The 60,948-nt window shown below is 36.3% G+C and overlaps 1 protein-coding gene across 1 annotated transcript; it reads left to right on the plus strand.

Moving 5' to 3' along the window:
- Nucleotides 1-27,470: 27,470 nt before the first annotated feature.
- Nucleotides 27,471-45,940, plus strand: SULT1E1 (sulfotransferase family 1E member 1). Its single transcript, XM_033214522.1, has 8 exons — nt 27,471-27,581; nt 30,269-30,422; nt 32,185-32,310; nt 33,295-33,392; nt 36,990-37,116; nt 38,748-38,842; nt 42,480-42,660; nt 45,038-45,940. The coding sequence occupies exons 2-8, from the start codon at nt 30,278-30,280 to the stop codon at nt 45,148-45,150; spliced, it is 885 nt and encodes a 294-aa protein (XP_033070413.1). The 5' UTR covers nt 27,471-27,581; nt 30,269-30,277; the 3' UTR covers nt 45,151-45,940.
- Nucleotides 45,941-60,948: the final 15,008 nt, after the last annotated feature.

Consider the following 60,948-nt stretch of genomic DNA (forward strand, 5'->3'; position numbering starts at 1 on the left):
AGCAGATGTCTTTAGATAAATTTGTGAACTAAGGAATAAATGCAGCCAGTTAAAGTAAACCAATGTTGATTGGATTATATTCCTAATTTATAAAATGTACAACAGTAGAAATAAATATGCAATTCTACAACATGCCTCTTTTACTATTATCAAATTATATGCTGAGGCAGATGAAGTGTAAGAGACAATATGTTATAATGTACATGCATAAAAATGGTATAATATAACACAAGTAATTTTAATAACAGCAAAACTGAGAGAGCGCTTACTATGGCCAAGAATGGGTTATTTCATGTAATCCTAACAGCAAATATATATCAAGCCTCTTTAAGCTTGGAAGACCACATCCGTAAAAAGAGAACAATAAAACTATCTAGGATATATGTTAAAGCCTTATGAGTTGTGAGACATCTAAGACACAGTTTGTTAGTTGCACACTAAATTTTGGGGTAGTTTTGAAACTAAATTTATGGATGTGGGTTGTTTTTCTGGAATTGAACATTCTAAATGTTTTACTTGTTAATTTTTCTATTGTCTGACTTATCTCAATAGATTGTGATGATTGAGGCTTATTTTTTTCCTGTTTAGTAGGCTGTACTTGCGTGCCTACTAGGCCCTCAATAAATATGTGTGAAATAAATAAATATAATGTCATTTAATCTTCATTTTGAAATGATGGGATTTAAAAAAAACTGAGGAAACACCCAACACCAACCCTGCAACCTTACCACAAAAGTATGATTCTCCATGAAATTAAGTATTGGTGCAATGGTACATTTTTAATATTTGTATTTGTTTATATTATCTGAAGGTGAACATGAAGTTTGTGGAGCAGGGATTAGAGATACTATTACTTAGAATAATAACCTTATCACTCTTTCCTTTCTCCTGAAGAAATGTGTTAAGAAACAAATGGGCAGACCTAAAAGTCCGAAGTTAGTTACTACACTATAAAAGAGAAAACACCCAAAATATGAATTTGGGAGTTTATAGAAATGTTATTGAGAGAGAGAGAGAGAGATTGAGAGAGAGAGACTTACATCCCTAATATAAACAAATCATATTTGGGAAGAGAACGAGAGGGTCCTGGGTTCTTAACCTTTGGAATGTTAATAAATATCTTTAGGTAGAACATAAGCCAAGTGCCTGTAGCTCCGAAAACCCTGACATTTCCTTGATTCTTGATTTTATTCCTCTTTGAAATGTAAACACATGCCTCTGAGTGAATTTCAGTTCCCACTGTCTGTTCATACACAGTTTAATTGCCAAGGCTTGTTTGTTAACTTACATCATAGGTTTCTTTGCTCAGAAAGCCTTAGCAATACAAAAATTTTAAAATACTTTCTTCTATAGTCCTACCATCCAGCCATCTTTTGACTTATGCTCTTTTCAAATATAGTATAGTTTTAGTCTTTTTGCTTTACAAGTAGTTTTCTTTTTTTTTTTCTTTTTTTTTTGAGACGGAGTCTCGCTCTGTCGCCCAAGCTGGAGTGCAGTGGCCGGATCTCAGCTCACTGCAAGCTCCGCCTCCCGCGTTCACGCCATTCTCCTGCCTCAGCCTCCTGAGTAGCTGGGACTACAGGCGCCCGCCACCTCGTCCTGCTAGTTTTTTGTACTTTTTTAGTAGAGACGGGGTTTCACCGTGTTAGCCAGGATGATCTCAATCTCCTGACCTTGTGATCCGCCCGCCTTGGCCTCCCAAAGTGCTGGGATTACAGGCGTGAGCCACCGCGCCCGACCTACAAGTAGTTTTCAATTCACCAAGTAATACACAGACATGCACATACACACAATCCTATACATTATATAATTTCAAACAATTAGATTAAACAAAGTCACTCATTGGTGTCACTTCATTTCTCATTCTTGTTCTGTGATACTTCCAAATCCGTTTGTAAGCATTTTCCTGTATATATCCATATACTAAAATATATAGACATATATTAAGACATAAAAATACCAAGGTTTATATTAGACATGTATAATATGTCTAAGATGTTCTCGAATGACACAAACTGGAGGAAAAATAATGAATAGAGTGTGAGCTCCTTAATGTAAAACACAAAAAGCAAAATTATATTACTATTAAATGGTTTGATACTGATATAGTTAGGCTTTGTGCCTACACCCAAATCTCATTTTGAATTATAATCCCCATAATCCCCACATGTCAAGGGAGAGAACAGGTGGAGATAATTGGATCATGGGGGCAGTTCCTCCATGTTCCCATCATGGTGAGTGGGTTCTTATAAGGTCTGATGGTTTTATAGTTGTTTGATTCCTCCTGTGTTCATTCTCCTTCCTGCTGCCTGTGAAGAAGGTGACTTGCTTCCCCTTCACCTTCCTCCATGATTCTAAGTTTCCTGAGGCCTCCACAGCCATGTGAAACTGTGAGTCAATTAAACCTCTTTCCTTTATAAATTACCCAGTCTCAGGTGGTCCTTTAGAGCAGTGTGAAAATAGACACAGTTAATTAGTACCAGATGTGGAGTACTGCTATAAAAATATCCAAAAAGGTGAAAGGAAATTTGGACCTGGGTAACAGACAAAGGTTGGAATAATTTAGAGGGCTCAGAAGACAGGAAGATGTGGGAAAGTTTGGAACTTCCTATAGACTTGGTGAATGACTTTGACCAAAATGCTAATAGTGATATAAACAATGAAGTTCAGGCTAAGGTAGTCTCATGCAGTGAAGGAACTTTTTGGGAACTGAAATAAAGGTGATGCTTGCTATGCTTTAGCAAAGAGACTGGTGGCATTTCGTTTCTGTCCTAAAGATCTGTGGAACTTTCAACTTAAAAGACATAATTTAGGGTATCTGGGGGAAGAAATTTCTAAGCAGCAAAGCATTCAAGATGTGACCTGGGTGCTCTTAAAAGTATTCAGTTCATGCATTAACAATGAGATGGTTTGGAACTGGAACTTATGTTTTAAAGGGAAGCAGAGCATAAAAGTTTGGAAAATTTGCAGACTGATGATGCAATAGAAAAGAGAAATCCATTTTCTGGGGTGAAATTCAAGCTGGCAGCAGAAATTTGCATGAATAATGATAAACCAAATGTTAATCACCAAGAGAATGGAAAAATGTCCCCAGGGCATGTCAGAGGTCTTTACTGTGGCCCCTTCCATCACAGGTCTGGATGCCTAGGAGGAGAAAATGTCTTTTTGAGCTGGGCCCAGGGCCTTGCTGTTTTGTGCAGTTTCAGAACTTGGTATTCTGTGTCCCAACTATGGCTAAAAGTGGCCAATGTACAGCTCAGGGCATTGATTCTGAGGGGACAAGTCCCAAGCCTTGGTGGCTTACACATGGTGTTAGGCCTGTGGGTATATACAAGTCAACAATTAAGGTTTGGAAACCTCCACCTAGATTTCAGAAGATGTATAGAAATGCCTGGATGTCCTGAGAGAAGTTTGCCACAAGTGTGGAGCCCTCATGGAGAACCTCTGCTAGGGCAGTGCAGAAGGGAAATGTTGGGGTTGGAGCTGCCACAGAGTCCCCACTAGGACACTGACTAGTGAAGTTATGAGAAGAGGGCCATGATCCTCCAGAACCCAGAATGGTAGATCCACTGACAGCTTGTACTGTGCATATAGAAAAGCTATAGGCACTCAATGTGAGCCCATGAAAGCAGCCACAGGGGCTGTAGTCTGCATAGCCACAAACTGCCCAAGGCCATGGGAGTCCACCTCTTGCATCAGTGTGACATGGATGTGAGACATGGAGTCAAAGGAGATCATTTTGGAACTGACCAAATAACTGACTAGCCAGATTTGGAGTTGTATTGGACCTGTAGCCCCTTTGTTTTGGTCACTTTCTCCAATTGGAAATGGTAACATTTAACCAATACCTGTACCTCCATTGTATCTTGGAAGAAACTAACTCGCTTTTGACTTTACAGGCTCCTAGGTGGAAGGGACTTGCCTTGTCTCAGATGAGACTTGGACTTTTGGGTTAATGCTGAAATGTGTTAAGAATTTGAACTTTTGAGTTAATGCTGGAATGAGTTAATACATTTCAAAACAATCATGTCTTTCCAAAAGGGGAGTCTTAATTTTTGGGAAGTTAAGCCTTCCCAAAAGGTGAGTCTTTATTTCCCTTTTGGGAAGGCATGATTGGCTTTGACATGTGAAAGGGACATAAGATTTGTGGAGGGTCCCGGAGCGGAATAATATGGTAGGCTTTATGTACCCCCCAAATCTCATCTTGAATTATAATCCCCTCAATCCCTACGTGTCAAGGGAGAGACCAGGCAGAGGTAATTGGATCCTTGGAGCAGTTTTCCTCATGCTGTTCTCAGGATAGTGAGTGAGTTCTCACAAGATATGATGGTTTTATAAGTGTTTTATAGTTCCTCCTGCATTCATTCTTCTTCCTGCCACCTTGCGAAGACGTTGTCTTGTTTCCCCTTGACCTTCCACCTGGATTGTAAGTTTTCTGAGGCCTCCCTAGCCATGCGGAACTGTGAGTCAATTAAACTTCTTCCCTTTATAAATTACTGAGTCTTGGGCAGCTCTTTATAGCAGTGTGAAAATAGACTAATATAGAAAATCTTACCTGATTTTCTCCCTAAATAGAATGTTGTTTATTCCTTTCTTCTTTCTTCTTTTGAGAAATCTGAGCTGTCATTTAAAACTCAGCTCAAATATTGTCTTTTTTGTGGACGCTTTCCTCACTCTTCAGGCTTAGCCATTATTCTGCTCTAAGGACCAGGGAAGCTGGAAAGAAGAGGAGTGAGCACAGTATTAAGGGAACTAAGCCATCTTTAGAGCTTACCCTCCCTGTAGGAGTGCTCACAAATAAAAATACAAATTCTGGTGTGGAATGTGACAACCTGGAGTGTGATTGTAGATGGTAGTTGCGTCCATTGGAGAAAAAGGTTTTAAGTAGAAAGTCTCTTATAATGGCAATATTTGTAAATCAGTGGGTAGGCACTGTGTTAGGGTTCCAGATTTCTTTGGTTTTTGAAATAAGATTTTCTCCAGTAATTAGAATGACCAGGAAAAACATCTGATCCTAAAGGAGATGCAATTGGAGCACACATGAGGTTCTCCTCCAATTAGCACAAAGCAGCACAGAATCCCAGTCAAGGATAGGAGCAAGTAAGTTGTTTCACGTGGATTAGCACACTTTTGAAGTTCATAGAAAAGACTAGATCATAGTGATTTAAGTGATGCTTTGAGGAAATGGTCTTAAAATGAGAAAACAAATTAAAAACTCTATTCTTTTCTACCAAGCTCTGTCGAGTTTATATCAAGCACTAGAGGAAATAACATCATTGTAAATTAAGGCCTTCTATCTGAAATTGATCAGGAATAGGGAATGTGAAGACATTTATTTTTCCTCTTTGTACTTTCTTTGTACTGCGCTGTTATATTCAGTATGACGCGTTGTGGTAGTGTTATTATTATGTGACCTCCTTCAATGTAAAGGTCTACCTTTTACTGAATTGTGTTTTCAGTGGCTAGCATAATGCCTGGCACTTAGCTAATGCTAATAAAATGTTTCTTGAATTAATTTTTAAATAGTCTTATATAATTTAATTGAAACAACTATTTGAATGGAACAAAAAAGATACTCAGACTCATTCACTCTCACAGAACTTGATAAAACACCAGCAAATTAATAGCTTTGGCTATCTCTAAACATTTTGATCATTTTTTATTTTTCCTTTGCTCCAAGCCAGAAATCCAAAAAGGGAGTAACATTGCCTAGTCAATCTACCTGCAGATATTGAAATATGCCACTAGAGAGCAGCAGGATACTGTGCTGCCAGCATAGTCTGAACCCTCAGTCTATTCTGGGGTTGATCAGATGACACAAAGTCTTCAACAGAAAATTATTCTACTGCTTTATATAGATGAACAATTATTTAAACAATTAAAATATATGATTTTTGCCTCCAAGGAGTTCATTTTTACATAATAGGTAATTGGTAAGTAGTCTATTTTTATTTTTGTATTGACATAGCATCAGTTTTGTTTGACTGTTTGAAAAAAAAATACATAGACCATGAAAGGAAAAAAATAATAATTAAGTGATTAAGAAGTGGAAGGGATCTTTTTATTTCACATATTACAGTAATATTTTTGGCTTCTATGTTCTTTTTTATTTTCCTGCCCTGCAATGACAACATATATATTTTGAATTAAAATGTAAATATCAGGGAAATAATTAAGATATGTTGGTGTCACTTTGCTTGCACTGGTTGAGATTGGCCAAATCTGATAACAAAGAAATGAAGAGAAGAAGGGCAGGAAGAGAACTCACTATTGAACAGTGGCACCTGAGCTCCTGCAGGTGCAAAGCTCACATTGAAATGGAACTGCTAGTGCAAGAACTTTCAATCGATCATGGAACCACCTGACAGAATAAATGCTGGACAAAAATCAACCATTTGTAAAAGCAATACAACAACAACAACAACGCCAAAAGATAAAATACCCTTTCCCATATAGCTAGGATCATATAAGACTTCTCTGAAAAAAAAAAAATGAAACTTACAGAAGGATGAAAACTAAGCCTTGAACAATTGAGAGGTATGATGATTGTATATAGGAAGACATAAACTCATACAGAAAACAAGTCTTCCTAAATTAATTAATAAAGCAAAAGCAATAAAAATAAAAGGTTTGTTTTGTATTTTAATTAAACATGCTGATTTCAGGTTCATACAAAAAAATCAACAAGAACAGCTGCACTTAAGCTCTTTCAAGGAGGCCCCTACTTCAGGTCTCACATGGTTTCAGGCACACCTTGTCTTCTTACCCCTTCAGGCCAGGAGTGGTGATGGCTTCCCACTAAAGCTGGTCTCTAGGGTTCTCAGCACTTCTCACCACTTTCTTTATCTTGTCTGTATTTTCATGAATAGTTCCTTCAACCAGATCCCGTTGAGTGAAATTATATTTCTACTTGGCCACAATCCAGTTTTTTGTTTATTTATTTGTTTTGTTTTGGTGAACTTGGAGTAGGGAAGGCTTTTCTATTCAGAACTCAAAATCAGACACCACATAAGAACCATAGATAAGATTGACCACATAAGATGAAAACATTTCACAATGTTTGAACTAATGTACACCCCACCAACAGTGTATAAGCATTCCCTTTTCTCTACAACCTTACCAGCACCTGTTATTTTTCGACTTTTAATAATGGCCATTTTGACTATTGTGAGATGGTATTGCATTGTAGTTTTGATTTGCATTTCTCTAGTGATCAGTGATATTGAGATTTTTAGACAGTGTGGCAATTCCTCAAAGACCTAAAAACACAGATCCTATTTGACCCTACAATCCCATTACCGGGTATATACCAAAAAGAATATATATTGTTATATTATAAAGACACATGCACTTATGTGTTCATTGCAGCAACAGCAAAGACATGGAATCAACCCAAGTGTCCATCAATGATAGATTGGATAAAGAAAATGTGGTACATATACACCACGGAATATCATGCAGCCATCAAAAAAGAGTGAGATCATGTCCTTTGCAGGGACATAAATGGAGTTGGAGGCAATTATTCTTAGAAAACTAATGCAGGAACAGAAAATCAAATACTACAAGTTCCCATTTATAAGTGGGAGCTAATGATGAGAACACATGGACATATAGAGGGAAACAACATACACTAGGACCTATTGGAGGGCAGAGGGTAAGAGGAGGGAGAGGATCAGGATAATAACTAAAGGATACTAGGCTTAATACTAGGTGATGAAATAATCTGTACAACAAAACACTATGACACACGTTTACCTATGTAACAAAGCTGCACGTCCTGCACGTGTACCCCTGAATTTAAAATAAAAGTTAAAAAAATAAAAAATAATAAATATCTGACAGACAAAAATGAAATTAAATCAAAACATTTTGCATTCTAAAAAATCAACTCAAATGTACAAACATAGGTGATAAATGAGGCTAAATATCTGTAACTCTTAATATGGAGTAAGGGGTAATGCTTCTAGTACATAACATAGCTCCAAAAAAGTCAGTTAGGAACGGACAACAACTGAAGAGAAATCTGAAAAAGAATGTAAAAAAATGTAGAGAAAAAGAAAGACACATGGCTTTCAAACATATTAATACACGTTCAACCTCACTCACAGTAAAATGAATGTTAGTTAAAACTATGCTAGGTAACATTTTTCTAACAAATTGTCAAAAAAAAAAAAACAATAATAACACTTTATTACAACTCCTATAAAAGACGACTGATCAATATCTAGAAAAATTAAAACTAATAAATATTCTGAGCCAACAATTCTAGTTATGGGAAATTATCTTACAGATATACTTGCAAACATGCAGAATAATACATTTACAAGATTATTAGTATCAGCATTGCTTATGTTAATAAAAGATAGGAAATAATATAGTCAGTAACATCTAGTAAATACATCACAATAGAAATGCTTTCAGAAATAAGGAAACATGGCTGGGTACAGTGGCTCAAGCCTGTAACCTCAGCACTTTGGGTAGCTGAGACAGGAGGACTGCTTGTTCGCAGGAGTTAAGACCACCCTTTCTATTCGTGAGACCTCATCTCCATTGCAAATTAAAAAATTGGCCAGATGTGGTGGTGCATGCCTGTGGTCTCAGCTACATGAGAGGCTAAGGTGGGAGAACAGCTTGAGCTGGAAGGTCGAGGATGGAGTGAGCAGTGATTGCACCACTGCATTCCAGCCTGGGTAACAAAGTCACAGATCCTGTCTCAAAAATAGAAGAAAAAAAGAGAAAGTTTTATATGTGTTGCTATAGAAACACCTGTTATATGTAAAGAGCAAGGTACAAAACAGGCATTATTTGTAGATAGAAAACAAGGATGGGAGAGATTCTTTTTTTTTTTTTTTGTGACGCAGTCTGGCTCTGTCTCCCTGGCTGGAATGCAGTGGCCGGATCTCAGCTCACTGTAAGCTCCGCCTCCCGGGTTTATACCATTCTCCTGCCTCAGCCTCCCTAGTAGCTGGGACTAAAGGCGCCCGCCACCTCGCCGGGCTAGTTTTTTGTATTTTTTTTTTTTTTTTTTTTTTTTTTTAGTAGAGACGGGGTTTCACCGTGTTAGCCAGGATGGTCTCAATCTCCTGACCTAGTGATCCGCCCGTCTCGGCCTCCCAAAGTGCTGGGATTACAGGCTTGAGCCACCGCGCCCGGCCGGGAGAGATTCTTTATAGTATATCATTTTATACATTGATTTTTTGGGTGACAAGTTTTGCTCCGTTGCCCAGGCTGGAGTGTAGTGACTATTTGCATGCACAATCACTGCATATCTACAGCCTGGAATTTCTGGGTTCAAACATCTTCCTGCCTCAGACTTCCAAGCATCTGGGATTAGAGGTATGGGCCATGGTACCTGGCTTCTCTTTCACATTTAATTTTATTGTGATACAATTTGAAACTTTCTATTCTAAAAATGAAAAGGATGAATAATTAAAGTTTATGTAATAGAAACATATAGCTTCTAAAACTAGACATGTAGTTTCCCCTTGATGCTGTTCTTGAATCCAAAAGGTGCAGCTTTAGTAAAGAACTGCAAACCCACGTGAAAAGTTGTCAGAAACCTATTTTTCTTAAATCCAGTATTTTTTTTCTCTGTGTCTCCTTTTTCTCTTTAATTCACATTGCAAATAAAATTTGGCTCCTCTGGTGCCAAATGCAATAACTTGCATATTCTAGAGACCAACCCAAAAGGATCTTGAATGTCTGGATACAGATTTCTCATTCCCAATCGGATAGCCTTAATTGAGAGAATGTCTACTTCCTTCTTGGTCATCTGTGGTCAAAGAGAAAGGATCACTCTTACAAACTTGACGGTTGAGTTTCTGAGTCTGCTCAGAATATTATTTTTTTAGCTGGAAAGAAACCCCAAAATAAGTTTATTATCTCCAGGAGTTGTGATAACATTTTTGAATATATAATTTTACATAGCCTTTTAGAAAATCTATGAGGAAGGTATATGAACTGCATCTACAGATATTGCTCGAGTAGGTTAAATAAATTGCTTAAGGTCACAGCAATTAAGTGACAGAACTAGGATTCAGCTTCAAGTCTGCCCTAAGTCTAGAATCAGAGCTCTAAACTCTTTCACTGTACACTTCCCTGAAGGCTAGTCTCAAAAGGTTACTCTGTGAGGAGACAAAACAGTTCAGTCTAATTCTATAGCTCTTTGATGCCCTGGCTCTCTAACGAGAATAACATCTTAAATATCTGGAGCAACAGATGAAATTTACTCCCTTCAAACCACTCTCCATAAATATTGCTTATCACAACCAGGCTTTTAATCAGTACTGGACAGAAGATAATTCAAAGTTATTATCTCTGGCAAGTTATGCTTGACTTGTTCTTTCCTACTTGAGCAAGATACAGAGGCAAACATGGGGCATAGGAAGCAGTATGTCCTAACCAAGGAGCAAAGAGAGAACGTGGAGCTCTTCTTGTCCCCTCACACCTCTGTGCTCACTCATTTCTTTAGCAAGTGTTCATTTTGCGTATATTAAAATAACACATATGATGGTTTGCAGTTTATAAAGCACGCTTACTAATATTTTCACAGTTTGCCTGTTCCATTTAATGAAAGAAGGTAAGTGTTATCTTTTATATTAAAAATAGTAGTTAAAATAATTACCCTGCATTGCTTAATTCATGACAATCAGACAAGGCAGACTCGCCATCATGTCTGTCCTCGTTACTACCCTATATTATTCAGTAGTCTATGGAAGGCACCTTGAACTTCCAGGAGAACAGATGATTAACATTTGATTTCTCATCTCAGTGTATTCACAATTTTCAGCACTGCTGATAATGTAAACTTTATCCGAGCCCTGTGCTCCTGGAAAACAGTGAACGTTAAGTAAATCTCTTCACCCTTTCGTGTTCCAGAAGATGCATCACTGCAAAGATATACCCTTCCCTATATGCCATAGATATGACTTAAGCATGGCTCCCTTTACCTATGACAAGGGCAGAAACAGATGCTCCGCATCCCATCCTTTGCCTAGTAAATAGTTAGCTGAACTGTTTAACCACATTGACCAGTGGAAAAAAATGTTGTTAAATAAACTGTGGTTAATATTTTCTCCATTGCCCAAGACTTCGACCCACCGTAAACTTGAACCAGCAAACAACCCCTTTGTAATATCCCATTCTGAGAGTAGGCTGGCCTTAAGGCAAAACATTCTCTGATTTACTCTTCTATCAGGACACCCTTTCATTCTACTTCTCCACACATGTTTCTTTCTAGTCTAGTTGACTTGTCTGTATGAAAGAAAATTCTTTCTACCAAACTCTTAAGACATTTGCTGATCTTGCCATCAGAACATTCTGCCTATTGCAATAGCTCACCTTCCTATATTACAATAGTCACTCTATCCTCTGCCTCCTTGAAACAATCCTTTCAAATAAAGTCATTCTTAAATACGGATTTGTTTTGTATTTAATATTACAATATTACAATTTAGAAGAAACATTCTCCATATCACTGCCAGAGCAAATGCTCTTTTGAAACATTAATCTGACCTTGTTATTCCCATGTTCTAAAGTCTAAGCATGTGAGTAATTGCCCAATTCCACTTCATAACACCAGTCCTGAATGTTTACAGACTTATTTCTCACTTCCAATCACATATGATTTATGTTCTAGATAAAATGAGAGACTGTTATTGTCTTATAAAATCATATTTTTTTCTTCAATCCATGCAAAGGAATATACTACTGTATTACTTAATGTCTCCTGTACTATACTTCTAAAATGCAGTGTTATTTCCTTAGTCTATATATCACCACATAAGTTAATGTAACAGTTATTTAAAATCCATTATCAGCAACAGTCTAAAGGTTCATAAAGGCAAGAATCTGTGCATCTTCTCTACTATTGGTAACTTAACAACTTGGAGCATGTTTAGCATATGATAGACATTGAATAAGTATGTATTTCATTTATTGGGTGAATATATAAGTGTAATATACAGGGTGGATAGATTTAATAAGATGTCTATAAAATGTACACCAAGTTTTGAAAGGAGGAAATTATTTCCTAACAAGATTTGAAATAGGGTATATCTAACAGGTGAACTTGAATAATTCAGGGTTAGATTTGTAACCACAGATAAGAAAATGGTATTTGGCTATTGCAAATAAGGATAGCAGAGAAGTGAAGATGATAAGAAATGGTTTAGAAAAAGCATTTTTGGTAGAAGTGTGGGGGATATATATATTAGAATAAGGGATGATAAATGAGTAATTAATGGCAGAAAGCCTATAAAAAGCTAAGGCCACCATTTCTACATGCAGTATCCTTGTGCAAAGTGAAAAGAGGCAATCCTTACTCAGGAAAACTTATTTCCATCTCTTTGAAAGTTGCAGCAATGTACCCATTTTTTGAATAACAAGGCACTTTACTGATTTACAAAATTGGTGTAATCAATTATATAGTAAATATTCAAAACCCCTCTAGGTATGATAGTAATGATGCCCTGTTAAATTCCTGTACTCAAGCTGCACAATAGTACTGCTGGCCCTTGACAAATAGAATAGAGAAATGACACTGTGCTTCCTGAGGTTATGTCATTGTAAGTGTAGTAACTTCTTTCTAGGATTATTGATACATTCACCCTGGGGGAAGTCAATTTTCATATATGAAATCTTAGTTCATCTTACTACCTGAGTTCATCTTACTCTGAGGAAACTCAAGTGAATCACACAAAGAGGACACATGGAAAGAGAGTGATGCTGGCTATCTCTCAGTTGTTTCAGTCATCTTAAGTCAGGGTGGACCATGTCAACAATAAAAGTGAATCTTGATTTTTTTCAACTCTAGTAGACATAAGAAGTCCCAGATGTTTTGTTCCCATCAAGCATTTTTTAAGTCAATTTTCTAGCCATTTGAGCCACTCTAGCAGAGGCTTCAGACATTATAGAGACACCTCATCTGTATTCTACCCTGAATACATTACTAACTCTCAGAAATTATAAGCATAATAAAATATTTGTTGTTTAATTCTAATAAATGTTAGAGTTGTTTATTAGATTGACAAGCAAAATGGAGGATGTCTTCATTGTCAGATAATGCTATGGTCTTCTAATAACTACATTAGAATGAATCATTTTAGAAAGTATTAAGAGGTTATTAGCATGCTTATAAATCTTGTATTTTTATTCTGATTGTGTCCTCTGAAATTACAAGGAACAAAAGCAGGAGATGAGGCTAGCCAGTTGGGGTAAAATAGACTGGCTTGAAAACAATTCAATTAAATTACCATGCACTACGTGGCACAGGGACCAACAACCTAACCAAGCTTAGGCACAATTCAGGAAGCATCTCTATGGATCTATATGGATTATTGGAAGTCTGCAAGTGATTCTGAGCTAGTTTTAATTTGGAAATTGGGTATGTTAATTTGGAGAGATATAGTTTTATTTTCTAGGACACCTTCTGTTTTAGTCAGCATTTACTGAAAGAACAGACCACTGCAAAACATCTGAGATTTACAAGGAGAAACATCTCTTTCCTGCTCACACTGCTATGGCTCAGCTAGGCTCTGCTGAACTTCATGTGTCTTCTCATTCAAGAACCAATACCCATGTCACCTCAGCTGATGTTATGGAAAATGACATCACCTTCTCTTCAGCCTCCAGTGCTATTTTCAGTTGAACACAACTGATATTCTAGGTACATCTAATGTGAAAACCATGAAAGAAACAAAACAAATAGAAGTATAGCATTTTCATTCTTGCCACTTTATTTTCAACACACTATTTTTCCAGAGTTATCACAGGCAAGATCAGGGATTTTCCCAGGAATATCCCCAACTTTGGTGAACAGATTATTCTCTTTACTCTCAATAACCAATGCTAAGAAATGCTGAAAATCAAAGTGAAAAATAAAATCTCATGAGGCTATAAACTCCTTTTGCTGTGTTTCTCTAACTATGGTTATTTTTAAAAACTAAGGTGTCTTTTCCAATCCTCTATAGAAAAGGGTCTTCTTGTTAACTTAACATTGACTGTGTGGTGTTGGTTTTGAGGTGTGAACCCTGAATATCTGAGACAGGTGTCAGGTAATTTAGAAAGTTTATATTGCCAAGGTTAGGATGTGCACCAATGACTTAGTCTCAGGAGGTCCTGATGACACATGCTCAAGGTGGCTGCAGCACAGTTTAGTTTTATATATTTTGGTGAGAAGTGAGACATCAATCAATATATGTAAGATGTACATTGTTTCTGCCTGGAAAGGTGGGCCAACTCAAGCAGGGAGTGGGCTTCCAGGTCACAGGTTACTGAGAGACAAACAGTTGCATTCTTTTGAGTTTCTGATTAGCCTTTTCAAAGGAGGCAATTACATATGCATTTATTTCAATGAGCAGAGGGATGACTTTGAATAGAATGAGTGGCAGATTTGCCTAAGCAGTTCTCAGCTTGATGTTTCCCTTTAATTTAGTGATTTTGGGGGCCCTATTATTTATTTTCCTTTCACATTTCCCCGTTTTATTTTTTGAAAATCTTTTGGATAAAGCATTTTAGAAGAAAATGAGTCTCTGATCTCAGGTTTTGTCTGATATTTCATGTCTATCATGGTTTATTCCTAACAGGTAGGTCTTGAGTTATTAGGAAAGCTCATTTTTTAGCAGGTTACGAAGTCTCATGCCCTATGAAGAGAAAATAGGGAGAGAAAGGGAGAAAAACAACAACAAACAAATAAAATCCTGGAAAATCAATATAAGCCACATCACTCTGAAGTTCATACATCAGTAGGGAGGTATGAAAAGGATTTATGTATGTAAATAGGTTGTTTTTTTTTTCTGAAGTTTAAGTTGTCTAGAATCAGTTTGCAGGGCTTTAGAAAAGCACAAGTTAGTTTTCAGTGATGTCAAATTAGGAAAACGAAGGAAAAAAGAAAAGAAGAAAAAAAACTGAAAACTCTTTTGGATACTTGTAGCCAGGAAAAATTAGAGTTCAGTCCAAAATGTAAAAAAATAAGAAAAACAGAAAAATATTAGGCAAGACTAGAATCGAACAACAGGTATACTATAGTTTTTGAAACATAATTTTTCTCTCTTCAGTTTCCAACTTTTACTAAAGACTACTCTTAATAGAACTGATTTGCTTTATTATACTTGTCCAGATTATTTGTATACAGTGCAGCAAAAATAATTATTTTTCACATAGGCTTTTTAAATTGGCTTTGAAGGAACTTTGTTCCATAGAAGGAATTTCAGGTAAGACTTTTTTTCACGCTAAGACCAGCCATAGATTTTTACCATCAAATACCTATGAGTTGGGTGAATTCTTCTCTTGGGGTTTCAAGATAACTTGGGGATCCTGGACCTGTCAGAAAGTGTCATTCTTTACTTACCACAGGTCAGGAGCCCTGTACAGGGTCTGTGTAGTCAAGGTATGAGGTTAGTTTTTTCAAAAGGCTTTTATTGGTTCTGTAAGTCAAGTTTGATTCCTTAGAGAAAAGCACACCCTTCCAATCAAAACCTGGGTAAAATAACCAGTTTCTCCAATTGTGTCCTGTTACAAATGAAAACAGGTTCTTATTACATTTATGAAACTGCCATAAATTAGGAATATTCACAAATAGTTTCCAAATTCTGGATAAGTCAGGTAAAGAATAACAAATATGCTTCAAATTGTGTTCATAGGAGGATACTTAATTGTTAAAAGCCATCAATAGCTCAAAAGGTAAGTTTTCTTGACAATGAAAAACAAAGCAAAGAATCAGCAATATTTTAAGTAAAAAGTAAAAAAGATTATTTCAGTCTTCTATGACTTCAGTCCATGCATGTAATTCCCGTTCTGCTTGATATTCATGAACATTTCAGCCCTTTGTGAGTCCTGAAAGGTTTTCCTCTACTCTGATGTCACAATCTCCAATGTTATCAGAAACTTATATTCAAGAGCACCTATTAGAGTTTTATAGCTGATTATAAATCTACTTTCTAAAGAGGACCAAAACAAGACAAAAATTGTCCCTGGATTACAAAAAGTTTTAGGGCAGCCATAGTCAAAGACACAATTGAAAACAAAACCTGCTACCTCTGCGGCACAGAATGATTTAACATAATAAGTATAATTATTACTGACAACATACACTAAGTCATATCAGAATTACAGGAGTTTCTCATAATTTTGGAATACATACCAATAACATATATATACAAATACAGTGCAAAGAAAACCAAACACCATTTTCTATTTGGTAATTCTTCCTGTATATTTTTTATGCAAATTAACCAAATATGTAGTTTTTGGACTTTAAGGATTGAAAGGATTAATATCTTAAATGATTAATTAGGACAGAAAAAGGCATAATTAATAATTTGATTTTGGACAGTTTGTCAAATATCACAGGTTTAAAACCCTTGATATCACAAAATAGGATCACAGGTCATTTTATATTAGTCATTTATTTAATCAAAGTGATAACTCAAGGATTTCATAAAAAGGTAAAAACCTTCACTCTTTGAGAGAGGACTTAGTTTTCCAAACAACAAGTTGTAAAGAAAACAGCATGAAGCCAATTAAATTTGTTTTTCAAAATTTTATAAACAACCTATAAAATTTTCATCTTGACTGTAAGATAAAATTTTCATAAGCTTTTTATAACCTTTAGAACCTTTATTAAGGAGTCAGTTAATCCTTCAAGGAAACCTTGTGAATACTGCTCTTGCATCAATGTGCCTTTGACAGTAATGGTTAATTTATGGAGAAACTGAACTTATTTTATCTCTCAAAATTGGTCCTTACAGTCTCACTCGCCCAGCTATTCTGCAACAGTCCCTAGGTCTTGAGGAGTTGAACAGCTTTAATTTCTGGCCCTGTTTCTCAGGAATGCAGTTTATTTTGATTGGCATTGTATTAGTTAGGGTCCTCCAGAGGGACAGAACTATATATATATATATAGAGAGAGAGAGAGAGAGAGAGAGAGTTTTATATATATATATATATATATATAACTATATAACTATATATATATGTTTGGACTTTAAGGACTCCTATATATAAAAGGACTCCTATATATATAATATACATATAATATAAAACTCATATATATATGAGTATTATATATACTCATATGTATATATAGGAGTTTTAAATTCACATGAAAACAGGATCCCACAATAGGCCACCCACAAGCAAGGAGAAACGAAACCAGTCCAAGTCTCAAAGCTGAAGAACTTGAAGTCTGATATTGTAGGGCAGGAAGAGGCTTGGAGGCTAAGCCAGTCTAGTCTTTGCCTGCTTTTATTCTAGCTGTGCTGGCAGCTGATTAGATTTTGCCCACCTAAATTAAGAGTAGGTGTGCCTTTCCGAGGCCCTGACTCAAATGTTAGTCTCCTTTGGCAACACCCTCACAGACACACCCAGGATCAATACTTTGCATCCTTCAATTCAATCACATTGGCATTCAGTATTAACCGTAACAGGCATCTTCTACCAGGACTGAAAATGAGACTTTAATTGCTGTCAGTGTTTAAGATTTAGCAGAACTTCGTGTCCTTTTTAGGCCCAGAAGTCAAACGCTTAAGACTCTATGTCACAAGTACTTTAGAAGCACATATAGAAAGACACACAATGTAATAACCTTAGTTAAATATAATTTTAACCTATTTTTCTAAGCAAACCAAAACTTAATAATAACGATATAAGAATTGTTTGATAAACTATAAAACCTGTTAGGCCAGTTACCAAAATGCAAAAGAAAAGACCTTCTGCAATGCACAGAATATTACTTTGGAAGAAGTCATTTCATACAGACTTTAAGAAAACATTATTTAGCATCAGGCAACAACAAACAACTTGAGGAAAAAAAACGTATATGAGCTGAAAATGAGTTGAAGGAGAGTGTTACTCTATCACTTCCTTTAAAAAGAGAGAGAAAACTGAAAATGGCAAGATACAATAAAAGTTGAGCTTTAGGTTAAAAAATTAAAATCTCTTATAATTTATTAATATGTGTAGCTATTTTCATTAAGCCAATATAAATTTCTTATTTATTAAAAATTGCATAAGCAAAGATCATTCTGTTTTGGGCTGGGATTACAGTTTTTGTAATCTCTATGCCAAATTTTAACTGCTTATAGTATTTGGCAGGGATAAGCATAAAATTGCTTGGTTAATAAAAGGAACCATAAAGGTATGCTGGCAATTCTTAAGGTATTTCTATTATTACTTTACCAATAATTTTAAACCTAGCTGATTTATTAAAGATTTTACTTAAGTCTCGTAAACGTGAAAAAGCATTTGGCTAGTCTTTCCTCTTTTCTCATAAACTATTTGATTCAGGTACTTTTATTTTTCTTTAAGCCAATTAATTACAGCTCTTTTATATTTTTTAGTAGTGAAACACTGTGTACACAACACATAAATACATAGATGTTAGGCATAACAAAAGAAGTACATCTTATAGATTCCTAAGACCTCCTTTTTTTTTTTCCAATGAGACTGCAAACTCAGTAATCTGTTTCATTATCCTGACAGTTGTCAGCTAAATAACCCTAAATCTGCATATTCAAAATAAACAACTCTTAGATTAAAAAAAAATTAGATAGCAAAATTCACATATCAAGTTACAGAGAGAAAAAGTCTGGTAGTTCTAGAGGGAAATTAAAGATGGATGCCAAATCAAACATAAAATTACAAAAATTTTTTACAGGATTGTATGAGGAGACCAATTTTCTTTAAATAGGAACTACCTACATTTTAACTGGATCTCTGAGCTCTGGGCAGAGCCCTCACTGAATCCTGGGTCTCCAAAGAGGGAGAATTATTGTGAGGCTAGACCATATGATGCTTTTACAGTGTACTTAAAAATTTTTGTTTTAAACAAAGATATTTCTAAGTGCCTAAACTATACTCTTCCTTATAAACCCATGAGTAGCCTCTGTTGCAATAACTATTTTAGTAAATAAATCAGGTAATAAATCTACCTTCAGGTGATGCCTGCATATTATACAGTAGTGTCCATAAACTAGGCCAAAGTTTTCTCTTCCCTGTCAACTGATTGTGGAGAATTCCCCATGAGGCCATAAAAATACAGTTTGGGAGAGAGAAGACAGTGTAGCAGTAGTAGGAGCCATGGACATGTGAGCTATTTCTTTATGTAACTTACTTGTGCCCAGGCACATTTACACCACTTCCATTTGGTGATGAAGTATTGCTGCACATGCTTAAATTCATACCTTGGTGGGTCAGGTAACACCCAGTTAATAATAGTCATGATAACTTGGTGGTACCTGAACAGGCATTCAGATTCTACTGAGACTCAGTAGCAGTCCAAGATCTGTCTCTCAAAAGGAGAGTAGTTATCTGCAGATGATGGCACGGCCTCTGCTGCAATTAACTTTTGGGCTCCAAACAGCATCTCTATCTACCAATGAGACTGCAAGCACTATGAATCTGCTGGATCATAAGGTGTAAATGGCAGAGCAGCTTGCACAATGACCTAGATCTCTTTTGCAGAGCCTTCTCTTAATCTGGACACCACTCCAAACTAGCAGCTCTCTGGTTTTGTAACTTTTTTTTCACTTGACCTGAAAGTTTTCTTCTTATACAGGTCAAGTAAAACTTTGGTAGGCCTTCTGTCTATTTCACTTCTGTAATACCATAATTAACTAGCCAATGTTGTAGGCCTATGTGATGCTGATCACTAGTTTAGCTGTGCTCTCCATTATGGTAACTATACCCCAACTTCCTTTTGGTGGTTGAATACCACCATTTAGCCGTTGCCACTGTGGGACTTTATTACACCCATTGCATTTAAGTTCTTCATTTGAGTGACTGTGCTTCCCACTGAAAGGCCTAAATACAGAGAAGGGCAGTCATAGAGCTCTTCAAGGATGTTGGAGCTCCCCTCATAAATTAAAAAGTATATTTTTGGTAAGTTAGTAGTAAAGGTCTATCTTCTGGATCCTCCCAGGATGAGGTCTTAAATAAAAAATATATTATTAATATTACAATCTCCCTAGCCTTTGAATCCTTTTCTATACATTATACCAAGGCAGACTGGGCATTTCCAGTTCAAACATGGTGGGTCTTCTTTTAATCCACGTTTTAGCCTACCAAACAAACAATATGTTAGAACTCCTTCTATTTCCCAGAGCTGCAATGATAAATGTAGAATCTGTTTCAGCCAACCAAACAGATTTTTATAATTCTTTCTATCTACTTGAGCTGCAATATTAAATGTGGAATTTCGACTTAATGAGGCTGTATTAATAAATTTGGCTTGATCCAACTGTACACTCCTTCTGCCATTATTCCACATTGTTATCCATTTCCAAATATCTTCCCCATATTTCTGCTTGCATAAATTAGAAAACTCAATTAGCTCTTTAGAGCTCTACCTTGCCTTTAGAGGTCTTCTAAGACTTAAGTTTAGAAGCAAAGGAGGTTGTAGAGTGGGTCTCGAGGATAATTATCATTGTCTTCCCTGGCAGTTGTCTCAGGAGAGGCCATTACAGCTTCCTTAGGCAATTCTGGGATAATCTCATCAGACAGAAGTGGAAAGGCTGATACCACTGTAGATGGGAAGCTATTACCACTGGGGTTGGGAATGTCACTTCCAATGGGGGTAGAGAGACACTTTCTGCTGGCCTGGATGGAAGATTGTGATGAGGGTAGAGAGACTTCTTTCACTGGAAAAAATACATCAGAATTTAAGGGCTTAATGTCCCTAGCTTCATCAGCTTTCTACATATCAGCTTTCCCAAATTACAGTAGGTCACTTCTTTCCCAATCAATGCCCTCACTTTAACAGTAGATACCCTGCACAGCTGGGAGTTCAACTTGGGTTATAATTTACTCTACCCAACTAGGATTGCAGTTTGGTTGCAAGATGAAGTCCTGTATTTGATTTTCAGCAATTTCAGCCCTATTGTTACAGGAGATATGGCTTTCCCTCAGGGTACACCTAGAAGCTCTTACATCATTTATTCATCACCAGAACTGAAAATTGAATCTGTGAGTTCATCCTTTTATTTCACCATTTTGTCCAGTGACATTAGAAGGAATCACCTAATGTTAAATTCCTGAGTTTAAAAAAATTTTCAAAATTATTATATATAGAGTCACTTTGTTCCTTGCTTCTTAAAATTGGTTGGGTCGGAATATCCAGTACAGATATTTTGAGTATCTCTATGAATAGATCATACCACAGACTATTAGTGCTCTCTTTACTACTGGAAATAGAGTCGTTAGTGTCTTTAAATCTAATCAGATTAGTCAATTCCAGAAACCCCAGAACTGATTCAGAAAATTAATTCTTACAGTTGTGTTCATCTAGAACTACTTTCAGTACCGAATACCGTATTAGTCAAAGTTTGTCTAAGTCCATTTGTGTTACTATAAAGGACTACCTGAAGCTGGGTTATTTATAAAGAAAAGAGTATTATTTGGCCCATGGTTATGGTGAGCGAGAAATGTGAACAGGTATCACACAGCAAGAAAGGAGTAAAGAGAGAGGAGAGGGAGGTTTATTTTTCAGGTTTTTTTTTTGAAATTATTATTACTAGATCTTGTGGGAACTAATAGAGCAATAAGTCATTTATTTCTGTGAGGATAGAACCAATACTTTCATGAAGCATCTGCCTCTATGTCTCAAATACCTCCCACTAGGTCCCACCTCTATCACTGGGGATCAAATTTCACCATGAGATTTGGAAGGAACAAATCTTCCAAATGGATATACACATTATATCATGGTTCTTAAGAGAAACAGAACAAATAGGATATATATGTATATAAAAGAGGAGATTTAATATGGGTTGGTTTGGCTCATGTCATTATGGAGGCTGAGAAGTCCCATTATCTGTCTGGAAGTGAGATAACCAGGAAAATTGGTGAGGCTATTCAGTTTAAGTTTAAAGATCTGAGAACCAAGGGGATGTAGGAGGATGGTTGCCGGTATAAGCCCCGGAGTTTGAAGGCCTGAGAACCAGGAACTCCTATGTCCAAGGGCAAGAGAAGATGGATGTGAAAGGAGATAGAGAGAGAGAAATGCCCCTTCATCTACCTTTTTGTTCTATTCTAGCCCTCAGTGGATTGGATGATACCCACCTACATTGGTGGGTGCAGATTTTCTTTAATCAGTGTATTAATTTAAAAGCTAATCTCTTCCAGAAACACTCTCACAGACATGCCCAGAAATAATATTTTACAGGTCGAGTATCCCTTATCCAAAATGCTTAAGACCAGAAGTGTTTTAGATATCAGATTTTTCCAAATTTTGGAATATTTTCATTATACATATGAGTTGAGTATCCCAAATTCAAAATTCTAATATCTGAAATACTACAATGAACATTCCCTTTTAGTGTCATGTCGGTGCTCAAAAATTTTTGGATTTTAGAGCATTTTGGATTTTGGATTTGGGGATTTGGGACACTCAACCTGTATGAGCTTCCTGGGCATCCCTTAATCCAATTAAGTTACATAAAATAAACCATCACAAAAAGGAAGGTAATCAAAACAACAAGAGAAAAATAAGATTTCCCAATCTTCTGACCAGCTGACACTAGCTTAAATTCATGGGAAAAATCCACAAAGTATGTAAGTCCACACAAATAAAGATTCATACTATGAGGATTTTCAAAAGTATTTACAAAACTAGCAATGGTATTTTCATAAGTATAGAAGTATGCTTCTGCAGTAATTATGTGATTACCTATGTAGCAAAGTAATATGAATTCTATTTCACATTGATTGATTATTTTAAAACATACCAGTTTGTCAAAATGATTAGATGAGGCTAATTTGGTGTTAACAGTAAAATTTATGTCAGTGAGTATGGTTTTGAGTTTTAAAACACACTCTAACAATTGGATGGCAGAAATATATCTGATAGAAATGACGATAAACAGACTACTAAATTTGTAGTTGTAAAAATCTGAAGTTTCTTTTACTACAATTACACAAAGATAATAAGTTTTGAATTTTTTTTTTTGAACCGGAGTCTCGCTCTTGTCGCCCAGGCTGGAGTGCAGTAGCGCGACCTCAGTTTACCACAACCTCTGCCTCCCGGATTCAAGCAATTCTTTTGCCTCAGCCTCCTGAGTAGCTGGGACTACAAGCACCCACCATCACTCCTGGCTAATTTTGTATTTTTAGTAGAAATGGGGTTTCGCCATGTTGGCCAGGCTGGTCTCGAACTCCTAACCTCAGGTGATCTGCCCACCTTGGCCTCCCAAAGTTTGAATTTTTAAAAAACTTGACAGTTAAAATATCTGAAATTTCCTAATATCTATGTGCTTAAATAAATGCTACTAAAAAGTTAATTATGTCTTTCTTTTCTAATAAGACTTTCATGGAATTCCATGAGAGACAGAAGACTGTGTAGTCAATTTTTAGGCTCATGGAATATTGAAAACTGAAGCCATACAAATGCATCAACGTACAGTGAGACTTGCAGTTTCATGTCTGACATGTAAAGACAATGTGAGTTGTCACTCATATCCTCACAAGAAGAAGAAAACTGAACAAAATGAGAATCAATGAATCTTTTTAGATCCATCAGAGAATTGAGGTCACAGTGTGAACTATAGCCCCTAAAACTGCAGATACGGTGAAATACATAGAATGAGAACAAACAGAGAGCAGAAGCCACTGGAACCAGTAATTGGTAGAAACAATTAAATAGTAATTGATGGGGCCGGGCGCGGTGGCTCAAGCCTGTAATCCCAGCACTTTGGGAGGCCGAGACGGGCGGATCACGAGGTCAGGAGATCGAGACCATCCTGGCTAACACGGTGAAACCCCGTCTCTACTAAAAAATACAAAAATCTTCCCCGGGCGAGATGGTGGGCGCCTGTAGTCCCAGCTACTCGGGAGGCTGAGGCAGGAGAATGGTGTAAACCCGGGAGACGGAGCTTGCAGTGAGCTGAGATCCGGCCACTGCACTCCAGCCCGGCAACAGAGCAAGACTCTGTCTCAAAAAAAAAAAAAAAAAAAGTAATTGATGAAATAAATACTAGAGGCTAAGTGGAGATTCACTTGAGAGTTAAAAACTCTTGAGAGTCCAGTCTTAGAGATGCCTCACATTTTTTGTGAGCTTTACTTCCAGGACCCTCATCAGGTAATCACAGTGAAGAACAGAGAAATATCCTCTTGTGCTTCAGGGAAAGGGAGAGGCAAAATAACCCTTTTGAAATAAACCTAGAGTATTCTTCACAACAAAAACCTGGGCATGCATGTGCGCACACACAAATGCACAACATTACCAAAGGCTTTTCTGACACCTGGGAGAAGGAAGCAACCAAATAAAGGCCAATCTAGACTTCTTGTTCGACATAAAGGCTTCGTGGCTGGCTGAGAAGCACTCGTGAGGGTGACAGCCCCATGAAAGGCTGAGACCTGATAACAGGATTTTAGAACCTCCACCCCCAGTACCTTTCTGGTATATCAACAAGGGTCCTATACAATAATAGTGGCTTACAACTGAAAGAACTACAAATATTAGAAGGAATGTCTAGGGAAACTGGAAGACAACAGAAGAGACAAATACAGGGAAATTAAAGGCACAGAAAGCCGGTGACACTATAGCTATAGCAAATGTTAATCACAGCCTAACAGATAACATCCAAAAATCTGACCATATCAAATGCTGGCAAGAATGGGGAGCAACAGGCACTCATGTTCATAGCTGGTAGGAATGCAAAATAGTGCAGCCACTTTGGAAGACATTTTGGCTTTTTTTTTTTTTAACATTGTTTTAGCACACCATCCAGCAATCACACACTTAGATATTTACTCAAATGAGGTATAAACTTGTGTCCACACTAAAACCTGCACGTAATTGTTTTTAGCCATTTTATTCCTAATTGCTAAAAATTGGGGATAATCAAGATGTCCTCTAATAGTTGAATGGATAAAAAAAGTGTGGTATATCCATATAATAGGGTATTGTTCAGCAGTTAAAAAAAGAGTTATTAAGTAGGTTTAGAACAAGGGATTTTTAGGTCAGTGAAACTGTTCTGTATGATACTGTATTGACAAATGTGTGGCAATATGCATTTATCAACAGCTATAGAATTGTATACAACAGAGAGTAAATCCTAATGTAAACTATGGACTTTAGTTAATGCTGATGTATCAATACTGTTTTTTGTTTGTTTGTTTGTTTGTTTGTTTTTTTGAGAATTAGCCTGGCTTTGTTGCCCAGGATGGAGGGCAGTGGCACCATGTTGGCTTACTGCAACCTCTGCATCCTGGGTTCAAGAGATGCTCCTGCCTCAGCTTCCCAAGTAAGGGGGATTACAGGTTAACTTTGACAAAGGTTCAGTTAAACATGCAGCTTATTTTCACATTATTAATATTGAAATCTTGCTATTTATAAAACAGACTCTATAAGACCGTTAATCTTGATCCAAAGAAAGTGTGTCCTACAGAAAAAGCCCAATGGTCACAAAGAAGCAATAGCCATTGTTTTGGGAACTCTTTGTCACACAGAAGTGCCAGCTTTACATTTGTTTTCAGTGTTTCAGAGTATAACAGCAGTATGTCTGTCTGCATATCTGCCCACATTCTTTTTGTTTGACAGTATTATAATACTTAATAAATGTACACATTTTCAAGATATCTGCCCAAATTATGAGGGTCAAGATAAACATTAAAAAACTTGTCCTTATCTGAGATCTATTTTTTTTTTTTTCGTTTTACATTGACTCAAACATTTTGTAACTCAGTCTGTACCCATTCCTCATGGAGAGGAATGAGGTTTCAGGGCCATCTTGCCTATTGTTTTGTTTTTATCAGTAGGTGAATTCTTAACATTAGAAAGATTTTCTAAGAATAAATGTGTATTGAACATCTGTGGTTGCCAGAATCACATGAGTTAGGAGCATTTGTGACATCCCTGCAACCAATTGTTTACAAGTGAAAAACAGACAGATATCTTAAGGTTAAATCTGTTTATATTAGCTTGTGCTCATTTTCTGATTTTTTTGGACTAAAGAATGTTTTCGCTAAACAATAAAGGAAACTTCATAGATTCTTGTCATTAAAAAAATAAGGTGAAACTATGTCACAAGGTTAAAAATTATATTCTGTATTAAATTTGTATATACATACTTAATTTTTAAAGGTACATAATAGGCATATGAATGAGTAAATTTGTACATTTAATGATTGTTTTTTAATATACATTTTATTTAACACAAAGAATATGACTGACTGCATAAAACGAAGTAAAATCAAAATCTAAATTTGGGTCCCTGGTTACTCTTTTTCTACCTTGATTTTCTATTATGAAAAGCCCCATTTGTCAGAAACCACTTACACCTCTCATTTTGCATAAGGCTAGATAGATATTGCTTTCTGTAACAACTATTGACCCCTTAACTTCTTATATTTCTTGAATAAATCAGCCACTTTTATTCAGTAAATGCATATTCAATGCCTAGCCTACTAGATGCCAGAAAAAATGCTCATTACAGAGTAAGAACCTGTTTTCAAACTATTTATAACCTAAAAAGTACTCCTGACAAGTAAACATTGATTTATAACACAGTAAAATAAATACTAGTTAGGAGAAATTTCAAAGTTTTAAAGTCACTAAGAGAAGCATAGAGTTTTGTAAGAGTCAGCCTCTCAAGGGAAATGTAATCTAATTGTAATTAAGAGAGAAATAAGAAATAACAGGGTTGGAGGTGTTGATGGGGTGGAGCAAAGGAGAATTTTATTAAGGAACAAAGTAGATGCAGAAAAATGAAAAGAAAGGTAATGCATTTGTGGATTCCACAAATTGTTGGCCATTTATTTTTCTAATTCTCTTGTGTAAATTCCAAGTGTCGGTAGCTACTGTTACCTGAACATTTCACAGTATGCTATTTTGTGATTGAGCAGAGAAAAGTCAGGTTTCTAAAATAATAATCGAAAGGTGAGTGATGTTTACGTTTTTTCTTTAGCTGTCATCTGCTTTTTAAATTTCTCAGGTCTGCTGAAGAGTTAAAGGCAAAGAGTTTAAATAGGTATTTTCCAATTAACGTGTTATGATATAACCCAATGACTTCGTTGGCAGGCCTTAGTAAACTGAGCTAGGTCTGATTGAGGGTCCTTGCTGTGTTATTTCTTTCCTCATTGACTTCTCTTTCCTCACTCCAATAAGTTTATTCTTTTGACAGTTAACCATAGTCATGTTATTATTTGTCAGTGAGTGAATAAGGGATTCCCCCTTCCCAGTCTCTCTTGTGTTTTGTTCCCGGTCTCTTCTTTCTCATCTTTTCCTTAACTTTTCTCCCTCTTTCTTCCCCAACCCCTGACAACAGACTTAGGAATTTGAATATTAGCCAAATAATTAAAAAATAACAGCAGGATATTTCTACATCTCTATGAATGAACATGACTCTGTGTGGCTACTGCAGCTGCAGGTATGGATTCATATCTACATTAATTATTGCATCATGGACTTCACCAAGCCAAGCCCCCAAATTAATCTCCGCCTCCTTCTCTGGCATTCAGAATATAAACTCACCAGAAACATTCCAAATGCAGAAGTGGTTCTCATCTTTTTTTGCAGCTTAAGATCTGCCTTGATATTTGAAGAGATCTAAACTAGATCAATTTCTTTCACAGGATCAACTAAACAGGTTGTACTTTTTATTATTAATATTAATACATAGATTTTAGATATAGAAAATATAGAATGCAAATTGTATATTACAAAGCTGTTAAAAAATGAAATATACAAAGACCAAAATCTTCATTGATACTTTAATTAATGATGTAAAGTATTTAAAACCTTTTAAAATAATTTGTTTGCTGTTAAAAATAACATTTTATGTTTATAGAGTGTTTTGTTGCTTATTGCTTTAATGTAAAATTACAGTAGAATTGCTCTCTTAAAAGTGCTGAATGTTGGACATGTTCTCCATTTTACTAATCAGAAAATAAAGCAATCAGGGTATAAGCAGGTAGAATAGAGATTGAATTTTAGTTTTGTGTTCCTGTGATAGGGGGACTTGCAAATAGTGGCATTACTTTCATGTAAGAGACTTCAGATAAACATGACAGAAATCCACAGTACTTGGTAAATCATTAATATGTAGGTCATTGGCATATATTGCCTTTTAAATCTGTGAATCCTTAGTAGAAACTAGAGAGCTCCTTGATCTAATAATCAAACTTAACAAATATTTCTGAACATATACTTTGTGTCATAGTGCTGGAGACTGAGATAGAAAGATGTACAAAAGAATAGTCTCTACTTTCAGTCACTTTGCCCTTGTACAGGTAAATCTAAGAAAGTGGGGACTATAAGAACCCTATAAGAATACTATGGTATCTATATCTACCATAGTATTCCAGCACCGGCCACAGGGCCTAGGAACAGGGTAGGCATTCACACAGGGAGTATTTACTGTATAAAAGGCAAGTTGGAAGATGCAGGAGGGGAGTACGCAGAAAGGAAGGAAGAAAGAGAGGAAGGAGAGAGGGAAGGAAAAACACTTCCTGAGTTTAATGGAATTTATAAGTCACATTGTAAACAATTTTTATTGATGTTTCTTTCTGAAGAACTGACCTATGTACTCAGGATAGGAAGTAGACAATTTCTAACTGAAATAGATCTTTTGAAAAAAAGGTGATCACATAGGAAGTAAATCCATGCATTGTAATATGAGACCATTTACCAAAAAGAACAAAATGAGAACAGATATTTTATTACATGCCACCTACTTTGCCTCTCAGACCAAAATAGACTATGAAGAGGTAGCTGGAAGTCAGCCCACCACTTAATGATAAATCTACCACTCCCAGCTGACTATAAGCCAATTCTTACAAACTTGGCTGAACACCAAGAAAGTAATTCACATGAGTAAACAAACCAATAGGCAGGACAAATGGTGGTGCATTTTATACACATTTCTTCTAGTGAAAGATCTATTTTCTGAGACTAAGGAGAAGGCTTAGGGAACAAGTGATTTATTGATAAGACTAATTTGTATTTTGGAAATAGAAATCTCATATTTTTGGTGACATTACATCTGATATCACATAGAGGAGAGTTTTTTAAAATTTGAGATTGTCCTAAGGGCTGGGGCAATTTACGTGTGTAGAAGAACTTAGGCAGGTTTTTGGGCAAATGTGAACAGGAGGAATATCTAGAAAGGCTAATGTCAGGAAGGGCAAAATGTGTTGGGAAGCTATGTTAGAAACTCGAAATAAGGTAAGTTTGGCAGCTGAAAAAAAAGATAGTAAAGGAATTTGAAAGCTAATGAAAGAAAGTTTGCCTAATTAAAAATTCTGTTAGTAACCTTGAACATGAAATAGATTGTCTTGGGATCAGGAGATGAATTAGGAAATGATAACCATCTTGCTTAACCTTATCATTTTTTAAAAAATTTTATTTATTTTATTTATTTTTTTTTAATTTTTTTTTTTTATTATACTTTAAGTTCTAGGGTACATGTGCACAACTTTTAGCCAAGTCATTTAACGGGAGTATCCAATACCTTATTGATCAAATGGGGAAAAAAGTAATTTTCAAGGTCACAGAGGAATCCTTTATACTCTCAAGATTCCATTTCTTTGATATAACCATCACAGGGTCATTAATTTCATCTTCTTTTCTTTTAAATACATTCACCAAGCATTTGGTTTATTTTAATAAAATGATACGTATTCAGGAAATAAAACATCTTTGACTTAGATACCCAGCAATAATAATCAAATGTAATGATCTTTATTGGTTTTTTTTTTTTTTTTTTTTTTTTGAGACGGAGTCTCGCTCTGTCGCCCGGGCTGGAGTGCAGTGGCCGGATCTCAGCTCACTGCAAGCTCCGCCTCCCGGGTTTACGCCATTCTCCTGCCTCAGCCTCCCAAGTAGCTGGGACTACAGGCGCCTGCCACCTCGCCCGGCTACTTTATTGTTATTTGATGTATACATAATTGGATAATTTGCTAAAATATTGTAATTCTTGACCTCTTTGTCTTTTTATATGCCCCAGCAATTTTGAAAGAAATTGAAGGCTCTGTGGTTTTTATTTATCATAGAATAAATATAATTGAGTATATCCATATTTTTACTTAGTTTTAAGCATATTACTTCATAATCACTTGTGCTTTCCTATTCTTTTATGTGTTAGACATCTTTCTAATATGGTTAAAAACTCTCTATGTGCCAAAACTATTTCATATGCAACTTTACTATGTTTTTGCCCCATATGTGCAACAACTAAGAAGTGCTAGGTATGTAGAAGGGTCCCGTGATATATGTAGTTGTTAATCGTGAAATATTGTTAAGTACATACAAAGTATAAAACACAGTTTTTTTCAGTGTACCAGAATGAATTCTGAACTTGACTATTACGAAAACTTTGAAGAACTCCATGGGATTCTAATGTATAAACCTTTTGTCAAATACTGGGATGATGTGGAAGCATTCCAGGCAAGACCAGATGATCTTGTCATTGCCACCTATCCTAAATCTGGTAAATCTCTTTGTTATTCTTTTTTCACCTAAAAATAATAAACCCACTGTAAATGGTAAATATTAAGGTGTTCATGTCGTACACACTCATTTTCTATATTAAGAACAGATGCAGTAGTTTTGATATGAATATAGAAAAGGTAGCTCTATTCCATGACCACAATTTTTACCTATAACTTGAATTGACAGATGGATGTTGTTGAGCACAGTTAGAAACTTACATAACTTACATAATGAACCTGTATTCATCCCATAATGAAAATTTAAAACTACAAATTGTTTACCCTATATCATTAATGTTGTTGTATATACAGAGTATGACCACCACTTTTTACAGATACTCTAAAACTCTCTTTCAGCTCACCAGCTCTTTAAGTTTATCTACAAAACTCCATTTTTAAGCAGAGTTCTGGAGTTTTACAACTATAGACTTTTAGAAATTAGACTAGTCTGAATTCATATTTCTCCATCTGGTTATTCCATTTACCACTTGAAAATAAAGCCAAACACACTAAGTATTCCCTTCATTACCTTGACTCTAAATCTTCTTCTTTATTTTCTTCCCTATTGGAATAAATGGCAGCTCAATACCAGTCATCTGAAGAGGAAACCCGTGAGCTATTCTAGATTCAATCTCTCTTGCTTATTCGTCTGGCATTTGTAATCAATCAAAATGTTTTGGTCATTTAGTCTGGTAGATATGTCTCACAGTCAGCCTCTTAATACGTCTCTTGTCTCCCTTTCTATTGATCCCTCACTCTACTACTGTGTTTATTCTGGCACCAGAGAAATTCTTCTAAAACACAATTCTGATAATCTTGCTCTTCTGCTTAATATAATATATGTCAGTACTTTTCCACGATTTTTTTAAAAACAACTTGGACTCTTTAGTATGAACTACAAGGCTTGCTATCTGCTTGCCTGAACCCCAATTCCTCTCTTCAGATAGGCTCTTTGATTTAGGTCTTATAGTCTATTTCCAATTATTTTCCTAACTACTATACCATTCTTAAGTACCAGCTTTAGATTAAAAAGAGAGACTGGGCTTCTGCCTGGTAGAATTGTTTCTTACCTCCCACAAGTGGGGAATTTATCCCAGTAATTATTAAGGCTAAGTTGAAGGATCACATCCTCTCAAAAGCATTTCTTGTCAAAATATCATGTCAGCAGCAATAACAGTAGCAGCAGAACACTGTGTTATAGATTCCTTCTTTGCAGTTATTTAAATCCCTGTGCCATACTACACAATAGTATCTTAATGAAAACAAAATTTATTTTGTTATTGAACAATGTCACTGACTTCAAAAGGCTGTTAGCTCCCATAGGACAGGAACCAGATTTATCCGTTGCTAAGTTTTCTGACCTAGGACCCAGCGTGAGACATAATATGCCATCAGTAGAATTTTTGAATAGAAGCATGCTTGTGTACATCACTTATTATTCAAGCCTTCTTACTTTTTAGATGTAAAAATTTAAGTTCAAAACTGTTACCACCTTGCACAATGTCACAATTCATCATGAACAAATTTGGACACAGGTCTCAGGTGTGCCCTACTATAATATTTATCTTTATCTTTTGAGGTTATTTTTGTGTCCTAAACATAAAATATTATAGAAAACATTTCCTGAGTCTGTGGCTATTCAGACACCCTTTAAATAGTATTGTATTGGTACCTTCCAACTTTATCCATCTATAAATCCAGCACTCCTGTCATCAACTCTACATGGTCAGCAGGAGACTCAGGTTTATTTAATTTTTACAGGCACAACCTGGGTTAGTGAAATTGCATATATGATCTATAAAGAGGGTGACGTGGAAAAGTGTAAAGAAGATGTAATTTTTAATCGAATACCTTTCCTGGAATGCAGAAATGAAAACCTCATGAATGGTAACGTTCAAGTTGATTTTAAAAACTATTTGCATATATTCTAAGGTGTGTATGTAGATGGTACAGGCAACAAGATCATAAGCAAGAAGGGAAATTAGTATCAGGTCTTCTACATAAGACAGCATATAAATTTATATTCAAATTTAATTCTTGACAGGCTTTGCAGTATAGCATATGTATAGTATGTGTCTGGAATATAGTGAATAAAGACAATTCTTATATGCCTTCAGCAGAGTTTAGTAATATGTAAACATGTATTTCTCTGTGGGTTAAATGTGATGATATTTTAAATACTGAGAAAAATACCCATAAATTTTTCAATGATACATGCAAAAGTATATTTGCCACACATTCTTTTAATATTGTGGAAAATTAGAAACGACCTAAATGCTAATCAACAAAAGAATAGTTAAAGGTTGTATAACACTATAAAATCATTAAGCATTTTTGGATGTTTCTTGATAGTGCAGTTTAAATATAATATATCGAGAGAAAAAGAATTAGGAGCTATCAAAACATTCGTCTGTGTGCATGGTATTGGGATGGCTGTAAATTTGAGAATATAAGTAGATTTGTATAGATGATTGCTTGCCAAAATATTAATGCTTTCTCTCAGGTGATGAAATTTTATTTCATTTTATATTTTTCTCTGTAATTTTCTCTATTTATAGTTCTTTCTTTCATAGTAAGTATTATTAGGAACACAATATAGAATCTTTTTTAATTTTTAGTTTTTGTGAATATATATTAGATGTAAATATTAACGGGGCACATGAGATGTTTTGATATAGGCATGCAATGCATAATAATTACACCATGGAATATGGGGTGTCCATTCCCCCAAGAATTTATACTTTGCGTTATGTACAATCTAATTACAATATAGAATCTTAGAGTTACTTCTGTTTTATAAATATCTATATAAATCCAGATAAGTAGTTATAATTTTTGAAGTTGCCTAACCTTTACTTTTTTAAAAATCAGGAGTAAAACAATTAGATGAGATGAATTCTCCTAGAATTGTGAAGACTCATTTGCCACCTGAACTTCTTCCTGCCTCATTTTGGGAAAAGAATTGTAAGGTAACCAGCGTCAAATGTTCTCAAAACTTCATCCAACTCCACGAAATGATCGAATGATCTCATCAGCTATACACACTTTTAAATTTATTCTTTCATTGAATCTATAGGCATTTAACAAATATGGAATACAGTCAATATTGTCAGAGAGTCCATATTTTAATTTCAACTCTGTGTTTTGCCAGATGTGGTTCTAAAAAGTCCAGTTAAACTCCCTAAGCCTAAGTTTTTACATCTGTAGAAGAAAGATAATAATAACATCTTTTTCATAGAGTTGTTCTAAGGATTAAATGATAATGCTTGTAAAGTGCTTCACATAATTCCTAGCATGTTGTAAGCAATAAATGGTAGCTACTTTTGTATTTGTTGTTATTACTAATTGTACTAAATGTCCTGCCTTTGCAAAATACTGTGCTTGGTGTTGTTAGGCATGCAAATGAACCAGAAAAGGATAGGTCAGATAACTGTCATATAATAACTATGTATTGAGTGCCTATTACATGTTAGGGACATAACAGTAAGACACACGCAAGCCTTGTCTTCATGGACACATAGTCCATTGGAGAAAAAGGACAGGTTAACAGACTAGACAAAAAGTATCATAGGTCAAGTAAGAGAGAGAATTCTAACTCAGACACTGTAGGTAGGGAAGGCATCCAGGAGCAACATCTGAGATATTTGAAAGGTGTATAGGAGGGATGACAATTCAGAGATAATCTGAGGGGGCATCTGAAATTAGTTGAGTTTGATTAAGTGTACACATTGGCTAAATAAGTAAAGGGAGATTAGCTAGGAATTGATTATAAAAAATATTGAAAGTCAAGTTAAGATGTTTGGACTCTGCCATTTTAATGGTAATGAGGAGTAATAGACATATTAAGCTGATAGTTTACACTATCAGTTTTGCTCTTTAAAAATAATGTTGTACATGACCTCAAAATACAGGAAAAACATGAAGTCTGAGACCACCAATTCTGTTCTTCAAGAACTTTCTGCCACCAGTGCTGTTCTTCAAGATCTTATAGTACTATTTGCAGTCATCACTAACAAAAAGGGGATGTATCCTAGTCATTACATATTTCCATTTTGTAATCTGTTACATGGCATATTTGACATTTCCTATAGATCTACAGACAAAAATCAAAGATCACCATGTTAGTTTTTATCATTTACAATCCTAGATCGACTATATGCGTCCTGCTGAAGTCATTCCATACATAAGGACAGTCTCATTAGTAAACACCAATTGTATACTTTCCAGGAGATGTGTCATTATTATTTTTTAAGAGATTTGACCAAGACACGTTTTTCCTTTGGAGGATAGGTGGTAGACTTGCTGTTAACTCCTTACTTCTCAAATGGAAACAGGTACCATACATTTATAATAGTCCAAGCCTTCACAAAACTGCTTATTTTTCAAGGGTTATCAAAGAGTAGGAGATAATTGGAGGGATTCATATTTGGGTATTTCCAGAGTGATTTACAGAGAAACAACAACAACAACAACAAAAACCAAATAGATAGAGGATATTTGTAAATATCCTTTATGCAAATAGATAAAGGATATTTGAAATGATGGAGCAGAAACTATAAGCGATAAAGATAAGGAAGTGACAAAAAGTAACAGACTAGTGGATAATATAAATAACAGGTCAACAGATTCGAGCCATTGGTGTGATTGTAGGAAAGGTATGTGGAATAACTGATGGAGAAGAAGGAAGAAGTGGGATTTCTTGGAAGAAAAGATTATGGCTCAGGATAATGCTTCAAAAGTGAAACCTTTATAGTGAAGTCTTTATTCAGTATTTGGTTACAAAAGTGATTACAAAAGTCTGAAGTAACATAGAAGTAATGATCAATAACTACATGAACTTAGAGAATCAAGTAGATCACACATACCAACAATAAAATCACACAGAATGATAAAAGAATTTGAATGGAGAGTGAAACCATGAGGCAGGTATTCAAATCTTCAGTTAAAGCAAGGGAATGACTACAAGCTTAGAAATGGCATCAGATAGAAGACGTATAGACTAGTTAGTTAAGTATCATAGGAATAGGTGCAGAATTTTTAAGATAGATTATAATCACAAGTGAATCATTGGGAAACTGATAACTTTGACTCAAGAGAGATGCAGTGCAAGTCATATCTTCAGGAAAGAACTGGATTTCCCTTGAGGACAGAAAAATAAGCATGTACAGTAAAAAGTTTGGGGTATTGAATAAGATCTGCCAAAAGAAAGAATATAAACTAATAGGAGTTTAGGGAAAGAGAGATCATTCTTTTTTTCTATCTGGGAAAATAAAAAGCCTCATGGAGGACCTGAAGGCAAGCTATAAAATATGGATAGCATTTTGAGAAATGGAAAACATTCAAGAAAGAGAGACTAGAACAAAGAAGACAAGGGGTGAAAATTCTGAAGTAAATTAATACATACTGTGGCAAAGGGTTCCTCTCAGCTAACAGATGAAAAGAACTAGGAAGAATCATAAGTAAGACTGGAAAAGTTCAATGTGGCTAATGATGGATTTTAGATGAAAAATGTTCACTTTTATTCTGTAAGTTTTAAAGGCTTTTACAAGAGGGCTATAAAATGAGAGCTATACATCTAAGAACAAGGTAGATTTCTATAAAATTGTTAGAAATTGTCGTTGGTAAGACAATGTAGTAACTTTAATCGTATTCCACAAACAGTGGAGACTCAACAATATCCTTTCATGACATTGCTTAGGTGCCTGAGGAACTAAGTAGATGCCCATAAGGATACTGGACTTTACTTTCACAGGTCTTCTCATGTAACATTGAGTATCAGACCTGGAGTAGACCACAGATGATCTAACTCAAATCATTTGTTTAGTAAAGAAAACATTGAGGTTAAAAATTACTGGTACTTTGTATTCTTAGTGCCAAAACTAGAAACTAAAACCACAGTTTTCTGATAACTAATTCATTGCTATTTCTTTTGCATGTAAAATGGAAACTAACAAGCTGTTGGCAGAGATTATATTTTCACTGAGATCAATGTGCATATAACTACAACCTCATAAACATGTTTTTTATTTCCTGCAATATTGAAAGTGAAGAGACCTCAGAGCTATTTTTCTTTTTTTTAGTTATGTAGAGTGGTGGTATAGTATAAAGACCAGAGCACAGTATAGTTGACTGAATGATATGTCAAATGGTTTACTCTCATTGATTTACTCTCAATGCTATATTATTACTAAATTTCAGCTTTGTCTCTTCACTTTTAGATTGAGAATAATAAATAATGTAACTGACTTAATTTATATTGATAAAATTTACAACACTCAAATGAGTGTTATGTGAAAATTTACAACACTCAAGTGAGTATTATGTGAAAATGGCATAACAATGTTATTCTGTTTGTAGTGAGAACAAACAGAACAACACTACAAAAACCACTGTCATCTCAGGTTATTGAAGATGTCTTTATAAATAATTGTACATGTTTTATGTATTTTGTAAAATGAACATGTATTATGTTTATACTTGAAAACATAAATCCTTTTTATAAAAAATCTTGATGAGATTGTTTGAAAAAATGTTAAGTGGTTTAATATACAATTTCATTCTCTTAGATAATCTATCTTTGCCGGAATGCAAAGGATGTGGCTGTTTCCTTTTATTATTTCTTTCTAATGGTGGCTGGTCATCCAAATCCTGGATCCTTTCCAGAGTTTGTGGAGAAATTCATGCAAGGACAGGGTAGGAATAGCTTCTTTACACTGAATTTTTTCAAGGTGATATAAGACAAATGCCATCTCCGAGTAAAAGTTTTTATCTGTTTTGGTACGTTTTCTTCCCTGATTCATAGTTAAAACATAGAAATTCTAAAGGTGCTTGGAGGTTTAGAGTAACCATACTGTGTCCAGATATAGATAGATGGCAGAATCTGAGCACTCTGGTCCAACATCTAAAAATAAATATATAGAAGTATGTTTGGGGTTGGTGGTAGCAATTTTACTTTACAAGATTGAGACTCAGTGTCTGATTTTCAGCCTTGTCTCTTTTTAGTAGAAAAAATGTTTTGCATCATGTTATTACAACTCTATTGAACAAGGAAGGGGGAAGAGATTAGAGAAGAGAGAATGTTCATTTATTTTCAATAAAATTGCTAGGTTCTATATGAATCTGGAATTCACAAAGAAGTTTGACTATCTACAAAACTCTTCCTCATTCTACCCAGTGTGCAATCTGAATATTTTAACCAGATTTCTCAAATTTGTCAAGAGTTACTTGAGCAGATATTCCGGCAAGTTTTTCCTTTTCATTAAACATTTTGACTCAAGTGTTTAGATTTGAGGAAGAAAGGGTGCAAGATAGTCTAGTATTCACGAAAGAAGGCCATTCTGATCATGCAGTAACAATTATAAAGAAAAATAATAATGAGTTTTCATATCTACACGTGATAATATTAAGACAAGTATATTTGCTTTGTGTATGTTGCTACATTTTGGGAAAAGTTCTACTAAAGCATAATGAGTAAAACATATGCATTAAGACTGTCAAGACCTCCACTGTAGGGCAGACAAATATAATTTTGTGTCACTACAAAGTGATAAATAAGATCACTATAAATTTCATTGTAGAATGTTTTCTGTAAAGAAAAATTCCCTAATGGAGTCAAAGAACAGAGGAGGTATACAATGACTTCAGGCAAAGCAGAACCTTTTAACTCACACAACATTATATTATTTTGTCAGCTTTACATTTTATGAAACATTTTTAGTATAAGTGAGGGAAGAGAAAGAAAAAGGAAGAGATAGCATTTGGTTATATTACATCATTTCTAAAATCTAATTTTCTGGAGTGAGAATGACACTAAGGGTACCTAGGAGAGCACCCCTTACCATGTAAACTAATAGTGTAATAAATACTCATATAGTTACTAGTTTTAGTTGCCAAATCTAGTTTGTAAATGGTAAATTTGAGACCGGAACTACATTCTTCTGACTATTAGACCACTGCTAGTTTCACTAAGTCAACTCCCTTCACTAACAACGTGATTTTACACACACACACACACACACACACACATCAGTTTCAAGAATTTTCTCATAAGCTTTAAATCAAATTGATGAGAGAACTTTCCCTACTGTTTTTCTGTCATACACTATGTTATATGATAAAATTCACACTATTTTTACATACACAGATTATTTAACATACTTTGCCTCTCTTGCTGCAGAGAACTCTGCTTAGTATATACAGCTGATCTATTCTCATTTCATGATCATCTATTTATATTTATTTGTTGCTATTGTTGCTTGAACACTAGTTTTCAAGCAGTTTTAGAGATGATACCACTTTTACACTGTTTTTCTCTCTAATTTTAGTTCCTTATGGTTCCTGGTATAAACATGTAAAATCTTGGTGGGAAAAGGAAAAGAGTCCACGTGTACTATTTCTTTTCTATGAAGACCTGAAAGAGGTGAGGAACTTGAAACACATAAGCAACTTGGTAATTTCTAAGAGTTGGCATTTGAAAATACTCTGGATACAAAAATATTCCTTTTAATAAATGATGACAGCCATCTCCTAAATTTTTAAAAGAAAAAGACCAAAATAATCCAGATACTTTAGCATAGATTTGAAGCTAGCAAATAAAAATATTCTGAAAATAAATACATTTTAAACCGCAAGTCTCAAAAATGTCAAAGAAAAACTTTGAAAGAACTTGACTTCATGAAACAATAACACACACACACAGACACACACATAGACACACACACACTCACACATAAGGAATCAACATAGGAAAGTAATTAACTAGTCTTCAAATGTAGAGATGTTGCAATTGTTAGATAGGTACTATAAAATAACCATGCTTATTATGTTTAAATAAATAAACGATGAAATTTTAAAAATTACAAAGAAACAAAAGCTATTAAAATTGACAGAACAGATCTGAAAAAAATAACCAAATATAATTTCTAAAAATAGTTAAAAAATAAATATGGAAAATTAAGAGATGGGTTCAATAATAGATTAGACATGGCTACGTAGTGAATAGTTGAAGTAAAAGATGGAGCTAAGGAAATTACATAGAATGTAGCACAGTGAGATAAATAAGCTATTTGATGAAAAGTAATGGTTCTTACTAAGTATTAGCATTTAAAAAACAAAAACGTTATTGGTACGTAAGACACAGTGACAAGGTCTCATATATATCAACTCAAACTTCCAGAAGAAGAGTGTAAAGAGAATGCTGAAATATCAATACACAAATTTTTATGGGCTTAAAATTTTCCCATAATCGAGTTTTTCTTCAGTTTATTGTTAGTCAGTGTAATCCAAAATAAAAATCACTATGAGATACCGGTTTTACACCCACTACACTGATAACAGTTGGGAGGTCGAGGCGGGTGGATCATGAGGTCAGGAGATCGAGACCATCCTGGCTAACACTGTGAAACCCCGTCTCTACTAAAAAAAAAAAAATACAAAAAATTAGCCAGGCGTGGTGGTGGACACCTGTAGTCCCAGCTACTCTTGAGGTTGAGGCAGGAGAATGGCGTGAACCTGGGAGGCGGAGCTTGCACTGAGCTGAGACCATGCCACTGCACTCCAGCCTGGGTGACAGTGAGACTCTGTCTAAATAAATAAATATCTGACAATAACAAATATTAGGATGCGAATCAGTGAAAACTGACACACTGTTGATCATAGCATAAAAAGATACGAACACCATGGAAACAACCTGTCATTATCTAGCAAAGGCAAACATGCACATAGTTTAAGACCCTGAAATTCTACTCTTAGACATATACTCTAGAAAAACTCTCACTTGTGTACATTAGGTTATATATTAAATAATTTTCATAGTGGCATTCTTAATAACTGTAAAAATTGAAAACAACCCAGATATACATATACCAAAGAATCTATATATAATGTATTTTATTGTATTACAATTAGATATTATATTATAATGAAAGGGAATATGCTTCAAAAACACATATCAGTTAGGTAAAATCAAACTATATGTTGTCTACAGATACATACCTAAGTTTGAAACCTATAAAGTAGAGCAGATAATTTGAAAAATTTGAAATTAGCAGTTTTTTTCTTTTCTTTTTCTTTCTTTTTTTTTTTTGGTTGTTTTGTTTTTGTGGGATGGGAGTAGAGGGTGAAGGGAATTCAAAAGAAAAAAAAAAACTAAGAAAACTGTGAACGTTCTATTCCATAAGTTAAGTAGTAGGTAGTAGGTGGTGTAGATAGTTTTATTATTTAAATGAGATATATACATATATCTCATAATTTTTAAAACATAGAAAATATAATGAGTTTCTTTATTAAGAGATGAGAAATTTCTTCTATTTTCTTATCCTTTACTGTCACCAAAAAAGCAATTGATCTCCATGTCTTATTCATATATTTGAATAACCTTTAAAATCCTTTATAGTAGTTCAGTAATTTTAGACTTGTTTTTTGGTGAGCATTTATTTAAAATAAAATCATAAATAATATTTTATAAGTTAAATTATTCATATAATTTAATACTAGATCAAATTTGAATAAGAAAAGCAGTCATGGCCTATAGTTTATTATATTATCCAATACTGTGCTCTGTAACTAGACTATTAATGACAGTGAATTTGAAATACACACAAACAAAATTAAATAGTTACTTCACTTCCTCCATTCCAAATTGTCCATGTCTACTTACTCCCGATTTTGACCAATAATGGCCATGTTTAGGTTTCCTCTATATTTGAATTAATAAGAAGACTAAGAATATACAAATTAATTTTTATTTGTTTCTACAATATATCCAGTAGGAAAAAAAAGATATTATCACTATATATGTATATATACACACACACACACACATATATGTATATATAAAATAAGATTATGTGTATATATTAAATATGTACACATGCATATGAGATGCCTACTTTACACCCATGTATACACATAATATTTTTTCTTGTGTCTTGAAGCATCATCTTTTTTAATTTTAATTTTTAATTTTTATGGCCACACAGTAGGTGTATATATTTAGGGGTACATGATATATTTTTATATAGGCCCACAATGTGTAATAATCAGATCAGGGTAAATGAGGTATTCATCACCTCAAGCATTTATCATTTCTTTGTGTTACAAACATTCCAATTATAGTTTTTAATTATTTTAAAATACAATAAATTATTGTCTACTGTAGTCACCATGATGTGCTATCAAATACTAGATCATTCTATCTAGCTCTATTTTTGTACTTGTTAACTATCCCCACTTCTCTTTTGAGTAAGATAGGCAATAAAACATTAAAAGAATACACGTGTGGTAAATTAGATTTATTTAAACAATTATGGGAGCAAAACAGGGTCATCTGCCTAAAATTAGAATAGTCAAGGATTTATCCCAAATAAATTGATAGATAAGCTGAAATCGAAAAGGCAAACTACAATTTATTGAGCAGAGAATTTAGAAACAGCATTTGATTGGCATAGAGAGAAATGTGCACATTGCGATCAGTATTGCAAATAGTTGCACTGAGTGATATAGCTGAATAACGGGGTATATTATAGGAGTGGCACAGATATGAGGATGTTTGTAGCTATGGTATATAGACAACTGATGTTGCATTGTGAGTATTTGACTTTTTACAACTTTTCTTAATTTTTCTTGTTTCTTCGTTTCTCACTTACACCAATAAATTAGGAGAAAAATGAAAATTGCCTGCATATTTTTATCCCCCAAACTTGATTTTTCACAGGGGACTTTAGGGTTTGAGTATGATATTTGTATTCATAGATAACATCTATTATGTGTGATTATACATCAAGGACTACAGTAAACATTCGCAAATACTATCTCATCTAGTTTTTTGAATAATCTTTAAGGTATCTTTTATAAACATTTTATGGATGAGGAAAATTATACTTAAAACAGATTTTAAAAAATTTATCCAAAAGTGTTTGTTTTTTCCTCATTAGAAATCTAAATCTAATATCAGTAGGAGCAAAGAGAAAGGTTTATTTTTTCTTTCATTTAGATAGTGATTTATTCAGTTTTAGCAATTTTAGCAATTTAGTTCTCAAAACATTTTCTCTCCCTAGGATATCAGAAAAGAGGTGATAAAATTGATACATTTCTTGGAGAGGAAGCCATCAGAGGAACTTGTGGACAAGATTATACATCATACTTCATTCCAGGAGATGAAGAACAATCCATCCACAAATTACACAACACTGCCAGATGAAATTATGAACCAGAAACTGTCGCCCTTCATGAGAAAGGGTGAGAAAGTCTTGTGGTTTGCCTCGATACTAGAGGAAGTCACAAAGTGATATGGTTATAAGCAAAACTCTAGTGAGGTATTTTAATGCCTGTGAACCCAGCTTAAGTTTTCTTCAGCAGTCTCTCATATTTGAACACATTCTTTAAGTTACACTTCTATTATATTGCAATTATCTGTTGGGTAATTAGTATATGCATCATATTATGTTAAAAATAATCAGGCCGGGCGCGGTGGCTCAAGCCTGTAATCCCAGCACTTTGGGAGGCCGAGACGGGCGGGTCACGAGGTCAGGAGATCGAGACCATCCTGGCTAACACTGTGAAACCCCGTCTCTACTAAAAAATACAAAAAACTAGCCGGGCGTGGTGGCGGGCGCCTGTAGTCCCAGCTACTCGGGAGGCTGAGGCGAGAGAATGGCGTAAACCCGGGAGGCGGAGCTTGCAGTGAGCTGAGATCCGGCCACTGCACTCCAGCCTGGGCGACAGAGCGAGACTCCGTCTCAAAAAAAAAAAAAAAAATAATGAGCAGACACCTCAATCACAGCACTGGAAATAATATCATACCCTACTAGCTGTCATTAACCAAAACTATGTGCCTCAGTGTTACAGCATATATCATATAGTTCCTTTAAGTTCTAACCAGAAATTCTGCAGAAACTTTTTATTCCTATCTCTTTTTGAGTTGAAGAAATAAGTTTAGAATGGTTCATCAACATTTTTTTCTAACAAGTGGCAAACACCTATCAAGGGTAAGTGGCAAAAAATAGAAATTCAAATATAGCTCTGTTTAGCAAAAATTATCAACATATAAGGAGAAAAAAATTCTATTTGGGGGGAGGCACAGCCTAATGAGATATAGCCAGTTAACAAATTTAAAGGCATGTCAGATAATCAGATATTCAGAGTATTATGACACCAGTCTATTGATATGTGAGGAAGCAGAAACAAACAGAATAGAATCATATCTTGCTCTTTGAACCATATTGTCAGTGAGAGCATCAGGGACTTTTTAAAATAACAGAAATAACAAACCTGGTACTGGGGAAAAACAAAACAAGGAGCCACTGAAAAGAGAATCAATTCTCAAATTTTATTTTAATTATGTACTCTTTTGATTATCTGTTTCCTTTTATTTATTTATTTATTTTGAGACAGAATCTCGCTCTGTTGCTCAGGCTGGAGTGCAGTGGCACAATCTCGGCTCACTGCAACCTCCACCTCCCAGAATTAGCAGTTCTCCTGCCTCGGCCTCCTGAGTAGCTGGGATTACAGGCATGCGCCACCACACCCGGCTTTTTTGTATTTTTAGTAGAGACGGGGTTTCACCATGTTGGTCAAGCTGGTCTCAAACTCCTGACCTCGTGATCCACCTGCCTCAGCCTTCCAAAGTGCTGGGATTACAGGCGTGAGCCACCGCACCCAGCCTATCTGTTTCTTTTGTCAAAATTCTACATATAAATATTACAAAGGACTTAAAACAGTTGTCATACTTACAAATGATGGCTTGCTACTATACCCTCAGAACCTATCTGATTTTTTTAGGATACACATTTTCTGTCTGCTGGGTTTTGGGTTATTTCAGTGGGAAAGTTTAGAGCTCCTTGAGCTAGAGGGCAAGTAAACTCTTGAACAGTTTAAAAAAGAGGGCGACTTCCTTCTTCAAGGTGAGTGTTGGAAGTGTGTTGGAAAGCAAAACAGGAAAAGCCTGCTGGACTATTGTAATTACCCAGAAGGGAAACATTCTCTGGTTGGCAGTAGCAGGAGAAGTCATTAAGAGTCAGTAGATAGATATAAAGAAAGCCTGAATATAAATAAAGAATTAGATGTGGTTAAGGGAATAACTTCCAAGCTTATGTGTAGATACCTGGTGTTGACATTACACAGGTCATTAAAATGTAAATGGAGAAAACACAATATGATAAGGAATAAAATGAATTTATTTTTGAACTAATTGAATTTGAAAAACTTGGCCATCTTTCAGGTAGCAAAGTCATGTAGGCAGTTGTATATAAAGCTTAAGTCTGGATTTTAGTGCTAACAGCATTAAGACGATATTTAACACCTCGAGAGTGGGTAAAACATGGATCTTATCCTGGGAGCCCCAACAACTGAGATGAAACTTGAGAAGAAAAAATAAAGTGACATGAGAAGAAAGAATCAGAGAATTAAATTTGTCATTTTTTTTTAAAATGAATTAGGACAAGCCCATCTTTGTAAGCCCAAATAACTATATCATTAATGGTATACATTTTATTCCTAAAATTGAGAATTGCAAGAATAATATTTGATTAGGTGTAAATGAAAGTTATGAAATTAGCAAACCTAATGATTCTTTTTTGAAGACTTAACGCTTACTGCACTTTCTTTTTTGTTACAGGAATTATAGGAGACTGGAAAAATCACTTTACAGTAGCCCTGAATGAAAAATTTGATAAACATTATGAGGACCAAATGAAGGAATCTACACTAAAGATTCGAACTGAGATCTAAGAAGGTCTTTCTTTACTTAGCATATCTGATATTAAAGATTTCTTTTCATTATTCTCCACTTTTTCTTATTTTACATTGCTAGAAAAGACATAATCATGGATTACGGTGACATTTTCTTTTTCAATTTTTGTTTAACAATTTTTTTTGAGACAGAGTCTCACTCTCTTGCCCAGGCTGGAGAACAGTGGCACAATCAGGGCTCATTGCAGGCTTGACCTCCTCGACTCAAGTGATCCTCCCACCTCAGCCTCCCAAGTAGCTAGGACTACAAACATGTGCAACCATGCTTGGCTAATTTTTTTTATGTGTTTTTTTTTTTTGTAGAGATGAGGTCTTACTATGTTGTCCAGGCTCATCTTGAATTCCTGGGCTCAAGCCTCCCAAGTAGCTGCAACAACAGGCACACACCACCATGCTCAACTAATTTTATTATTATTATTATTTTTTGTATAGACAGGGGCTTGCTATATTGTCCAGGCTGGTGTCAATCCCTTGAGTTCAAGTGATCCTCCCACACCAGCCTCCCAGAATACTGGGATTACAGGCGTGAGGCACCATGCCTGGCCCAGGTAACATGTTTATTGAGCTGTACATATACATGAGAAATAAGAAACTTTTTTTTCTCCTGCTATTATCTCTTAAATTTTGTTTTCTTTTTCTTTTGCTTCCTCTTCTTCTTTTCTATGTTTTATAAATATTATGCACAACTATAACCTATGGGAATGATGTAGTAACATAGAATATTCATCTTGTTAGAGTTGTATTAAAAATAAACAAGCACTTCAAATTATTTCTGTGATTGATTTTTCCATTTAGTAGGACATTAGTATACAATAAAAATGGTGCATGAACTTTGAAGACTCTAGAAGAAGGAATGAAAGAATATATAATTTGGGGGCATAACTATAGCTATGATTTCCTTCCTTATTTTCTTTGACTTTACTTCTTTCTTTTTTATTTATTTATTTATTTATTGAGACGGAATCTCCCTCTGTGGCCCAGGCTGGAGTGCAGTGGCCAGATCTCAGCTCACTGCAAGCTCCGCCTCCCGGGTTCACGCCATTCTCCTGCCTCAGCCTTCGGAGTAGCTTGGACTACAGGCGCCCGCCACCTCGCCCGGCTAATTTTTTGTATTTTTAGTAGAGACGGGGTTTCACCGTGTTAGCCAGGATGGTCTCGATCTCCTGACCTCATGATCCGCCTAGCTCAGCCTCTCAACGTGCTGGGATTACAGGCGTGAGCCACTGCGCCTGGCCCATTTTCTTTTACTTTCTACAAAATGAGTTAATTTTAAATTTACCTTAGTCTAACTCAATTTTTTTAACATAACACAACTGATTTCCAAACATCTAAAAATAATTCCCATGAGTGTTATTTATCTTCAGCTAGTTTGAAATATTTATGCTTTAGGGTTCCTTCTGTCCTATATGCAATCCAACAAATGTAAATATTGCAAAATAAGTTTTAAATAATAAGATATTTGGCAATAAAATCAAACAAAAGCAGAAGAAAAAATAATTAAATTTTTTTGTTTATTTAAAACATCTTCTATTTTTTAAATTCTATTCTTTTTCTGTACTATGTTGAGTCAATGCTTGCTTTCATTAACACAGAGGAGACACAAGATCATGACATATTTACCTTGAGTCTTCAGTAGAACACTTAACTAGACTACAATAGACTAAAAGGCCAAATCTGGGGAGAAGTCCAGATGATTTAGTTTCTTATTTTTTGGAGAAAAGTTCATGGATTTCTGAGCACCCTGTTCAATAGTTATAGTTTTTCAGAATCAGAGTTTTTCTTTAAATGTTTAACACAGTTATTCATTACACAAAAATTGGAGAGTCTTGGAAACTATTAAGCTATTGCAGAGGACAGTCTTTGCCAGGGGAATCAGAACCAATCCCGGAAAACAACAGTTGTTATACATTTTTTATGTGCCCATTTAGTCACAATTTTTTAAGTTTCACATTATAATGTCCAATAACTTTGTTAGCATGCATTTTGTAAGACTCATAGCTGATGTTGCCCACATTATAATTGATGTAAGTAAGCAATAATAAACCTACATATCTTTCTGACATCAGTCCTTAGTGGAATAACATATTCCAGTTTAGCCTGAATAAAAATTGGACCAATTACATCTTTCCAAAGCTTGCCCAGAAACGTTTGTATCTTCTCTGGAGAAGTAATAGGGCTGGGATCTAGCTTCAATTTCACATGGAAACCTCAACCCCTTTAGACTCTTGGCATCTTCCTGGAGCTAGGCTTACAGTCCATATGGACTGGAGACAATGAAAACCTTGGACAGCATCATGTGGTAAAATACATAGGGGAGGCTAGTGTAGTTTTGGTTCTGTGCTTCCAAGAAAGCTACAGAAATTTTTATCTCATTGCTTAGTATTTCCAAATAATTATATCTCTAGAGCAATGCCTTCAGGCCCAGATAAATTCACAGAAATACTTTTTAAAGGTTTATTGACTGACTAGTATCATGTGTTATCATTTGAATGTGTTCTCCAAAAGTTTATGTGTTGAAAACTCAATTAATCTGCCCTCATGAATGGATTAATTGACTAATGAGAGCTCTGCACTCGTGAATGGATTGATGTCACTATCCCAGGGGTGGGTTCATTATTGCCAGAGAGACTTTGTTACAAAAGTGAATCCTCTTTGGCTCTTGCTGTCTCACATGTGATCCCTTTTATGTTATGTTGCAGCAAAAAGGCCCTCACCAGATACCAGTGCCATGCTCATGGACTTTTCAGTTTCCCAAACTGAGCCAAAGAAACTTCTGGATTTTATAAATCCCAGTTTATAGTGTCCTGTATAGTAACAGAAAATCGACATCTGTCAACACTAGGAAGTACTCAGTTAGCACTTATGGTTGTGGTAATTGCTCATAATCGGAGCCATCCCATAAAGTTCCTTCATATGATTAAAATACCTAAGAATTCAACTTAAGAAACGAATAAATGAGATTGTATAGGACTATACCTGACAGCATAAAGTAAACAAGCATCCATGTTGATATAAATAAATGATTAAATAATTAAATGTGGTAAATAAATATATCATACAGAAGAATTTCACCTACTTACATATGGTTCCCCATGCCATTCCTTAAGTGTGAGATTCATATAGGGATTTTCTTACAAAGGGCAAGGAGTACAGTATGGGGGGGAAGAGTAATTTTAGAGTGGAGAAACCCTACCTCAGCCAGGTAATTCCCGTTTTGTATATAACTAATTACCTGATCACACAGATCACCTTCTATGTTCTGCTCCTTATCAGACCTCTGATCTCACTGCCACTTTCCCATTCCACAGGGATGCTACTGTCTGCTAGGCCTCTGAAACTCCTTAGCCCCTTGCCATGCTACCATTTTCAAAGAAACAAATGGAAAGAAAAAGAAGAGAGAAAAAGAATTTTCACTTATTTTTAGGTCTAATGTCTTCAGGGTTCAATCAGAAGTACAGCGTCATAAAAGACCTCCTTCTGCTCCCTTTGCTGACATCTACCTTATCCTCATAAGCCAGAAGACTTGGAAAGGTTCTGGTTCATGCCTCAGGTAACTTCTGAGAAATCAAGACATGTCTTCACTGAAATAGCAAGATTTAACTCTCTTGAATTCTGTTCTTTCTGGGTTTTGGCCCAATATTTTAAAATTTCCTTCTCAGTTCATCAAAATGAAATAAGCTTAAAATAAGCAGAATAAAGTAAAAAATAAAAACAAAAACAGAAATAAACTGGATACAGGAAAACAATGGAGAAAATTAATGAAAGCAAAAGCTATTTCTCAAAAAAGATTAATAACATTAATAAACCTCTACAAAGACTGACAAAGATGGGAAAACAAAGGACCTATATCACTAAAATCAACAATAAAATAAGAAATAAAACCACAGATTCTATAATCAGTGAAAGCATAAGAAGAAAAGTCTGTAAGCTTTATGCTAGTACATTTGACAATTTAGAAAGAATGGCCAATTCCTTAAAAACCATCTACTACCAAACTCATAGAAGATGAAATAAAATACCTGAATCGTCCTATAACCATTACACATGTAATAAATACTCTTGAAAGAGAATTCCCAAAGCCTAGATGACTTCAGTGAATTTTATGAAACATTTAGAAAAGACACTTAGTAATTGTAATGATACCTGTCTTAAAATATTAAAAACTGGCCAGGGGCAGTGGCTTACACCTGTAATCCCAGCACTTTGGGAGGTCGAGGTGGGAGGTTCGCTTGAACCTAGGAGTTTAAAACTAGCCTGGGCAACATAGTGAGACCCCCATCTCTACTATATATATATAACTGGTTTGAGATTCTTGTAATTTTTCACATAACCAATATATTTTCTATTATGTGGTTCTTTTTTGTCTTTAGGGTTTGAATCATGATGCTGAGAAGTGGCAAAGTTTTTAAATTTTCAAGTCTATCAATCTGCACCATAATGGAACTTGAAGCTGAACCCTCTCATTTAACAAAATATGAAGATACAGTTATATCTTCATCCGTTCTGAACATCCTAAACGAACACTTTATTTGACTCTATAAAAAGATCTTGATTAATGTTTTTTTCTTATCTTTCAGGGAAAAAGCCAAATAAACCTTAATAAGAATAATAATTATTATTACTGTTAATATTTTATTGATCATTGTGTGTGTCATGGATTGTTCCAAGTGTTTTATTCATTTCATTGTCACAACTCTTCAATAAAATGGAACATAAAGTCATTCTCATTTTAATGATAATGACATTATGGCAAAGAAAATCTGTACAATCTACACAGATTATCCAAAAATCACACATGGAAAGTCCTTGTGAAAACCTGATTCCAGATCCATAGTAGATGCTCCCTAAATGGTCATTTCTGCATCTATCTAACCCCTACCTACTTTTTTTTTTTTTTTTTTTTGAGACAGGGAGGGTCTCGTTCTGTCATGCAGGCTACAGTACAGTGGCACAATCATAGCTCACTGCAGCCTCAAACTCAAACTCCTAGGCTTATTTCATCTTCCCACCTCAGCCTCCCAAGTAGCTAAGACTATAGGCAGATGCTACCATGCTTGGTTCAACCCTGACCTACTTTTTATTTTACAAAATTGAAAACTTTTTGCTAATTGTTTTATAACAAGCTGTTCGATATTGTCAATATTTCAATCTCCAATGTAAAATTTCAGATAAAACCATATTATTGTAAAAGCATGATGACAGGAACACAGTATTATTATGGAAACAAAGACACAATAAATTAATACAGATATACAAACACATGTATACAAAATTATATTTTTAATAAAGATATAGGTTTTACTTTTGAAATATGTTTCATTTAGACTGCAAAACAAGCAAGAAGATCTATTATGAATCAGAGTTGTTTATGCTCTCAGGAAGGAAGATAATCATCTAACCAATCTCTTTCATTGGGAACTGTTTTCTGAATATTATAAGGCCCCAGGGATTCCAGATGGAATAGAGTGTAATTAACTCTTCACCATCAAATACCTGTGTTAGAAGACCTTGAGAATAAATTTTTGCCTAGTAGTAAATGGCATCCTACTTCTTGACTACACTTGCGCCTGAGGATACAAAAGGACAAGGTGTATTTAACCTTAGAATGTCTCTGTAAGGTGAAAACAAATAAATGCAATTATCTCCACTTAAAGTCTAAAATTGGCAAACACTTATAAGATAAATGACTTGCTCAAGACTGACTAGAAGGAAGAGCTTTAGTATAAAAACTTAAATCATTATCTCTTTTTTAAACGGGACTGAATGGAGGATTGAGAACGGCTCTTTATGTGAAAGATAATATATTTAATATATTTTCTTTTGTTTTAAGGCAGTATTGAAATGAAAAAAGAGTAAACTCTTAGATTCTGATAGCATACATGGTGATAATGTAGTCATTTTAGTCATAATTAAGCTATATTGGGTAATTTTTGCATGCCAAAGAGCATACTGAATATTTACACATGTTAAATCATTCCTTTTATGAATTTTTTTTTTTTTTTTTTTTTTTTTTTGAGACGGAGTCTCACTCTAGCCCGGGCTGGAGTGCAGTGGCCGGATCTCAGCTCACTGCAAGCTCCGCCTCCCGGGTTTACGCCATTCTCCCGCCTCAGCCTCCCCAGTAGCTGGGACTACAGGCGCCCGCCACCTCGCCCGGCTAGTTTTTTGTATTTTTTTAGTAGAGACGGGGTTTCACCGTGTTAGCCAGGATGGTCTCGATCTCCTGACCTCGTGATCCGCCCGTCTCGGCCTCCCAAAGTGCTGGGATTACAGGCTTGAGCCACCGCGCCCGGCCCCTTTTATGAAATTTTAACAATGAAAAAGACATAATACCATGGTTCTATGAAGAATCTGCTAAGATAAAGAATCCTAGGCCAGGAACTGTGGCTCAGCACACTGGGATGCCAAGAGGGAGAATAGCTTGAGGCCAGGAGTTTGAGACCAGCCTGGGCAGAACAGCCTAGTTTCTACAAAACAACACAGTCTCTACAAAAATAAAAATAAAATACATAAATAATCCTCTACTCAATAACAGAGTTCACTTGCCCAAAGATACATATTTGGTAGCTGAACATTTCTAATGATAATATGAATTTCAAAACTATTATTATTAGGTTGAAATGTTAGTGTATGAAACAGAAATCATACCTATCAATCAGTATTTGGTAAATATTTGTCTTCTACATTTATTTTCTTTAATAATGTACATTGGTCACTATTCCTGTTTATTATTACACATTTATCTTCTTTACAGTCCCAATCATAGCCTTTCTATCTCCACTTATCATAAATTCAGTTTGAATCCTCCAGTTCTCCAAATAGACATAATGGCTATCTTTCTGTTTCTAACACTTTTATAGTAGTTCAAGTTACTCTCTCTATTCAAGATCTAGTGGTACCAAAGTGTTAAGTGCTGAGCATGCAAGGACAGTAAGACACACACAGTTCCACCTTTATGGAATCTATGATGTAATGCCACATAAATTAAACAATCAACTCTAATATTAGCCATATGCATTTAGCATGACAACAGGATGCTTTGGAAACACATAAAGGATACCTACCCTTAATATGGAAGGTTTCTTAGGGAAAGTGATATGGAAACTGAAGGACAATTAGCAATCAGCTGGGCAATAATGGAGCATGATGTTCTAGGCAAAGGGAAAAATATGTGTGAAGCACTAGGTAAATGAGTTTAGGGTAATGTAATTCAGAATATGTGATGCAGAAAGTAAGAGGTAAGGCTGGAGTTATGCATATTCTTGATAGTAAAGAAACTTGAGAGCATTAATAAAGAATATAAAATTTTTGCCTTTTTTAAAATTTTTATTTATTTTTTATTATTATTATACTTTAAGTTCTAGGGTACATGTGCATAACATGCAGGTTTGTTACATATGTATACTTGTGCCATGTTGGTGTGCTGCACCCATCAACTCGTCAGCATCCATCAACTCGTCATTTACATCAGGTATAACTCCCAATGCAATCCCTCCCCCCTCCCCCCTCCCCGTGATAGGCCCCGGTGTGTGATGTTCCCCTTCCGAAGTCCAAGTGATCTCGTTGTTCAGCTCCCACCTATGAGTGAGAACATGTGGTGTTTGGTTTTCTGTTCTTGTGATAGTTTGCTAAGAATGATGGTTTCCAGCTGCATCCATGTCCCCACAAAGGACACAAACTCATCCTTTTTTATGGCTGCATAGTATTCCATGGTGTATTGTGCCACGTTTTCTTAATCCAGTCTGTCACTGATGGACATTTGGATTGATTCCAAGTCTTTGCTATTGTGAATAGTGCCGCAATAAACATACATGTGCATGTGTCTTTATAGCAGCATGATTTATAATCCTTTGGATATATACCCAGTAATGGGATGGCTGGGTCATATGGTACTTCTAGTTCTAGATCCTTGAGGAATCGCCATACTGTTTTCCATAATGGTTGAACTAGCTTACAATCCCACCAACAGTGTAAAAGTGTTCCTATTTCTCCACATCCTTTCCAGCACCTGTTGTTTCCTGACTTTTGAATGATTGCCATTCTAACTGGTGTGAGATGGTATCTCGTTGTGGTTTTGATTTGCATTTCTCTGATGGCCAGTGATGATGAGCATTTTTTCATGTGTCTGTTGGCTGTATGAATGCCTTCTTCTGAGAAATGGTGCTGGGAAAATTGGCTAGCCATAAGTAGAAAGCTGAAACTGGATCCTTTCCTTACTCCTTATATGAAAATTAATTCAAGATGAATTAGAGACTTAAATGTTAGACCTAATACCATAAAAACCCTAGAAGAAAACCTAGGTAGTACCATTCAGGACACAGGCATGGGCAAGGACTTCATGTCTAAAACACCAAAAGCAACGGCAGCAAAAGCCAAAATTGACAAATGGGATCTAATTAAACTAAAGAGCTTCTGCACAGCAAAAGAAACTACCACAAGAGTGAACAGGCAACCTACAGAATGGGAGAAAATGTTTGCAATCTACTCATCTGACAAAGGGCTAATATCCAGAACCTACAAAGAACTCAAACAAATTTACAAGAAAAAAACAAACAACCCCATCAAAAAGTGGGCAAAGTATATGAATTTTTGCCTTTTTCATGTGGTAATAATTATTCAGCAGCTTTGTAACCAGCAGACTCAGTGGAGTATCAGGTATAGGGAGAGGATCCATGTTGACAGGGAATGAGGGGTGAAATAGAAATGAGGAACTAGAAACAGGGATTTTCCCTGTGATTGTAAGATGTTTATTTGGAAACTTTATGATCCTACTATTAATCTTACCACTGGATTAGATTTATAATAAGGATATCTTTCTGCTCTTTTTCCTTCTATACTTTCTTCTCCTGCTGATGCTACTGTTACTACTACAACTGTGATAGACACCTTTTTAAAAGTACTTTAGAGGAATAAAACAGATGAATTAACTCATTGGTTCTCACAAACTGGTGATTTACCAAGATCACTCTGGCTTAACAGTGGACCACTTATTAGAAGAAATAAAACCAGAGATGGATAAAACAGTTAAGAAGCTGTTGTTATCCAACTGAAAGAAGACAGCAGCTTGAGATGAACACTGAATATAAGAAGTGGGCAATTGAAGAGATGGTTTACATGAATAGATCAGAAAATGTCATGGTGACTAATTCAGGCAATATGAAGGAAGTGAGAGAAGACAAGGTTATAGTTTATAATATTGCCTGATTGTCATTGACAAAAATAGCAAAATAGAAGTATTTTCCTCCCTTTGTTTGAGGCAGAGTATGAATTCAATTTTGAATGTGTCAAATTTGAAATGTTATGAGATATCTAAGGAAGATGTCCAGTAATCAGCTTACTATACAAACCTAGAGCTCAGGAGACTTAAATACAGAAGCGGATATAGGAGATTTCCCAGGAGAGAAAGGGTAGTATTATCAGAAAAGAAGGCTCGTAGCTTGGAAGGAGTAGGATCTGGATAATTACCAATATGTAGGGAATGGGCAGAAGAAAATGAGGTAATAAGCAACCCCCCAAAACAAAATGTTTCAAGATAAAGGAAGAAAACCAGAAGAAACCTGGTTTTCCTGCATAGTACAACTAAAGCTAAGCTAAAAAGAACATTTCAAAGGAGGGAGTGGTCAAATGGTCAAATGCTATAGGGAAGGTAGATACAATTAAAGAGAAAGTACTGGTTTTAAATGTAACAAGAAATGTGATTATTCTTTGATAGATTTTAACATAGCATTATTTGCAAATGACAGTGGAGTGGTGAGATGGTGGGAGAAGAATCCACGTTTCCATGAGTTAGTCCCATGAAAGGGAAGAAAAGGAATAGAAACAATAGGAATATAAGTTCCTACAAGTAGATTGACTGTGAAAGAGTGGAGAGAACTGGTAGTACTTTCCCTATGATTAATATTCAGTAAATTATTAGTGGAAAAATGGCAAGAAAAGGCATGTGCTACTTAAACTTATAATATATTTTGATCTTCTTCACTGTTCCTTTACTTGTTGGCAAGGCTTCTCAGCTTACTTCTTGGCACAGTGTAAATTGCAAAGAAACTACTCAGAATTTCAGATTGATACTTGCCTTCAATTGTTTATGAAGGAACCAGACAGTAAGTTCCTTAGTGATTTCAGTCATGCATGGAAATTCTACCAAAGTTATCTGTACAAGTAAGAAGTCTGTTACCAGGAAATCACATTGTATTCCAAAAGCATACCTTTTTTGGCCACTGTATTGTTATACGAGATATTTTGTAGGCCTGAAAACAATTTTCATACTAAGATGTTGAGTGTACACCATGCAGCCACATGAAACTAGGTATTTTACGTAGTATTACATTTTAATCCTCATATCAACGATGTTGACTGGTATCATATCACTCATCTAAAACATCATAATATGTTTTAGATGAGGAAACCAAGTATCATGCCTAGGGTTCCATATAAATTGCAGAACCATAATTTGTACTTAGGTACAGATAGTGAGGCAGGATATTAAAGAAAGAAAAGTGAAATAAAAATTAAAAGAAAAAAATAAAACAAGCTGCTTGTGTTAGGCAGACTCATTTCAATGGCAGTAACAGGCAAAGTTTTGATAATGTTATCTAAGAGCCAGAGTTCAAAGAGATGTGTTCTGAAGGCTCTCTTAGCATGCCCGCAACATAGAGATGTGAGGAGATAAGTTCTATCTCTCCTTTAGTGTTAAGTGAACTTCTACCTCAAATCCCATCCTGTCTGCTATGTAACTATATCTTGCTCCTTGCTCTGTAGGTTTTATGAGGTCCTGTTTTCCCTATAGTTAATGATTGTAGGTTCCTGCTTTTTCATCTAAGCAGTATAGTAAAGGTCACTAGACATGCCTGAGCAGGTCTAGTTTACAGACAGCTGGATGCCATGGTGGGGGGTAGAAAGATGAGTCTTTGTGAAACTCCTATGAACTTTGAACTAACCCAGATTAACGACCATCTGGGCTGCATAGTAAGGGATATACTAAACCTGAGTTATGAGGCTGGCATAGCCTGATTAACTGCCTTTGTCTTGCTTCTGTACATTCGTTTTCACACCACTTAGGAATAGGTATATGAGGAAAACCTTGTCTTTGTTCGGGGCCCAGTCTTTGGACATTGAGTCCACTGTGTCTGAGTGCACTCAATAAAGACTCTCCTGCTATACCCAGAGGCCTCTCTTGCCCTCCCGATTTTTCCGCAACATTTCTGGTGAGCCAGCCAGGAGGGAGAGATGATAGATTGGCTGTCTCCTTTGCCTGTGGGTCTGGGGCTCCCAGCCACAGGAGATCAGTTACCCCAGGTGTGCCACTGGGAGAACCTCAACCTGAAGGGGAGATTGGCTCTTCCGCATCCCTGGTACCCCTCCCCTAACAGCACAGTGGAACCTGGAAGGGGTTACAGGAGGATCCCAGAAGCAGTGCTACTGAACTGTGGTAAGGTTTTGGGGCAGGATCTGTCTCATAAGGACAGAAGAGGAGCCTGATCACCTCCCAGGGTATAATTCGACCTAGAGAGGCTGGAGAAGGCAAGAGTGGCTCGCCAAGTCAGATGAAACTTACACCCCAACTGACATGGTATGTGAGAGAGGCTCGCTAAGTCAGTTAGAAAAGGGAACTGGGAGAGGGGAAGTGCATGCAACTGTGTGAGAGATGGTTTTGGGAGGGACTAACGCAGGAGGTAATGTGGGGAGGCACAGATCTTAGTGTGGACTGTGTGCTCCGAGCGAAGTATGGGGCAGACCTGGGCTAGTGGCAGTCCACATCTGGCGAATAGGAGCTGCCACCTGGCTGCAGCATCCGTGGTGGGAATAAGGAACTCTCCTAGCTAGGCAGCGTCTGAAAAGTCCCGTAATAGGAGATGGTCTGGTCAGTCCGAAATGAAAGTCAGAGTGAGTGCACGTCATAAAGGGAGGAAATGGGGGAAAGTTGTTGAAACCCACTCCATTGGAATGTAAGTTAAATAATTTTAAGAAAGTTTTTTTAGGGGATTATGGAATTAAGTTGACCCCCCAAAAGCTGAGAATGCTCTGTGAATTAGAATAGCCGCCTTTTGGTGTCAGTTGGCTGGCCGAGGGTATTATAGATAGGGAGACAATTGGCTGGGCATTTAAGGTGGTGACCAGGGTCAGGAGACAGCAAGAGTACCCATACCAATTACCCTATATCGATTAATGACTCAATATTACACAAAACCAACCAGCATGGTTGCAACCCTGTTTGGCAGCATATTGTAAGACACTTGTGGCCCTAGCAGCCGAACCCAAAATGAAAGTAAAATCGGCCATGCCAGCAGCTGCAGAGAAAGAGAAAAAAGCTATAGGAAGGGCAAGGTAAACCAATTTTACAGGCACCTCAGAACAGAATTTCCTCCTCCTCCTTATGTTCCAACCTATCTCCCTTTACCGAGACCAACTGCTCTTGCTGCTGGTTCATCTGCCCCAGCTGCCCAAGAGGAGTTAAATCTGTGAGGGTACATGCCCCAGCCTCACCTGGGAAGGAGGAATCAGAGCTACAGAAAGTTAGGGTGGAAAACCTGGAAAGTCAGGGAGGCTGTCTCAGGTCTGACTGTGCCCCAGTCAAGCAAATGACTCTCTGGGAAATGAGAGGACCTGTCTATCATCATGAGCATGGGAGAGAGAGAGATTTTGTTTTCCAGCCCCCAGCAGGGGGCTACTGGACCTGGGAGGATCCAGACACCCATCTGATTGAACTGGCAGGGGCTGAGGGATATGAGGACTAGGACTGACGGAGCTCCATCTCTTTGGGCCTCCAGGAGCCTATGGTCACATTGGAAGTAGGGGGCAGTTGATGGACTTTATGATAGATACCAGGTCTGAGCACTCAGTAATGACCCGACTTATAGGGCTACTATCCAAAAACTGTGCAACTATTGTAGGAGCCACTGGAGTCTCAGAAAAGGGGCCTTTCTGTCGGTCAAAGAGGTGTGTTATAGAAGGACTAGAAGTCCAACATGAATTCCTGTATCTGCCAACTTGTCCAGTTCCTTTGCTTAGAAGAGAGCTACTTCAAAACCTGTAGGTAGAGATTACCTTTGGGCCTCAAGGGAATGTAACTTTAAACCTAGCATGCCCAGAGGCTATGGTGTTAACCCTTACTGGCCTGCAAGCTGAGGAATGGAGGCTATATGCAGAAAAGACCCCGGAACCAGGAGTAAATGAAACGCACACGTTACTTACTAAAATTCCCAGAGTTTGGGCTGAAAGTAACCTGCCTGGACTGACAGTAAATCAGGTACCAGACTCACTGCTCCCCGAGGCCATACGGGGAATCCACAAACACTTAGAGTGGCTTCATAAGCATGGAATCATAGTCAAATGCCAGTCACCATGGAACACCCCTCTCTTGCCAGTGTGGAAGCCATCTGGTGAGTATAGGCTAGTGCAGTATTTGTGTGCAGTAAACCAAGCTACAGTGACCATCTACCCAGTGGTGCCAAACCCGTATACTTTAATGGGACATATTCCAGCAAGTGCCACTTAGTTTACAGTCTTAGATTTAAAGGTTGCATTTTTCTGTCTCCAGTTGGCACCGATTAGTCAGCCTATTTTTGCTTTTCAGTGGGGTGAATCACAGTACACTTGGACAAGACTCCCACAGGGATTTAAGAAATATCCCACAATATTTGAAGACACACTGGCCTCAGACCTTAAAGCATACACCCCACCAAGCAGTGACTGTGTCTTGCTCCAGTACATTGATCATCTCCTTCTAGCAGCCCCAACTGAAGAGGACTGCTTCCAGGGGATCCAACACCTCCTGTACCTGTTACGGAAGGCAGGATATAAAGTATCAGGGAATAAGGCTCAAATCTGCTCTGAAAGTGTTCAGTGTTTAGGCTTCTATATAAGCCAAGGGAAAAGATGGCTCGGTAGCGAATGGAAGCAGGCTGTTTGTGCACTTCCTACTCCAACCACCTGGTGACAAATAAGAGCGTTCCCAGGGACAGCAGGGTTCTGCCGCATCTGGATCCCAAATTTCTCACTCGTGGCTAAGCCATTATATGAAGCCACAAAGTGGGAAAAAAAGGAGTCCTTCCTCTGGGAGGCACACCAGGAAAAGACTTTTAAATAAATCAAAGGAGCCTTGACTCAGGCCCCAGCTTTAGAACTACCACATCTTACTAAGCCTTTATATATATATGTCCATGAGCAACAAGGGATGGTCATAGGGGTCCTAACTCAAGTCATAGGGTCAAGGTACTGCCTGCCCCGGTGGCACACTTATCCAAGCAATTAGATTTTGTGGCACTTGGATGGGCTCCTTGTTTTAAGGCATTAGCTGCCACTGCTCTTCTGGCACAGGAAGCTAATAAACTGACTTTAGGACAGCAACTGACAATCCAGGTACCACACTCAGGTGTAACTTTGATGGACCAAAGGGGGCACCATTGGTTATCAAATCTGAGAATGACTTGATACCAAGGGCTCTTATGTGAAAATGCCTGAATAACTTTAGAGACTGTGAATACCCTAAACCCAGCTACCTTGCTCCCCAATGAGTCAGTGTGAGGAAACGCCCTTCATTGCTGTGTGGATGTGGTAGACGAAGTGTTCTCAAGCCAGAGTAATTTGACAGATCTGACCCTCAGGGACCCGGACATTGAATATTTTACTAATGGGAGCAACTTCATTCCTGGCGGCGGTGGGGGTGGTCCGCTGACAGGGATATGCAGTACTGACTTTGGACTCAGTAGTAGAGGCACAGTCTTTGCCTACAGCAACTTCCGCTCAGAAAGCAGAGCTAGTATCTCTGACAAGGGCTCTCTGGCTAGCAAAAGACCAAAAGGCAAATATTTACACAGACTCTAAATATGCTTTTGCTACTTTACATGTTCATGGGGCTATTTACAAAGAAAGAGGACTTTCAACTGCTGGAGGAAAAGTTAAAGGAAGAAATTCTACAGTTCTTGGACAATGTATGGGCCACAAAGCAGGTGGCAGTGATGCACTGTAGGTGGCACCAGAGGGCAGGAACATCAGAGGCTAAAGGAAACAGAAAGGCAGACAAAGAGGCAAAGCGGGCTGCAGTGATGACGCCACCTTCTAAAGAGGAAGCCTTAACTATGTCTCTCCTCCCAGAGATTCCCCTCCCAGAGACCCTAAGCTACACTCCAAATGAAAGAGCTTGGTTTGCCCAGGAAAATGGAAGCTACATTGAAGGAGGATGGTGAAAATTCTCCGATGGGAGGCTAGCTGTACCTGAAATAGTGGCCCAGATAACGACCATCTGGACTGCATGGTAAGGGATATACTAAACTTGAGTTATGAGCTGGGATAGCCTGATTAACTGCCTTTGTCTTGCTTCTGTACATTTGTTTTCGCGCCACTTAAGAGTAGGTATATAAGCAAAACTTTGTCTTTGTTCGGGGTCCAGTCTTTGGACATTGAGTCTGCTGGATCTGAGTGCACTCAATAAAGATTCTCCTGCTTTACCCCGAGGTCTCTCTTGCCGTTTTGATTTTTCCACAACAACAGCATCAAAGCAACTGCTGTATTTCCTCATACCACATCATAATTCCACAAGGAATTATGGATATACTCAGCATGGCCTTTCAGGGCTATTTTATTGTAAAAAGTAAAATAAACATTATCCTCTGCTCTACATTAATTTTGCAGGATCTTTTTTTTCACTTTTTCCTTTATTTGTGCAATACATATTCTTCTGAACATCTCCCATGTACTGCAGTTCTCTACAGCAGATACAATGGTCGGGGGAAAGCTAAATCAGAAATGGATTCCACATTCAAATAACTTAGGGTCTAG

Source organism: Trachypithecus francoisi, unplaced genomic scaffold, assembly GCF_009764315.1.
Source record: "Trachypithecus francoisi isolate TF-2019V2 unplaced genomic scaffold, Tfra_2.0 Lachesis_group1, whole genome shotgun sequence".
Taxonomy (NCBI): Eukaryota; Metazoa; Chordata; class Mammalia; order Primates; family Cercopithecidae; genus Trachypithecus; species Trachypithecus francoisi.

Excerpts from the sequence above, each read along its gene's own strand:
- SULT1E1 (XM_033214522.1), top strand. The coding sequence starts at position 30,278 with ATGAATTCTGAACTTGACTATTACGAAAACTTTGAAGAACTCCATGGG. Across the intron at positions 33,393-36,989 it reads TTTGGGAAAAGAATTGTAAG|ATAATCTATCTTTGCCGGAA; the intron begins GTAACCAGCGTC and ends TCATTCTCTTAG. Across the intron at positions 42,661-45,037 it reads GTCGCCCTTCATGAGAAAGG|GAATTATAGGAGACTGGAAA; the intron begins GTGAGAAAGTCT and ends TTTTTGTTACAG.